The 71,229-nt window shown below is 43.6% G+C and overlaps 1 protein-coding gene across 8 annotated transcripts; it reads right to left on the bottom strand.

Annotated features, from left to right (window-relative positions):
* Nucleotides 1–26,310: 26,310 nt before the first annotated feature.
* NDP (norrin cystine knot growth factor NDP) lies at nt 26,311–70,589 on the bottom strand. 8 transcript variants are annotated; one of them, XR_014587763.1, is made up of 11 exons: nt 65,356–70,589; nt 62,290–65,281; nt 61,858–61,924; nt 60,713–60,814; nt 57,056–58,202; nt 55,149–55,227; nt 53,011–53,157; nt 48,770–49,055; nt 45,052–45,193; nt 43,965–44,483; nt 34,346–34,519 (listed from the first exon to the last, which is right to left on the bottom strand). XR_014587763.1 is itself a non-coding variant. In XM_083847562.1 (10 exons), the coding sequence occupies exons 9-10, from the start codon at nt 34,339–34,341 to the stop codon at nt 27,081–27,083; spliced, it is 402 nt and encodes a 133-aa protein (XP_083703688.1). In that variant the 5' UTR covers nt 34,342–34,519; nt 43,965–44,483; nt 45,052–45,193; nt 48,770–49,055; nt 53,011–53,157; nt 55,149–55,227; nt 60,713–60,814; nt 61,858–61,924; nt 62,290–62,558; the 3' UTR covers nt 26,311–27,080. The 8 variants fall into 8 exon arrangements, 7 of the variants coding, with proteins under 7 accessions (XP_083703688.1, XP_083703687.1, XP_083703689.1 ...); XM_083847562.1 differs by lacking the exons at nt 57,056–58,202; nt 65,356–70,589 and adding an exon at nt 26,311–27,308 and having other exon boundaries at nt 34,168–34,519; nt 62,290–62,558; XM_083847561.1 differs by lacking the exons at nt 57,056–58,202; nt 60,713–60,814; nt 61,858–61,924; nt 62,290–65,281; nt 65,356–70,589 and adding an exon at nt 26,311–27,308 and having other exon boundaries at nt 34,168–34,519; nt 55,149–55,424.
* Between the last annotated feature and the right edge of the window lie 640 nt (nt 70,590–71,229).

The raw sequence follows: 71,229 nt of genomic DNA, 5'->3' as shown, positions 1-71,229 counted from the left end.
CTGGGTCCTGGTATATGTCAGAGGCAGTAGGAAGACAGGCTTGTGAATGATTCAGAGAGATGCTGTGAGATGTTGGCATCTGATTGCCAGCCCAGCAGAGCTGCATCACCTTCACATAGCCTACGTGGGGTCCGGGAAGTTTTCTGTTCCATTCTTGTTGATCAGTTGTCTCTGAGAGTTTTACATCATTGTGAATGTAGATAGCAGTAAATGTGCCCATCTCCTGCAGTAAAAATAACTAAATAACTAAATAAATAGATAGATAAAAAAAGAGAAGAAAAAAAAAAAAAGAAAGAAAAAAGAAAAAAAAATCTCACAGCTCCTCAACCACTTTTTCTCTATTTTTTTATTTCCTTACCCCAGGTTCTCTAGATTTTGCCTAGCTGCTTGCTTACCTTCCTTGTGTCCTTTTAGAAGTGAGCTCTTCCTTGTTAAGGCCATATACTTATCAACTTCTTACAAAAAGAAATAGTCTGATGAGACCACCTATATTTTTATTTTTATTATTGCATTTCTGCCTAGAAGCTATGTGAAGATAAGAATATTTGCCTCATTAAAAGTATCATAAATATCTCCTTCTGAAAACAGTTTTTCTGAGTGATACGTGCTATGTCTGAAACAGTGCTGCCTGACTTATTATTTACAGGGAGAAGTTCCTTATTTTTGAGAGATGTGATTAACAATGAAGAGAGAAATTCAAGCAACCTGAACAAAAAGTTCATGGGAAGCTGCTGAGGCTGAATTAACACAAGATGCCATTTTTGAGTTTCTTCTCAGAAATACATATTCTGGTTAAAAAAGAATCTCTCTGATTCAAGGATAAATCAAATTTCATGATTGTTCATGCTGAGAGACATACAATTATCAAGTGGCTGTCAGAAATAATAGTTGTAGAGATTACTTCAAGCCCCATGTGGAATACTGATATGTGGGGCAGGCTATTCCAAAAGCAGAAGTGGGTCATTTTATTTGGGCACTAAGCGAGGATAGCTATGGTTACATCTAGGTGCCTAATGCCAAATGCCCCAGATTCCCAATGTCCACAATACATAGCACTTAGGCCTGGTGTTCTTCTGGTCTTTATCTTCCTTGTGGCGCACCAAGGAATAATTAATGCTTTTTAAATGTGAGTATGTGTAACAAGAGAGGGCTGTATTGCCTGCAGTTGGGTTATATGGTCCATGCCTTAGAGTCATATGCAGTTCCATGGGGGTGTTTGATGACATAAAGCCCTCAATGGGCTGTTGCTGAGGTACAATGAAGTGAACATCTGGGTCATTAAGTCTGGTTTCCTAACATCAGGGACACATAATCCTTCTAGTGAATAAATCTATCTCTGTCTAGAGCAAGCCAGTCTCTCCTACAGCTAGGTCAGTTGTTTTTCCTCCGCTCTCCTGCAATAAATCCATTTCAAAGCTTCACTCTCCAACTCTTTTGCTTCAAAAATGTTTACACAATGATGCATTTAAACAGAGATCATATTCCCCCTTCTGCTTTCCTATTAACAAGGTTGTTGTTAGTCAAGTCCATTAGTATCCTCACATGAGGTAGACACATTTGCTGATCCTAACAACTCTTTTCTACACCTTAGTCCAAGTGTATATATCTTCAACATGTATGACCAGAACAATAGATGTAATTCTAATGAAGCCTCCTTGATGGCAAAAAGATTTGCTTATGCACAGAAACAGCCCTTCTAATCACATTAGTATTCTGTTTCTGTTTTTTAATGGCCCTATTAATTCTCATATCCCATGTGGTTCTAACTAATTAAACAAACAAAGGAGTCCTCTACCTGGATTTTGGTGCATTATCCTTTGAATGCATGATATTATAAGCAAAGCAAAATTTTTGAGAAAACAGAGCAGCTGAAAGCCTCCACATTTTCTCAGCTTGGAAGGGAACTCTTCTGAGACGTGTACAAAGTGTATTGTTTCCATAAATTTTGTTAGGCGCTTAGACACTGTGGTAATGAGATAGCATAAATAGCTATACTGTCTAGCAGAAAATGTACTGACAGCCTTGGACTACATTTTGAAAAATTAGTGGAAAGATGATGGAGTAGGGGTCAAAGCCAAAGATCTCCAAATTTGCAAAGACTAAGAGGTAGAATTTAGGCTCATGATTCATGACCGTCTGGTCAGTGGCTGGTAAAAACACAGTGTGGCATTCTAAATTACACATTCTCTCAGCTTCTGCTCCTTATATAGCAGTGCTTTTAATAAGCCAGCCTTCTGTTATTTATGTTACTGTTGCCCTTCATCATCTTCAGCTGGAAAGTATCCACTTTAGGAAGAGACAGTTTTCACTGCTGAAATGTCCTGCTGGCAGGTAATACGAACTGACATTGCCTTTAATCAAAGTAGCAGAATGGATTCCTCCATTATCAGCAAGCTGTATTAGCACCTGCATCACCAGGATGCTTCAGCACCAGCAATATGATCAGAGCCAAAAACTCTTCTAAAACTCTGGGTCTGGATGCCAATCCTCGCTCTACCAGGTCCATACCACTGAGCCTTGGGCACTTGTCCTGTCTCCCACCCTTCCCCACCATCCTCTACAGCACAGGGAGGCAGCTCGAGCATGCAGGCTAGATAGACACTATGGCACAGCTCCCAGACCTTCACGACTGCAGACAGGACACAAGGACCCAACAGGTTTTAAGCTGTTTGAAGGTCAGAGGATCAGGCTTAGGAGCACATGTAAGTCTAGACACAGTCTTAAGGAGTCACAGTCACATACAAGAAAAATGTATAGAGAAAGATAACAAAGAGATTGGTTGTGAAGAGTGAGACTGTGTCTTCCATCAGCCACGAGCATATACTGAGACTTGGCACTTTCAGGCACCTGGTAAACTTGGTTCTTATGGTTCATTACTGTATTGTGGTGGAGAACCCTTTGAATGGGGAACATTGCCTGATAACTCTCGCTACTCTGCAACGAGGTCATGCAGCTCTTGCAGTTAGCACCTTTGTTTCTGTCAATATTGATGTTACAGAAGATAGGCATGTTTAAATACACTTTAAGCGTACATGTTACATAATTTAAAATTTCTCTAAAGTAATCAGTGTAGAAATTGTGAGAGCACATGTCAGTGCTTTTGAAATACTGTGCAATTAAATGAGCATAAGCTCCATGCCAGGCTTTCCAATAAATGAAAACTGCTGCAAGGAGTCTCAGGAGGTTGTCTAGTCTGCCACTTCGCCCTAAAGCAGCATCAGCCAAGACCAAAATGTATCTTGATTAACACAGAATGTTAACCTGAGAGCCTAAATGTTAATAGCCAAGATTTTTAATCCAACATACAACAGTCTGACATTCATCTAGAGCTAATAAGCAAAACCTGAATATTTTATCAGCCAGATTCCATTCAAAGTAGGACTGATCATTAAATATAAAACCTACAGGATTAAGCCCATTTGTAAATGTAATGAACAAATATAAACTTGTTTCTCTTGAGTACACAGAGCCACAGCACAAGAGCAGGACGAAGGTCCGAGTAGCAAGGCACTGTAAGGCCAGCCACTCCCCGGGGCCAGGACCACTGGTGGTCCCCATGGGGTTGGTCAGGGCAAGGTCTGGCAGCCAGGGCCCATTTCACCACCCCACCAGGAGCCTGGCAGCTGGGGTCATTGGGGCAGCCCCAACACCAGCACCATGCACCTCCCTGAGGACTGGCCAAGGACAGGCCTGGACACGGGCCTGTGGGTATGCCCTGCTGGGCAGGGCCCATGGCGGGGCAGGGCCCATGGTGGGGCAGGGCTGTGGGGAGCTGGAGCCTGGCCCTGCTGCGGCCTCACTGGGGCAGGGGCTGGCAGCTCCAGGGCTGATGTGGGGGCCTGGGCCTGGGCAGGTGGGGTATAAATTAACAATTATACATGATATATGTATATGCATATTTACTCATATATCTAATAAATATAAAGCAAGGAAAAAACCTTAAACTCTAACATAAATTATTTTCATAACCTCAAGCTCATCCCTGCACTATGCTAATCTCTTTCTGACTGTTAGCTATAGTTCAGGGTGGTCCAATTTCCTATTTTTTTCGTCTTTTGCAAAATTTTACTCCAAAATAAATCCACTGGCAGGTTCGCGATGATGTTTGCTATTGGCATCAGCATGCATGTCCGGCAGAGGTGCCTTGACATCTGTGACATGGACTTCTAACAATTTCAAAACACTCTGCACTCATTCACAGGTAATGCCAGTTCCTGCCATGCAGAAGACCTAATAGACATGACCACAGGTGACCCACATGGAAAACAACAGTGATAAAAGGGAAAGTAATGCATTAAGTATACATTGAAAGAGATAGAAAAATTAAAGTATCTTAGAAGGTAGGAAAAATGGATTGAAAAATATCTCAACAGCAGCAGCTAAACTGAACACCATGTATGCACCATGGCAAGGTGAATTGCTGGTTCCCCCACTGGCCAGGTTGGAGAACTAGTCTGAGTGAGGTGCCCCCAAGCCATCCAGTTTACCTCTAGCCTGAATGACACCAAAGAGACCATCAGGCAGGGCATGACCTAGAATGGCAGAGAGCAGTCCAAATAAATAATCTTACTGCTTCAGACAGAGACAGATTTAATTTTGTAATCGAAGGATACTGCTCCAAAATAATCAGTTTTGAAAGCAGAAGACATTTTTTCTGACCTAAAAATCAACAATCTTAGCTATGTAGCATCTTTTTTTTTTTTTCTGACCCTTTTTAAAGTCTGAGCTCTTTTTTTTTGTTGTTGTTGTTTTCTTGACCTAGATGGGCAAAGGCTAAAGATGCAAAGCAGATTACAGCAGTGAAATTTCTTCACATAAATCTATACAGTGTCCTATGTAATATGCATTAATTAATGATGACATAACTCAGAACACATAACGAAATATGTACTTTTAACCATTGTTCTATATCCTCATTGTCTAATTATGCCTTCTCCCCAGTAAATCTTCTAACACCTAATACCCTAAATGTTATAACAGTGGTAAAATAGTCCAGCATCAGTAATAAAACTCACCTTCTTCTTCTGCAGAAAAAAAATATACATATCAATATGGGGGTTATTATCACTGAGGAGGCTACTATGTATGTATATATGAAATATTAACATATATCTATATGGTAATGCTGCTATGACTACTAGGGGGATGTTGTTTACACCCCCATACATATTTCCATAGTCCAAGAACGCTCTGTGTAAATTGGAGTGGCTTCAGTGGAGAGCTCTGAAAATAATTAATGGTTAGGGAAATATGCTTTCTAGTGAAAAATCTAGATTTGAAGAGGAAAAGGGTAAGAGGTTATAGTTTTTGCAGGTAGGATGCATTTTGTCTTATGCTGACCATCCGTACTGGCTGACAAACACCGTCTCTGGGAAATGGAAGAGATACATAGGTCTAGAGACTTATTTGTGCAACACTAAGATAATTAATGAAGAGAGATGGGACAAGTATCCTCCCAAGACTCCTGTCTCTCTCCATTGACCACCAAGGACACTGAGTTAGACTAGTTAACCTTTCAGATGATTAAAACTAGTAAAGTAAGTCCCACGCCAAGTATATAATTTGGCCGTAAAGAGCTACTCAGAGAGTTCTCCAGTGAAGGTGATAGAAGTGCTAACTAACACTTCTAACCTAGAAAAAAAGGAGAAAGTCCAAATCTTCCCTGGAAACTTACTCTTTGGGTAATTTTGTACAGACCATAGGATCTCGTTCCTGAAAAGCAGCAGGTGGCTGTGATTTCAGGATTGGATTGACTCCTTGCGCTTCCACAGAGTTTAGGACTATCCCTGCAAAGGCTCTGTGTTGTCCTGGTCACCCTCCATGCCTTTCATTAGTATCTCTTGATGTTCTGAGGCAAAGTTGATACAGCTTCTTAAACAGGCGTGGAGATCCCCTTTACATAGGAAGGCAGGGGCCTTGCTAATTACTAACATCATAGCAAAAATTTTAAGCACCCGTGATGCAGACAGTCAGCATTAGCTGTACGCTGGACCAGATTCGAATTTTTATCCTGTAATTACCCTTTGCACTCTGCATTTTCTAAATACTCAGAATCCCCGCCTGCGAAGTGCTGAGTTTAATCCAAATATTTCTGTGCTAAATCCTGTGGGGTCAGGACTTGATCCCGTTCCCTGAGGCTTTGGATAGATTTTCCATACTCATGTTATTTTTCTTTCTATAGTTTTCATAGTTTTTTATTCTTTTCAGGCCTATGCTTTCTCCAAAATCTTTAATTGCCTTATAAATCCCAAGCTCTTCATCAATTTTTCCTTATGTGCTTCCTTCAAAACATTTTCATAAATGACAAACCTCCTCCAGAGAATTAAAAAAATACATATATATGCATTTGCTAGCTGTACAATAGTTTAAAATCTAGAATCTAGATCTAAGATTGAGTAGGGCTTTTTGTGCTGTCTTTATTTTTTGTGTAAGTAGTTAGGTCTGTCTTTACATTATTGTCTTCAAATTTATAGCCTGCTTCTTCTGAAACACTTGGTTATTTTAATAAGTCTAGCTTTCAAATTTAGATGAAGTTTTTGTTGAAACTTCTCTGCATTGCAGCCAGGATCAGTCATAAGTTTTTTTTTGCAAAATGAGCCTGATGCTTTCACTTTATGTTTATAGATCTCCAAAGCCAATCTTCTCTTCTAGTTTCAATAAATTCAAAATATTTTGAATTTAGGTGTATCACAGTTCTCACTGTGAGAAGCCAGCTGGACAACACTAGGGGTCTCATTCCCATTTCTCAGTGCAAGGAAGTCTAATTTCTTGTTGCTGGTGACTACATTGAATGGATTTGTCAGGGATGGAGAGCACATTTAACTATTTTACCTAAAGACCTCTCCTGATCCCAGCTCTATCTTCATAAGCTAGATTCTTGACTTATAATATCTAGAGAGGTTGTGGTGTGAAAACAGTGTGTTTTGATATTAGTGGGGTGAAGCACGTCATGTTCACATACCTGACCCTAGTGTCTGCATGCCTGGGAGAAGAACTGCAGTGATGCTTCACATTCTGGCAATTATCAATTAACAGCAGATGGAAATAAAAAATCAAGGCATGCCTTCTGTGATTTCTCTGTTGTAGTTAAATCTTGTGTGGTGGGCCACCACACAGATTTCACTGCTTGCCCCCTTTCGGTATGCTATGGCCATTGCTTTCTCTCATGCTGTTTTGGGGGTGGTTGATATCTGGTGGTGACGTGTCAGGCTTCTCCTTTGTAACTCATCATATGCAGGTACTTGCAGCCTCCTCCTATGATATAGTAGGGTACTCAGCAAGGCTATTTCCATCTGATTTGCTGTTCAGACAGACATCTATTCATTTTAAGCATTTGGTCTGTCTTGTGTTATTTTCTTCAGGTTCTCCATCACTGGCATTCTCTACTGTCGCTGAATGAGCCTGAACTTTCTCAGTCTTATTCCTGTTACTTGTGCGTATCTGCAGTGTAAGCATAGCAGTCAGGGAAACTCCTATATGAGTTCCGAATAGAGTAGCACTGCTTACTGCTTTTCTTTATGTTGTGCATATAGCTAGTTCATGTGTGGGTTGTTGCTATGCCTCTCTGCCAGTTTGGAGACACATCATAAAAGAAGTTTGACTGGATTTTTTTAGTACTGCAGGCTGCAGTATGAAGGGCTAGTTTCTAATCACCTGCAACTTCCACATCTTTTGCTTGTCATATTTTCTAATGACCAACTTATTTTGAAATCTTGTTCCACTGACTGCTGGAGTCAGTGAGAGATTCATACTGGAGTCAGGGACTATTTTCTGATAGCCCATGTTGGGGTCTTTCTTGCTATTGTAAATCTTCTGGCTTTAAAAAAAAAAAAAAAAAAAAAAAAAAGTGGCTTGCTCTACCTGTACTGTTTTAGATGAAAAGAACAAGAATATGAACGTGTGCAATTAGTTCACTGAAGTTAGACAGACTTTTGTCTAAGCCAGGTTTCTGGAACCGATACCTGCCCAGAGATACCTGGACAGACATACAAGAAATATCACATCTGGTAATTACTATGGCAAGCAAATGTGACTTTTCTGTTGTGTCAATCAGGCGAAGCAGTTGAAGCAGTTATGTCAGTCAGGTCTTATGAATTCACAGTCATAAAAGCCTTAGCACTGACATACAATTTTAATAAACCAAGTATATTTGCATACTTTCCTACTTGGAGAAATGTATTGTCAATGGCATGAGGAAATGGCCTTTTGAATATTGGCTAGTGATTTCAAATACCCTGAGGTCATTAGAATAGTCTTTATCTTGTCTGTGATTGACTGACCAATAAAAGTCGTAGAGAATAAGCAAAGTAAACACACCATGATTAATTAACTGACATTTTCATAGGAGACTTTGGAATTGTAACCATGAGGCTTGCTTAATGGTGGAATTTATTCTGAAATGAGATTCTTTGATGCACTTGTATCCTTTTAACCGGCATCCCTATGAACACTGGCTTTTACAGCATTACAAGTAAGCACTTCCTCGAGAAACAGCTGCTGGTTTTCCTCTAAAGAAGGTGTTGCACAATGTGGATTAGCGTTCCTTTCCACAGCTGCTAGGCTTTGTGCTCTGTAGACTTGGTCCCGTGGTGCATAGTGAAAGATCTTGCAGAATCTAGCATGTAACCACTTCCTTACACACCTGGGAATCAAACTCTTAAAACCCTCTGCTTCTACCCTTGAGCTGTCTCCCAGAGAAAGCCGGCACCATTTTCATGCCCCTGGGGCATCACTATGCATAAAACTGTTTTCTAGGTTGCGGTGCTAGTGGAAACTGTGTTGCAGATCTGGACTGGCCAGTAGTGTCTGTATTTACTCGGGCTGATCAAAAGGTCTGAAATAAACTTGCAGGTTTTGCATTACCGATGTGTTGATGGAGGACCAGAGCCATCCTCAGGAAGGCAGGATGATGTCTACATTCATACTATTGCAGGTGGTGCTGATACTGCTGATACTGCTGATACATTGCTATTCACGTGAGGAAATAGTAAGACAGAAGGTATAGAGGAACTCAGCAAAATATGCATTATTGTTATTCCCCTTAGCAGTCTTTCCTGCTACTCTGAATGGGAAGGCAGATGGCAGTGATGTCTTAAATGACAAAGAGTCCTTCCAGGGCACTGCTCTGTATCTTAAAAGTTCATCTCTCTCAAGATCACATCTAGAATTTTCCAAGTCATGTTTTCCTTTGCAATAAGCCTTTGTAAAGTAAACAGTAGGCATGCCTTATAAACTGTGTTGAGAAATTTTGTTTCTAGTTCTCATCTTGTTACGATATGGCAGTGTTGTAATATCTAATTTCACAGTGGTTTGCTGTGCTTGAAAAACAGATCACAGATGTACAAGACTTAGGCTATGAACAGCACACAGTGAAGTGCACATAAAACTTAGGTGAAGGACTTCATGGTGACAGGAGGTTAAGATAGACAACTATTGGCACAGGTATGAAGAGGTGTGAATGTAGTGACTTTTAATTGATGCAGACGTGGGATACAGTCATGACAGCTGTTTGATGTTGATGGATTTCTTCATTAGGAAAAGCTGTAGTTTGTTTTCACTACCCTCTGGAAAATGTTCGTGATAGCAGCCTGTGCAAAGTATCCAGAGCTCCAAAGGAGTGTTGACCACAGAAACAGGTATGTCACCTGTGGATAGGACATGCTCTAATAAAGATAAGTGTGGGGACTCTGCAGGCCCCAAACATAATTCCTCTATGGATATATGCCTTGCAGGCATATAGTGGGTCTTCCGTGGCCAGGACACACTTGCTGATGGATTTGGAGAGCTTTTCAACCTTGGGAACATTGGAGTCTGGGTCTGGGTTTTATGTTTTAAGATGGCACTGAGCATTCAGGCACTTCTTCTGAATAATCTTTCCCCAAATGACAAAGGTTAGATAATACGAAGCCATGGGCATCAACTGCAATTTTTAAAAAATGGTTTCCAAAATTCATGGCCTGATGGCCTTTATCTTTCCACTGACTATGAAATGCATTATGAACAGGGGCCTATTCCAGAGGTAATAGGGTTGCTTATAAGTCACCAAATAATGTCATTCTGAATTTTAAAAGGTTTCAAATGACTCTCTGCAACTTGTAAATGAATTCTGAGGAACTGTTTGTCTTCAAAGCATGGTGTTCTGTGAGATTGTGGCAAGTGATCGCTGAGCTAACACATTTGCAGAATTTGCAGTTAGAACTCTGTGCTAACGTTCGTTAAGTAAACAATACTCATGCCTTGTAAACTGCATTGAGAATTTTTTTTTGATTGCCTACAGAAAATCTGATTGCCTACAGAAGTTGTGCAAGGTGGCATGGGTCTGAAGGATAAAAGGTCTGGAAATCAGTGAGCAAAAATCCCAGAGTCCTTAACCTCTGGGTGCTAAGGAGAAGTGAAGATAAAATATAAATGAATATTAATGTCTGTGGACAGCTTAATGATACAGCATAAAATTGAAATGATGTCATTAATTCCTAAGTATGGGACAACATTCTTTCTTAGAGGAATTGTTTTGATTATGATTAGACATGTTTAAAAAAAGAAGGCTTTTCTGTCCATATATGTCTGACTTTCTTTGGCTGGTGAGAAGTGCATGTCTCGGTTCTGTCCACTAGAAACAGTGTAAGACTTCAATGTCTTACTGTGAAGGAGTACTTCGAGTGCTTACAGACGCAAACTACAGCATGAATTCCATACATGACACATGCAACATCAGACAGTTTATTTCAAAGGAGAGCTTTCACTACATATATTCTGCAGCTAGCATTAGTGCTATCTTATTCTGTGCTAATATTGGTCATTAGGTCTAGTAATTTTAGATATATTTCAACATTATCAATGCTCTACAATAGAAATTCCTTGTGAACATTTGTAACAGCAATAAATACTGAAGGGGAATATCACAGGAACAACAATTTGCATTGCAGGCTTCATGATTTGTTAGTTATTTCATCTTGTTAGCATTTTAATCTGTGTTCAATGTACGACAAATTGTATTGTCACCATTTGTTTGAAAAAGCAAGGAAACGGTTGATGTGTCTCAGCTACATTATGAAGAACCTGTTTTTTTTCTTTCATGTGAACAGTGTGATCTTTTATTACATTTTCTTGACATCAGTTCTGTTGTAGCAAGATTCCTGTTCTTTTTCCAATATCTAATCATGCTCCCATCAAAGTATCACTCCCTGAGGGAGAGGGAAGGAGGCTAGAAGCACATACATTGCCTGCCAGGAGATAGAGAGGCTGTATTTTTTTTTATAATGAAAGTGATAGAACTACATAGTTTAAATGTATTAGGAAGCAAAATGGAAAATCTCAGCAATTACATTATTTTTTCCTACATGTGTCTAGCTTTGGTAGTTTTGCCTGGTACTCAGTGATGATTCATAATCCAGTGAAATCAGAAATAAACCTTGGAATACAATTAAAATGATATTATGGTTATTACTGTAGTCCTAGGAAGCCTCAGAGTCTGAACACATATCCAGTACTTATATCTCAGTACAGAAAAATTTTCAATGCTGGCATTTAAAAAGGCCATGGCAATTAAATGGGATACAAAGTATTCCAGTGGCTGGTGTATACTTCTCCATAAGGTTCATAACCCTAATGATTTCAAGGCAGATTACTGATGAAGTAATCTTCAAGGGAAGTATAATAATGTCACCCTATCTCCTTGTTTATATTGGTCATATTCCAGATCACGGTTCTTGTCCAAAATAGCCCATAGGTCCTGCATTTTCATGAGTTGTAAGGGGCATTTGTGCTCCCCTGCAGACTATGTAACTGCCATCTCTTTGTGACTGAAGGATTTATACTTGGTACAAAAAAGAGAAAAGCTCCCCATGATTATCCTATTTACGTGCTGCCTCCCCCCTCCAATTAGCCTGTAAAATACAGCTGGATGGAGCTAAGCACCAGGCAACACAGAGAGGCTCATTGCTTCAGAGGCTCAAAGGTAGCAGGGGAGCAATGAGAAAGCATGGTGTGGCACAGCATTTTATAGTATGGTGAAGTGTTTTGCTGAGCTCAGGAGATGAGGAACTGTGCCTCTCCCCTTCCTGAGGCAACTGAAGGTCTGACTTTTTTCTCCTCCAAGCTTCTCTTTGAATTCAGGAGAGAGTATTTTAGTGTTACATAGGTTGAAAGAGAGCGGTTCAGGGAGCACAGATAGATAGGTAAGTAGGAAATCAGGGAATACACAAACAAAATTCCCCCTTCGGCTGAAGTTAGGGTGTGTGGTGAGTAGGAGGAAATCATAGAACAGCTCCTTTTCAAAGTAGAAATACATGTTTTGGTTAGATCTAGTGGAAAACTGTTAGTAAGTAGTGATGCTGTGTTACTAGAAGTCAGTGAAGCTGCCCAGGAACCCCCCTTGAACTGGGGTCTCCGAGCTACAATGCTGTACCACAGCTATACACACAGCAAAACTCATGCGGGGAAAGGTGGAGATTCCTCACACATCTCAGTCTGGGCTCCTTGCCATTACTGGAGACTCCAGGCAGACTATTGCCCTGATTCCCAGTGTAGTTCAGTAAGTGTTCTCAGCGGAACCTGCATATACATCTTTTCTTGAATTACAGTTACAGGTCATATTGAGGTAGTGGTTCCTCACCACTACCTTCTCCCATCAAAATATCTTCTATGGGGCTGTTTTCTGGGGTTTCAGGGCACCTTTTCCCTTACCTTTTTGTCATCCCCTTCCCTATATACCTTCATGGCCATAAAGCCTGAGCCTCTATGTACCTGTCTTCAAAACCAAGATATCTTATTTCTTTTGGCCTTGACAGTGCATTTGAGACCAATAGCATATCTTTTTATTGCTGGAGCATCATAGTAAGGAAGGATTAGCATTGATACTGGCTGTGTCAAGGACACATTGGAATTCCCTGACTTCAGTCCTCTAGAGGTTTTGAAGCCTCCTGACTATGTGACAAGAGTTTTAAGGACTTTGGAAAGTGCAGAGTACAAAGAACAGGAGTAGAAAATGCAAACCAGAAGAAACAGAATCAAGTCACTCTTGGAGAGAAAAAGTGGAGCAAAAAAGGTAAAAACAGATGCAGAAAGGTATGTTCAAGGGTTTGACTTTAATCTATCTCAGCTCTTCAGGCATCTGCAGTAGGTGCTGAGAGCTCATGCTCACAGATGCAAGCTAACACTTGATTCCCTCTTGCCAAGGAGCACTCAGAACAAATATTCTACTTAGCCTACACTTTAGCAAGTCAAATGTTGCCAGGCCTCTGTAGGCTGCCCCATTATGTGAAACAAATTTGTGGTATATTTACTTTTTCAAAATTTTGCAGCTCTGCTGTCTTTTTTTCTCAGTTTTGACTGCAGCTTATGAACGACTCTCCTTTTCTGCCTGCTGATCAGAGAACCACTTCGACTTCCATGTGATTATTTTGTGGGAGCCTCCACAATGAGGAAGCATGCCTTGAGCTCCCCTGCTTGGTTTAGTGGTACAGTTTGTTTAGCCTTCTTCTCGGGAGTCATGTATCATGAACTCATCCAGGAGAAGAGGTACTGTGATGAAATTGTCACGTTGCCCTGTTACACGCATGAACCTGGATTCAGGAGCCTGAAAGAGGCCTGAGGAGATAATCTAATTCACTGCACTATCCAAAGGTAGAATCAGCAGTACTTAAACCATTTCTAGAAGGACATTTATCTAAACTGTTCTTAAAGGCATGCAAGGATATCTTTTCACAACCACCTACTGCAAATTTTTTCCAGCCCATTGTCTTCTGTGTAAGATTTTTTTTGTTTTTGTTTTTTTCATTGTAGATGTTAGGAATCTACTCCCTGCAGCTGCTTTTTGCATATTTTAATATTTTCAGCAGATTTTCCCTCAGCCTTCTTTTCTCTAGTTCATACAGCCCACTTTGTATTCTTTCTTATAGGCTGTTCTCATTCCCTCTGCCTATTGGAATTTCTCCCCTCTATAACAGATGAAGCTCTGCTAATGCTGAGTAAACTGAAAGGATTGCTTCAGATGCCTCACAATGCCTCCAAGTATCACATGTAGCTTTCTCATAACAACATGGTGTTACTGAATAATGCTTTGCGGTAACCCACCATAAGCCCTTTATCTCCTCCTGGAGAATTGCTGTGAAGGCTTGTATTTGTGCAGCTGATTATTCTTTCATGACTGCTGCAGCTTGCAGATCTCTGTTCTGGAGATTAGGAAAAATTCAGATTGGACATTAGGAAAAAATTCTTTGCCGTGAGGATGGTCAAACACTGGAACAAGCTGCCTAGAGAGGTTGTTGATGCCCATTGCCTGTCAGTGTTCAAGAGGCATTTGAACAATGCCCTCAGTGACGTGCTCTTACTTTTTGGGTAGCCCTGAAGTGGTCAGGCAGTTGATCTCTGAAGGTCACTTCCAACTGAACAATTCTGTTCTAATTTAGGCAGCACCTTCAGTTAGTCAGGATCTCTTTGAATACTAACCCTCTCTTCCAATGTATTTACAGTCCCTCCTGCTTCATGTCATGTGCATGTCAGGTGAGTTGACTCCAGACTCGGTCGTCTCAGCTGGATCTCCACCAACTGCAGTGGGAAGCCAGACACCTGGCTAAGACACAGGTCTGAATCGAGGTGTTTTGGTCTGTGAGCCAAATCCCGTCTGCTAAGTTCCGTGCAACACAGGACGATACACACTATTTGGTGTATTCTAGCCATGTTTTGGTACATGTTTTTAGGGTGCAGGAGAAAAGCAGTGAGAAGGATAATAGTTACAGTACAATGGCAACACTGGAATTTGTGTTGAGCTGATCTCAGTAGCCCCTAACAGTAATTAGCAGTGGTTATGTGAAAGGGATAGTAAGTCTTTCTAACCGTGACCTATGAGATCATCTTATATTACTAATGGTGTTTACATTTGTAATAATTGGGCTTTATCCTGTGAAAGAAACAGGGGACTGGGGAAGGAAATAAAGTAATAAGAATAGAATGAAAAGCATGTATCACCAAAATGTTAAAGTTAAAATTTGTTTTCCTTACAACTTGATTTCCTTTTAAAACTTCTTACCACATGCATGAGAAGTAGGTTTGGATGCTGGTAGGAGAGATCACAAAATGCAGAAGGATTTATGGTGCAGATGTAGTTTCAGCTGACAGTTTTGTCTGGAAAACATCTCACTGAAAGATTTGATATTTTACAGCGATTCACAACCATCAGGTTTTGTTTGTTTGTTGCTGTTTTTTCTTTTTCTTGCACAAGTGGCATAAGGCCAGAATTCATGAGAATCCAGCTGAAATAAACAAACACCAAAATAGGAAAGAAGAGCATCTCTGTAGGATGCAGAATTATTTACTTTGGATTTATGCTTTGTCTTGTTTGTTTTTGTATTTTGTTTTGTTTTGCTTTCAAAATACCTTTCGCCCTTCCGGACTCTCCTTTGTCTACAATGTGGTTGCAGCCAATTCTTCCATGGAGGCATCACTTTAAGTGTCCTCTTCTACCTGTTAGTGATTCTCACCTGTAAAGGCTCAAATATCATTTAAGTATGAAACTGAAGCTGGATCACAAAATTTACTCTTCAAAAGCCTTGGCTGCTAACCGACTATCTGAGCTTTGCTTCCCTTTTGTTGTCCCAGCTACATAAAGCTAGGATGCTGGAAGGCAGACTACCCCAGTTGAAATTGTCATAGACTTGTGATATCAACCTTGTTTGACCCTCAACAAAACCTCACATCAACTTATGATAGGTGCAAGAAGGAGCAGGAGCTCAAAGTCACAGTATTTCTTATGAAATGACAATGACGTTAGAGAAACTGCTGTTAGCTCAAGCCACCACCCTAGTAGAAACAATGGGAGAGTCTGCCTGCATATTGACCCCACAGCCCAGGCTCACTGTAGCCACCAAACATTTTAGTTTTGTCTTGGGCAACAAGCTAGGGTCAGTTGTTATAAACCTCACCTTTCCATTTGCTGCCAGTATTTCAATGGGACATATGGCACCTGCTGATACCTCTTGGATGCCCATGTAAGGTTCTCACCACCCTACAGATGCCAGAAGGATGCCCTCAGTATAAAGTTGCTTTTTAAAAAAATAAAAAATGCTGTCCCAAACATCTGTTCCTTCCAGGAGGCTGAGGAGTATAAAAACATGGTGGGCAAGATTCAAGGTTATGTCAGGATCTTCTGAGAGTATGGCTGGATATTTCTGGAAACTCCAGATGAAATAAGAAAATTCGAATGCAGTGTTTTTGCCTTTTCATGTTTTGCAGGTTCAAGGACTCTTCCTGTCCCCTTCTGCTGTCCCAAGCTATCCGCTGGTGCTGTCCAGGACGTCTGCATTCTTCATTCTCCTGAGCTGCCACAGGCCTTCCTTCTGATGCTTGGTATCACCTTTACAATGTGAAATAAGCACAGTTCTTACAAGCTTGAATTTGTTAGACATAATTGCATAATTGTGACAATTTCAGTCCACTGATTCGGGGTTTTCTGCTAGCATAGGGTTTTCTCCACCTTGATTCTGCCCATTTTTCCACCAGATGTCAAAAAAGGGATGAGGAGAAGTGGGAACAACGAAGTTTGCAGTAGGTACAAACCTGCCAAATTTTCCATGCTGAGCACAAAACTTGCACAGGAGACTGCCCAAGCCCCAGAAGGCAAAGGCAGGAACCAGGAGAACGATGAGCTGCCCACTCTAGGAGAAGATCAGGTTTGAGACTATAGCTGAGGAACCTAAAGGTGCACAATGGTCTACAATGGAGTTACAGCATTGGTGGATAGAGAAAGAGCAGCTAACACCATGCTTGTGTAAAGCATTTGGCACTATCTCCCATGACATCCTTGTCTTTAATTGGAGAGACATGGGTTTGATGGATGGACCACTAGGTGGACGAGGAATTGGCACTCTTGATCGCACTCAAGAGAGTTGCAGTTAACAGCTCAATGTCCAGGTGGAGATCAGTAACAAGCAGTCTTCCTCAGGGGTCAGTATGGGGACAGACACTATTAAACATCTTTGTCAGTGACATGGACAGTGGGGTTGAGTGCACCCTCGGTTTTGCCAGTGACACCAAGCTGTGTGGTGTGGTCAACATGCTAGAGGGAAGGGATGCCATCCAGAGGGACCTGGGCAGGCTCGAGAGGTGGGCCTCTGTGAACCTCATGAGGTTCAACAAGGCCAAGTGCAAGGTCCTGCACCTGGGCCAGGGCAATCCCAAGCACAAATACAGGCTGGGCAGAGAATGGATTTAGAGCAGACCTAAGGATAAGGACTTGAGGGTGTTGGCTGACAAGAAGCTCAACAAGAGCCAGCAATGTGCATTTGCAGCAGAGAAAGCCAACCGTATCATGGGATGCATCAAAAGCAGTGTGGCCAGCAGGGTGAGGGAGGTGATTCTGCCCCTCTGCTCTGCTCTCACAAGACCCCACGTGGGGCACTGCATTCAGCTCTGGGGCCCCCAGCACAGGAAGGACATGGAAGTATTACAGCAAGTCCAGAGGAGGGCCACAAAAATGCTCAGAGGGCTGGAGCACCTCTCCTGCGAAGGCAGGCTGAGGGGGTGGAAGTTGTTCAGCCTGGAGAAGAGAAGGCTCTGGGGAGACCTTACAGCAGCCTTACAGTGCCTAAAGGGAGCCTGCAGGAAAGCTGGGGAGGGACTCTTTGTCAGGGAGTGTAGTGATAGAACAAGGCATAATGGTTTTAAATGAAAAAAAGGGTAGATTTCAATTAGATATAAGGAAGAAATTCTTTACTGTGAGGGTGGTGAGGCACTGGCACAGGTTGCCCAGAGAAGCTGTGGATGCCCCATCCCTGGAGGTGTTCAAGGCCAGGCTGGATGGGGCCTTGTGCAACCTGGTCTGGTGGGAGGTGTCCCTGACCATGGCGGGGAGTTGGAAAAAGGCGATCTTTCCAACCCAAACCGTTCTGTGATTCTTCATGCTTTCCAGTGCACTCTACACATACAATGTCCTTCTTCCCAATCACAAGCCTCTCTGCTGCCATCCTCATCCCATAACACAAAACAGCCTTCAGCAATCATGCAGAAAAACGTGCCAGGTGCATTCCCTGTCCTGTGCTCCTGGGCTACATTATTTCCCATTTTGGAGCTAAAGATTTTTGGGACCCTTTTTATCTGTGATGTGAGGCAGGCCTGAAGGGATTTTCCCTGGTCAAGTGGATCTTCACAAAGATTCTGATATGCAGCATATTCATCCTGCAACAATAGCCAGGTGCATATAACACCTCCAACCCTGGTAATTTAGCCTAGCCAAAGTGGATCACAACCTGAGAATCACAGAATGGCTGAGGCTGGAAGACAACTGGTCCAATCCCCTGCTCAAGCATGTTTACCCAGAGCAGACTGCCCAGGACCATGTCCAGGTGACTTTTGAAAGTCTCTGAGGGAGACTCTACAACCTCTCTGGGCAACCTGTGGTAGTGGTCCATCACCCTCACTGCAAAGATTTTTTTCCTGATGCTCAGAGGGAGCCTCCTGTGTTCCACTTTGTGCTCATTGCCTCTTGTTCTAGCACCGGGCACCACTGAAAAGAGTCTGGCTCCCTCCAGTATGCACCCTCCCTTCAGGTACTTACAGACATTGATGAGATCCCCCTGAGCCTCCTCTTCCCCAGGCTGAACAGCCCCAGCTCTCTCAGCCCCTCCTCACAGGAGAGGTGCTCCAGTCCCTCCATCATCTTTGTGGTGGCCCTGCATTGCACCGTCTCCAGTATGACCATGTCCGTCTTGTACTGGGGGGCCCAGGACTGGACCCAGCACTCCAGGTGTGGTCTCACCAGGGCTGAGCAGAGGGGAAGGATCACCTCCCTCCACCTGCTAGCGGTACTAACACAGCCCAGGATACCATTAGCCTTCACAAGCACACATTGCTAGTTCATGTTCAGCTTGGTGTCCACCCGGACCCCCAGGGCCTTTCCTGCAGAGCTGCTTTCCAGCTGGGTGGCCCCTCCCTAGGTGCAGGACCTTGCACTTTGCCTTGTTGAACCTTACCAGCCTAACTAAAGACTTCGCCAGCATCCTTATGCACCCAGTCAGGACAAAACTCCTCCTCAAACAGCTTCCAGAAACCATTTTTCAGCTGGCGGGGTGCAAAGCAGTTAACACAAGCTCTGAAAATCAGGAGACCAGCACTGCTGCCTGCCTCTTTCCTCGCAGGGCTGCGCCCAGCAGGAGCTGCAGTACGTGAGCTCCACCTAAAGGCTCAGCCCCAACCCCAGCTGCCGCCCAGGAGAGGAGGGGGAAGCCGCAGGGACCTGGCGGTGTGTGAGGGGAAAACGTGCATGACTCTGCAAAACGCAGGAGCAGAGTCAGTAATGCCCTTTGCCTCCCTCGCACTGGGCATGCTGCTGAGCCAGCGTCGTTTTGTATTTATCGCTTTTTATTTTATTGCGTTCTCGCTATCTAAGCAGTTCAAGGTCATTCACGCAGCAATTTTGTCTGGCAGCAACGGTACTATTAAGGTTTAAATGCCTACAAATGCATTTATGAATATATAAAGGTAGATTTGCGTGTCTCTGTATTTTTCTCTTTTACACCTCGTTGAAAGACTATAAAATAAATAATTTCCTACAAAGCTATGATTACTCAAATCATGGCTAAATACTGAAATGTGCAGCTTTTAAGTCTGCACAGTCTTGCTGCAGCAGGTCACAGGTTTCTTCTGCCGTTCTCCCATGCCCAGTTACTGAATGTTTGGAGAAGCCCTCTATGTGACACCGAGGAGATGTCTCTGATATTAGCACCTAGATCCCAGCGCCATGATTGTTCCCTTGGGTTAGAGGTTCAGGGTGGGTGAGGAGAAGCAGGGCAGGGGAAAAGAATGAAGAAACTTTAAATGAGCAAAACTCTGAATTTCCCTTAGTTAAGGGCAGCTGGTTTATGAATATCTGATGCTGAAGGCTGCCAATATCCTGAGTATGTGCGTTACAGAACTAGGTCCTTTTCCCTCACTTCCCTCCTGGCCCTACTGTAACTTTAGCAAAGTATAGAATATGGTATCTTTGTTCCCCCAGGCTTCTTCTGCTGTATTTCCTTCTCTTCTGCAGTTACAGCCTGTAGAAAATAACTACATTTTTAAACAATTCCAGACATGAGAAATGACACAATTTCTAAACACCTTTCAAAAAATTAATTGTGCTAATATTTCTCTTTGTCCATATACTAAAGGGATCAAAGCAAGATTTGGGAAAATCTGCAGTTTCTAAAGTAAGCGACTCATAAAAAGTACAGACAAAAGAGCAAATGTATACATGCAGTTTCATATGGGGTGACCCTGATCCCCTTTATAAAGGCAGCAACAGAACTTTATGCCCAGAATATTTATTTGGCTACAGCAAGTGCCCCCAGATGTGACCACAGAGAGCTGTATTTGAGAGTCAGCTGATGGATCTTGGTGGCCTTGGGTGCCTACTGTGAGGTCTCACTTGAGGAGAGTCATGAGAGAGATTCGGGCCACCTGCTCGCTGAATTTTGTCCACCTCTGCAATCGGATGTGAAAAATAGCTGCTTTACAAGAACAGTGGAGAGGAGCTAGGAGATGTGCTTGCTCCACTCCAACTAGCAGCCTCTCAAGGAGGGGTAGCAGGCTGTGAGGTTGAAGAGACATGGCTGTGAAATAGAGCTGTTTTACCCATATATATACATCTGCATTTACACATTAATATAACAAAAAGATCAAGAGTTCTTAATTTTAATAGCACCAGGTTCCTCCTTGATAAATCTATGGGGCCGATCACCCTTATTAATGTTTAACTTCTGCAAGAGCATATTTATTTCATTTTCAAAGAGCAAAGTGGTCAGTCAGCAATTTCAATGCTTGAAATACTTCCAATGCATTTTCAATATGATTCGTTTGAATTTTGCAAACAGAATTTCTAATATATTCAGACACCTACCTGAGATGTCCTCAGCCCTCAGCGTTTTGGACAGAAGCCTCTCTGACCAGCAGAGGTTACCTCTGCCTTTTCTCCAGGGACTACCCAGGAACTTGCATCTGCACGAGGTCGCTTGGCACACAGAACACTGAAGCCCAAAGAGGAGCCTGAATTTTCTGCCAATGTCCAGGACACTCTTAGCTTACTCAGACTGCACTGCATTTAGTGACAACTGTGTCGATGACTGTGCTGCCTCTCTTTTGCAAAGCCTACAAGGCATACTCACCCAAGTTGGTGGAGACTTTGATTTCAGACCTTCCTACGCACAAACAGAAGGTTTGATCCCACACCCACACTGTTACAGAGCTGGGAATAGATGCTTTCAAAGGAGAGGACCTTCCACCTCTCCTCCTGAATTTCAGCTGTTCTGGAGATAGAACAAGGGTCAGCAAGACAAAATCTCTAGCATTTAGGGTAGAGAGCTGGGGGAGATGAATCTGGCACACCACTTACTGCTGCTCCCCAGATTAATCCTGCTTTGTTTGTTGTTGTTGTTTGTTGTTTGTTTGTTTATACAGTGGTTGTCTACACTGCACAGCATTAGTACAAACCTCCACTAGCTTTTGCACCTGGAAAGCCTCAAAAGAATGGAAAGTTATGAAGTCTTCAGATCCATTTAGAGCTTGGAATAGTAATTGTGGATATGAATGAAAGCAACTCTATCTCGGGATTAGCTCTTTAACTCTGCCTAAAAAAAAATAAAAAAAGAAAAAGAAAAAGAAAAAAAAAGAAAAAGTTCTAGATCAATATATGTAGATTATTTTGGAATGTGATTAGCTGGTTTTAATATTTTGTTTTCAAAGGACGTACTGTCAGCACCTAAAGGCTAAAGGAAGGGTTAAATCTGACTCAGACAAATGACAGGTGTCCTTATGTCTTTTCATACATATTCTTGATTCCTAGACTACTTCTGAATGGTCTATTTAAAAAAAAAAAAAAGGCAAAACGTTATTCTCATTAGTGACCTTTGATCTTCCTTCATATCATCAAACCACAAAGAAGGACCATTTTCAGTACATTAGCCTCTGTGCTAACATAGTTTACAGTCTACTGATTACCTGTCCTCCCTCTTTTGTACCATAAATAAAGATTTTGACCCTGGCTTGCAAGACAAAAGGGATAGACTCACCGTTTGGATTTCCAGCTAGCCTCTTTGTAAATGCACAAGATAAGATAGCAAGTATGCTGGGCTGCTACTTTCCAACACAGCCTGCAGAGCTTTTGTGAAAGTATGTATCAATACCTAATGCAATCTATCTGAGAAAGCTGTCAGTCACTCAGTCATTTTTACCCTAGAAATCATCTTTTCTTTTCTTTTCTTTTCTTTTCTTTTCTTTTCTTTTCTTTTCTTTTCTTTTCTTTTCTTTTCTTTTCTTTTCTTTTCTTTTCTTTTCTTTTCTTTTCTTTTCTTTTCTTTTCTTTTCTTTTCTTTTCTTTTCTTTTCTTTTCTTTTCTTTTCTTTTCTTTTCTTTTTTCTTTTCTTTTCTTTTCTTTTCTTTTCTTTTCTTTTCTTTTCTTTTCTTTTCTTTTCTTTTCTTTTCTTTTCTTTTCTTTTCTTTTCTTTTCTTTTCTTTTCTTTTCTTTTCTTTTCTTTTCTTTTCTTTTCTTTTCTTTTCTTTTCTTTTCTTTTCTTTTCTTTTTTCTTCTCTTCTCTTCTCTTCTCTTCTCTTCTCTTCTCTTCTCTTCTCTTCTCTTCTCTTCTCTTCTCTTCTCTTCTCTTCTCTTCTCTTCTCTTCTCTTCTCTTCTCTTCTCTTCTCTTCTCTTCTCTTCTCTTCTCTTCTCTGTTTTCTTTCCTTCTGTTTTCTTTTCATCCCTTTTTCTGCAGCCTAATGGCACTTGGATTTTTCAAAGATACTTATGGTCCAAGTCAGAGGAAAAATTTCTTCCTAAGCAAAACTCTGTTTCTTGAAGGGTTTAATCCTGTTTCAGATAAACTTAATTGGAAACCTTTCACTATTTTTAAGCATATAGGACTAGGCACTGAAAAACAAGTCACTCACAGAAGGGATTCCAGGGGCTTCTCTTTTTTCACATCATATCCTAAGAACTGGAGCAAGACGCACAGAGTAGCAGAGCATTGAACTATTTGTATGAGGCAGTAAACTTTCATCTTTTATTTCTCTTCTCTTTCACAAAAAAATCTTGGCTACCATCTAAACTTTCCTGCCTGAGTTTCAAATCTTCATGGTAGATCTGCAAGGACTTGGCAAATAGGTCTCAACTAAGGCTCAAGTGGAGGGTCAGCAGGGGCTGTGGTGCACCATGGACGTCAGCAAACTTCAACTCTCCACTAGTGCCACGAGTTCTGTGAGAGCTGCTTACAGAAAGGACTGATAAAGGCCACCAGGAGATGGGGAGGCTCAGGATATCTTCTCTAGTAGTTCTCTAAGCTCAGAAGGCAAGGTGATGTGTAAGTCACTGGGGACATCCCAGGAAAGCAATCAGTTATTAAATGTTATGATTTATTTATGATTTTGCTAGTTTGAAGCAGAAAAAACATTTGTATCTCTGCAGCTTTAAGCACTTAAATAGTCCCACCGAAGCCGGGGGCAGAATGCTTAAAATATGCAAGATTGTGGGTTCTTTGTCAAATCACAAATTATTTCTGATAGATACAAAATGCAGTGGCATTATAAGGTTTTTCCTGCAAGCAAAGGATGCCAGCAAAGGTCTAGCGTTTCCTGTGGTCTCCATCAGGGCAATCAATGCAGCCGAAATGTGACATTCCCACTGCTGGGATGGGTGGCTTTCAAAAGCAAACCAAGTTGGACTCAGAAACTTAATAGAGAAAATAGAGGGCACAGGAGTCAAAAATCTGTGTATCACACCTTGAGCAAACTGCAGGACCACCACAGTTGAACCAGCCTTTCTGTGAGGGAAGACGGTGCCTGAAGGGTGAGGCACAGCCAGGGGAGGGAAAGGAGAAATCTGTGTCATTGGAGTCTCAGGGAGAAGATGCTTTAGCAAAGAAAAGGCCTCACAATATTATCTGGACCAGTAAACCTTTCCCTCCATTTGTTGTTCAACTCAATTTAAGAAGCACATACACAGTAGTCAGACTTGAAAAACAGAGCTTAAGTATCCAGAGTGGGGTTAGGCTAAGAAATTAGGAAACTGCTTCATCTCCACGCACCATTTAGACTCCTTCTCTTGAGCCAAATCCTGTAGTTTTTACCTGAAGCCTCATTTTCCTTTGTTTCAAAATGATTTTTGAATCAAAAATTGATTTTTACCATGAGTAACCTTGTGTGCTTCATTCAGCACTTACTTGCCTAATATATTTATGAAAAAGTATCAAAATATGGTTTTATGAGAGCCTTTTGTCAGATTAGCTCCGCCTTTCCTTAGGTGTTAATATGCAGATTGTCAGACAAAGCTAAAAGAAGAATTTGGAAGTTTGATTCCTTATTTAATATCCATTTCTAGCTATTTACAAGCATGTTTTGCCTTGTGACTCCTAATTTCTGTTTTATTACTTCTGTGCATTTATTTGACTCAGCAGTTAAATTAGATGATGTGGAATTCACTTCACCTTTATGCCCGGCAACAGACTTTACAATCACAAGGTGATGATTTCATTAGAGGAATCAAGCAAAAGGGGAAGAAATGTGGGGTGTGAGAGGGGAAAAAAAAAAGCTTTTCTTGAAACACCAATACACAAATACCTTCTGTGCGACCTGTTTGAGCAATTATAGCTCTTACACTGTGACAGCGAAGGGATGTGGAAATAAATACCAGCCAAGCTCTTCTCTTGCTATAAATATTCTCTCTTTTTTTTTTTTCGAAATTGACCCAGGAGGGGTCTCTGCTCAAAGCCCTCCTCTGACCCCATTGCAGGACCGTCACAGGGTACTACGCTGCTCTGCCGCATCCCACCCAGAGAGCAGAGCCACTGGGGGACAAATTGTCACCCACAACTTGTGTCACGGCCCTGTGGCCTCCCATTTGCACTGGCAGAGAAGTCCAGTGGAGGCTGGATATAGCAGTTACCCTTAAAACATTTCCCATTCCTCAGAGAGCTGCTTAGCACTGCTTGTGTGCTTCGAGGTTACATGTACTTTGCAGTGCAGTTATTTGGTTATTGTTGATGTTTCGGATAATGACAGGAAATTTCTCTATCTAATGAACAGTAGGGGTTGGTGTTTTTTTGGATGATGGGGTTTTTAGATGCTGGAGGTTGAAAAAGAGCCAAAAAGGGACGCCCATATGATCTTTCATATAAAGTAGTCTGGTGATAATGCCCAGCTCACGCTTCCAGCCGTCGCCCTTTGATGTTCAAACCGTTCATCAGATGTGAGAAGAATGACTGACAGCGTGGAAACAATGCATGGTGTCTAATGAGCTCACCGGGGCTTGTTACACATGGTTTTGACATTTTAATCTGAGCCCCCTGGCTTCTGACAGTTTGATTCACCCGTTTGTTTGCCTGCAGCGCTGTGATGTTAAGAACTGGCCACCTCCAAGCCATCTCCTGAAGACAGACAGCCCATCCCAGGCACCACAAGCACCTCCCTAACCAATGTCTGCAGGCGTATTTGTCCCCTCTAGTTTTCCACTGAGGACTCACTGCCATACCACTCAAAGATTTGGCTTGTGAGTTCAGCGTCTGTCACCCACCTGCCTTCATATCCCATGCCTATTCACCACGAGGAGATAGTGGCAAAGGAGTTTGACTTTGCCCTAGCAGCCTCAGTTACTCCTGTGCAGACCACAGGACGGCTGCCATCCCTGGCAGACCTCAGGGACCCCCTGCTACGTCAGTGTGTGTCTCTGAGCTGCTGCATGTGGCATTTGCTGCAGACAGACGGGATGGAGCTGAACAGATGGACCAAACGCTGGGCTTGAATAGGACTTCCCGTCCTCACCACGGTGCCCACGCCAGACACTGCTGAGCAGGAGAGGATGGTGTAGGTCCGAGAGAGTAACTGTGGGACAGTGCATGCTGGTGCTACCAAGGAACAGAAACTGCACTGAATCTGAATCCTTACCCAGCAAGGATGCCCCTGACATCTTCATGATTTCTACCCAAAGAATGGCTTATCCAGGTCGACGTGGGCCTACAGCCCAGCCAAGAGCTGTGGCATTCCCCCAGCAGCTACTAAGCTGGATGGTGAGGCCATGGTCCAGGGCCCCAGGTAACAGATCATTAGGTAAATCAAAACACAGCCCTTGTGGTCCAGTGGATAACACTGGGGTTCAAACGTGGGCTTAAACTTCCTATGGGCACATCAGTGAGATTCCCCTGCCTGTCTTTAAAAGGCAAAAGTGATCTATAAATGAAAAGAAACCCTAGGTTTGGTCATTATTTTAGTGGCTCTGCACATCAAGAGTTCTACCCAAGTTCAGAAAATACTCCATTTAGTATGTATCATTTTAATTTTTGTTTAATTTCTAGTGTTTGAGTAATGGCTTTTGTGACAGTTGCCATGTGTCACATTTCCAGGTTTTTAGAGGAGAAAAATGACTCTCATGACCTTTCACTTTTAAAGAGTTCCTCAGCCAGTGAACTGTGATGCTGTGTACCACAAATAATCATTTTAGCTGGCACTGGGTTAATCCCAGCACTACATTTCATACCGGGTTCACTTTTCAATGATTTATTTGCAATTTCTGCTAAACCACAGTTAAAGTTATCCAGCACTTGGCTGCTAGATCAGTAACAGGTAACCCTTGCAAATGACACAGTTTGTTTGAAAACCAATATAATGAGGAGACTGAGAATACACTAACAGGTTAAGAGGTGGTGTGTGGGACCGATGCCCACCCTCTGTCCGAACGTCAACTTCCAGAGAGCAGTGCTGTCATCCAGCTGACCTTCCTCCCTGTTCCTTTGCTGCCCTGGACCTAAAGAAAAAGCACTTCCCTATCATCAGGGCTGGGTCTGAAAAAGAAGAAACTGGCAAAAATACCCTTTCAGGGAAAAAAAAAAAAAAAGGTTTCTCAAAAATAAGTCCACATGCTTTTGCCTCTGTCACAGACTGTGTGTTGGTACTGGCAGCATCCAGGGCCCCAGGAGGTTTTCTGCGTTAGCTCTCGGCTCCAGCTCAGCCTGGTTAGTCGTGTCCTTCCTGCAACCCCGTGCTGGGAGCACCAGCCTCATCCAGGGTTACTTCTTGGGAGCCTTCCCTGGCAGCAGCATCCTGGTCCCCCCCTGCTGTGGCGGGCAGGCCCCTAGGAGTTGCACTCCTCGCAGTGGCAGGAGAGGATGTAGCGGTACGTCGCGGTGAGCCGCATGCCGCCCGAGCAGCGCAGCCGCATGGCTTTCAGCTTGGAGGTCTGGGGCCGGCAGCAGTGGCAGGTGGAGCGGAAAGGCTGCTTTAGGACAGTGCTGAAAGAAACCATCGGCTCCGAGCGCGACGTCTGGCTGCAGCGTCCTTCGCAGCGAGCCAGCAGCACCATCTGCGAAGGGAGAGACAACGGGTTAGGAAACGCGCATCGGTGGCTGTGAGAGCACATGCTAGCACCTGCAGATGGGGCAGGTCCTTCCAGTCTGGCTGGCCTTTCTTCACCTCTTGCATCTCCCTGCTGTGGTGGAGGCACCCAGCCTCATGCATACACTGCCCTGGAGCCATGCCCCAGTGAGCTGAGGAGGTAATGCGGACAGGAGGAAAAGGGAGTCTCCTCCTGGGCACCCAGACACCGTCACTGATAAGAAATACAGGGCCTGGCTTTCTGAAGGCTGACTTGAGGGCTCCAAACAGTTGCAGCCAGCCCCGTTTTCCAGGCACAGTGACTGCAGGTGTGGCTTGCTAACCCCGGGATTGTGGCAGCCAAGCCCTTAAATCATCAGCCAAACCAATGCTTCAGCTGGATGTTTTCCAATGTTTTGAGTTCATATAGTAGTGATCAGCAGAACTGGTCCTCTGGGCCAGTAAATCTCTCAAATGCTTAGATATATAAACATATAAATTAGAAATATAAAGAAGCAGCTTAGTTTATGGCTTCTAAAGCAGTAAGTTTCTAGCTCTGTTGTCTGCAAAGATCACTTGGAAGATGTATTTGCAATTGTGTGTATGTATATATGTATAATTATATCAGTTATGTCTGTATAAAATGCACTGCATAGCATAAGGCAGTGAAAATGTAAACAAATATGAACTCCTTGCTAAGTGTGAGGGTTCACCAGTGAGATTTTCAAAAAGCAGTACAAGCTCCATGGTTCTTCTCCTGCATGAACCAACCGAGCTGTGACCAGGATAGGATAACCTGTACAATGGGAGGTGGTAAGGAATGAAATCCCATGGGAAGTCACCTGCTTCCCTTCCCAAAAATCCCTTACCGAGCAGGGGAGATGGCTATAGTCTCCCAAACTCTATATAAAACATGGAGATAATCTTTTCAAGATCAGGTGGTCATGTGGTTAGAAACAGCTAATATCACATAGCAGAGCTAAGTTTTTGGAGAGCTATAAACAACCTCTCATACCTTCTTGGGGAATTAAATATTATATAAGTCCAAAACAGCTAATTCTGGTTAATGAACACAGAGTTTAAAATCAACTTTTTGTATCATCCAAGCAAGGTCAAAATCTGGCAGAGGCGATAAAATATGCAGTAAAAGAGCCGTGACTCTATCCTATAACCAAGGAAGAAAACTGCATTTTAACTGTGTTGCACGCATCTCATGACTTCTCCAGACAATCCAAAAGGACAACTACAGATATGATAGCAAATATTTTACAATGTTAAACACCTCCGAGATTCTTTCACTGCTCATACTTGACTGGCTACAAAACACCAAGTACAATATACCAGCACTGCCGGTGTCCTCGGGAAAGGCACTTATCATCCATAATGAACATTCTTTGTACAGTACTTAAAAAACGTCTCTTCAAAGCATACTTGCATGCTAAAATGATTACTTGGAAATGCACTAATATATTAACAACTACATCTTAATCAACATGGGCTGATCACAAGGAAGTTGCCTTCATGAGCTGATGTGCTGGGCTTGGTACCTACCACCTTCTTCCTCAGTTTAATTAAGAGAGGGGTTCTTGTTGTTCTCCAATAAACTTACAACCTCTTGTGATTCTTAGTATGAATTTATTGTCCCCTTTCTTTAATGCTGCCTATTCATAAGCAAATTCACTTTAACTGCTAGCAATACAGGTATGGGAATGAAATTTCTGTATTCTGTTGAGCCACACACCAGCTTTGGATGTACCAGCAATGTCAGGCTCCATCATACCAGTGTATTTACTGTATATGAGAAGAGGGCAAGGGACAGTTACTACAGTCCTAGCACCCCGTTACTGACAGATGAACATCCACTTTTATCCCCTGGCAAACAAAACTCCCTTCCCATAGTGAGTCAGGCAGCTGGTGAAGAGTGATATGGGTGTCTAACCTTGTGTGTATTGCAAAGGAAAGATGGCAGATTAGGACATTTAAAACAATTAGTTTCCTTCACTGCATCTCGACAGCCCTCCTTAGGCGCCCCGCTCTGAGCAGGTCATCAGACTGTGAACAATGTCACAGGCTCTTCCCCAGCCTCTGGCTGATGAGGAGACTGAGGAGCAATCCAGCTGCAGCCTGCAACCACTCGAAGGAGGGTTATAAAGACAACGCAGACAAACTGTCCTCAGGAGTGGCAACAGGGGTTGTAAAATGGCCACCAGCTGCTTTTTGGGAGGTTCAGGGGACCCCCAGAGTCCCCTCCAACCAACATTTCTCTGATTCTGTGATTTCAGACCGAATGTGACAGCACAGATTTCTGTACGATGGTGATGACTTCTAATGTTTGATGCCTAAGGAGCTGGAACAATTAGACACTTCTGGCACTTTTATCCTAAGGAGTTTATGCCATGCATCTGCTCCTGTATTGGCAGGTACTATCGGAAACACTGGGGGCGGGGGGGGGGGGAAACAAACAAACAAACAAACAAAAAAACAACCCAAAAAACAACCCCCTAAGGAACATGATTAAGGACTACAGAAGAGTTGCAGTGCAAATAGAACAATAGGGCAGAATTATCTGATGTGTCAATATCTATCACAGCCTTTCTAGTGCAAAACCAATCAATATTTCTTCAATACACAACTGCATTTATAATTGCTTAGCGAGCTTTGTCTTTTAAAACATGTTTCATTCTTTGGAGACTCTAATTTCAACCTCAAATTTTGCTGGCTACCTAGTTTTACCATACCTCAGAAGAGGATGGTTAGTATTAATCACATAAAATTGCACAATGTTGGTTTTATGCTTTATTTTTGGGTTACAGTGTAAATTTTTACAAATGGCACTACTCCATGGCTCTCTAGTCAAGCTTGCAGGAAAAAAACTATTCAGATTTCCCATTTTGACGCCTTTCTAAACTTCTGGACTAACCTGAAGCCCTCAGCATAATTTAATCTCCTCCTCATAGATCCCAAAGAGCACCAGCAGATTTTAGCACGTGTGCAAATGAGCTGGAAATAGCATGTACTTTAAAAGCTTTGCTTTGCCATTTAATCAATTGCACCAGCTGTTTATTGCATCGTATACCATAGTGCAATAGAGATTATCGCCTAAATAATTATTAATGATATGATGGCATAGCACAGCAATACAGTAAGTGTATATATAGTAAAAATGTGTGGGTACTTTATAACCTGATATCTGTGCCTCTTGGCTCCCCTGCTCCCCCGCACATAGTAGCCTGTGCATGTCACCTTGCGGTGCTATTCACGGGAGCGCAGTGTGATGCACGACGAGAGCAGCAGGGGTTCTGCATGCTTGTTAGAGCATCTAGAAAAATATATTTTCTTACTTAAAGTCAGCAAGCTCATAAACATCTGACGGCTGTAGAGCAACCACGTGCTGGAAATTTAGAACCGGTTTGTTACAGCGGGTGTCTGTAGTCCTCTGTTCCACACCCTTCAGCAGCACCCTGAGGCCTAGAGAACAGATGTGCTGAAATGCATGAGCAAAGACTTGACTTGCACACAGCCTGGCTACAAGCAGGAATGGCTGTAAAGCTCATGAGCCACCTCTTGAGCAAATGTCTTCATCCATTTCCTAAATCTTTCTTCATCTGGCATGTCTCTCTGGCCCGGATTCTTTGCTCCTAGATGTCAATGGTAGCACTCCTCCAGCACATCTGGAGGAAGCACTTGTGACAGCCAATACTGTAATTTTTGAGGATCTGATTGCACTGGTGATATGATCCAGCACGTTTAAGACAAGTGACAGAGGTCAGGCAGAAACCAGTATGGTCCAGAAAGGCAGTACCTCATGAGCTGACACATATTTCCTTGAAGTCAAAGGAAAACACAGTTTTTCAGTAACAAATTGCTTTCTTTCATCCCTCCTTTGCATCTTCTATACATTCTGTTACTATAATGGACTACATTTCCGAAGGCTCTGGAAACCTGTTTTCAACATCTGCTTGAAGTCACAAGCAAGGGGGATTTTAATGGCTAAATTATATTAGCTGAACATTTCCAAATGTAACCAAACTACTTCCCATGTGGGTACAACTGGCAGCCTCCACAGAGAGTTATGGTGGACACAATCCTTTTTTAACCAAGACGGGCAGCAAATGTAATATGTCTTGCGATTTCTGAAGCCATTTTTAACTTCTGTAATTCTTTGCTGCACTAAAAGGGAAAACATACGGAGTGAGAAGGGACGGCTTGGTGGAACCAATGTGTCATGCCAAAAATGGTCAAAGTCTCTGCTTGACAGAAATTGTCCATCCAAGCTCCACAATAGAAACTCAGTGGAAACAAGAGGTACCACAATTCCCACAGCTACGCCAGCAGAACCTGCCTTTTTTTGGCTTGTTTATATTTTATCACAATATATATAGGAGCAGGCATTGTGTCTAATTTTCATTAGCAAGTCTAATATTGATCTGTGTTTATATGCTAAATCCAGAACAGAAAAAAAAAAGAGCTTGACTTAACAAGCAGAAAGAAGGCTTCTAGGAAAAGTCAAAATTGTTCTGCTTTGCATGGAAACTGTTTTCAACTGTTTTCATTTTCCACTTCATGAGAAAGTCCATACAACTTACAGTATTGTTAAAAAACAGTTCTTGAAACTGTTGCGGAATTTGGGAAGACAAAAGATGTGATAATATTTTCAAACATGATTTCCATTAAAGGCTTGATTTCAAAAAAATGTCATGGACCTTCTCTCAGTTAGAGTTACAACATGTTTATGTCAACAGCTTTTTTTTCTCAAAGCCCTGTTTTAAAATAACATGTTTTTCATTAGCTTGCCTTCCTTGTTCTCATTTCCATCAGTCCCACTCCTACAAGATTGATTGCTTTTCTCTGTCATAGGGATGATAAGAAACTGAATTGGTGGTGGGATTTCTTCCTTCCTTCCTTCCTTCCTTCCTTCCTTCCTTCCTTCCTTCCTTCCTTCCTTCCTTCCTTCCTTCCTTCCCTTCCTTCCTTCCTTGCTTCCTTGCTTCCTTCCTTCCTTCCTTTCCGTCCTTTCCGTCCTTTCCTTCCTTTCTTCCCTCTCTCACTGTTTCTTCACAAAACCAGTGCCCTACCCGATGCCTGCAGCAGCTGGGATATTAAGATAAACCAGGAGAGGAAGCAGAGCGAGAAAGGCAGCCACACAGTAAAAGGGCTTTGTTCAGGTGAGCAGGAGCATGCACATCCCAGCCATGGTGCAAAATAAATGATAGCATCCTGGAGAGGTGCAATCACAACTCCTGGTCACAGGGACACAGGCTCCACCTAACACAGTTATCCTAAAAGCCACCAGCACACTCAGCCAAGGAATCAAAGCCCATGAGTTGTGTAGGAAGCAATACCCTGAACACATAAGAAAACCACAGCTGGGGTGCTGCAGGGGCTGTTTTGGGGGATGCAGGCGTGTATTTAGCACAGAGGCACCAGTCCTGGGGACAGGAGAGGCTGGACACTGCAGTGGCTGCTGGAGAGACAAGAAGCAGAGGCAAAGCCGTGCTGTGGGAGCTCACTGCAGCTAGGGATCGGGTGGGAGACGGCCCACAGGAGAGGACAGACTGGGACATGGGAGCCCATTCTCCACACAGCCCAGCAGGTTGTGAGATGGGTGCGAGGGAGCCCCAAGCTTGGCCTTCCCACGTTCCCAGCTTGGAAGCTTCCAGGCCCCCTAACCCCACCGATGGTGCCCAGCCACTACCGCAGGCTCTCCCCAGAAGCCCTCCTGGTGCTTGGGCACCGAGCTGGGATGATTTTCTGTTGATGCTTCGCTCTGTGCTTTATTCTACACGTTATGGCCTGCTGCTGCCAGTGGTATTGCCTCATCCACACACTAGGCCCAAGAAGCAAATATTCTGCACACAAAGCGACTCAGGTGGAGGAGGAGGGGTCTCTGCAGCTGGTGTGGCTCCCCTCTTCTCAAATCTCCCAGGCTTGATGCTGCTGAGCTTTGCTCCTAGGCAACACCATAGCCAGCCTTCCTGCCCTAAAACCCACCACACACCCATCTCCAATTGCTCTCCTACGTGTCCCAGAGCCAGCAAAAGTGCTGCCGTGGACTGCTGCTCCCTTCCGTTATCCCAGGAAGCTGGGTGTGTGAGGCAAGTCCCTTTCAGAACAGAAGGATGGCCAACGTGGAGACAGCATACACTCTCATTTAGCTCATTTGGAACAAATAAGGACAAGACAAAGGGGACCAGCATGGATTTTCCCATTGTTTCTCCCCATTCTTTTTCTCTGCACAATGAAATAAATGACTGTAGGCTACACATACTGACCGTTTTGACACAAGATTTTTCAGGCTTGAAATCTCAAAGGAAAGGCAAGCTTGTATTCCTTTCCGTGAAGCCCTAAAGTAAACATCCAGTTGGGATGCTGCACAAAAACAAAGGCTTTGAAACTAAATGGGAAAAAAAAGTCAGCAGTGTTTTTCACATTCTTTTTTCATTACCACTTTATAGCTTGATTCTTTATCTCAGTGGTCGGTCTCACAAGTTGTAAGTTTACATGCTCTGAATTAAAGACTCGCTTGCAGGAGGGGGCTGACTAGGATGATCTACATTTCCAAACTTGCCCAGCTCCTTGGTGCTGGCAGCTGAGCCCCAAATTTGCTCCTTTGGCTCGCCTCATTTAGCACGTGTGTTAGTCTGACCATCACTGTGTGCTTCTCCTTTTGAAAAGGTGAAGAAGAAAAGACCCAGGAGACTTCCTCTCCAGCTGACACATACACTCAGGTGTCTCTGCCTCTGTCTATCTCTGTGTTTTGGTCGCAAGGAATTGGTGAAGAGGGACCCACACAAAATGGCTCATTTTAACAACTCCCCTGCAGCGAGGGAGGTGAGAGGAGCCCTTACCTTCGAGCTGCACTTGTACAGGGGGTGGCTGATGGAGTCCACGTAGTGATGCCTCATGCAGCGACTGGGATCAGCGTCGATCATGAAGGAACTGTCTGTTTTACTGTCCGCATCTCCCATCATTGCCAGGAGCGAGAGCATGGAAATAGAAGCCGCAAGTACATGATTTCCCATTGTTGAGGAACTTCGCGGTGATAACAGCAGAGGGAGGTAGAGTATTAAAAAAACTCCAAATCGTGGGACCCAGTTCCTCTCCAGGATAGCGAAAAGTCTGGTTTAAGTCTCTTAGCTGTCATTCTTCTGGAGTTAGAGTTTACTGAGATTGTAATCCATCAGAGAATCTCCCGAGTAGCTGGAATAAAAACACCATAAATCAAAAAACTAACCTAAAAAAGCTCTGGAGAAAAACTGACATAAATAATAACAAGGCTCATAGGATTTTTGCTTGCCAAAATACACTCTCTGAGCAAGCATCATTCCCACAGTAGGTACGGCATGCAGCATTAGGAATGAGATGTCAAGGCCTTGTTCCTTTAAGCACTGCTCCATCATTCTACTAGGGAGAACCTTTTAACTTGTAATGTCACGAGAGCTGCAACACCCATCTTTTTGACTTGGTGATGTCCCTAACGGGATCCCCTCCAAGCTGGTGATTGGTAACACATCAGAGATTGCTGCAAATGGGAAGGAGTGCATATTCTCTCAAAGTGTCAAAAATATGCTCAAGGAGTTGGGGGGGCACAGTCAGGCTGCTTCCTGGAGTACAAGGGGGAATTTCCCAGGCAGCAAACAGAGAGGATGCTCCACAGGCTGTGTGCTGCTCTCCTGCAGGGACAAAGGGTGCACTGAGTCCCAGACCAGGCACGAGCAGTGCAGTGCCTGTTAATTAAAGCAGGATCTGAAAAACACATTATATTCCTTAAGATCAAAGTACATCAAAGAAAGCTATCGATCGGGGAAAAAAATGATATGCAGGTGGGGTCACACAGATTCCCACTTGGTCATCTGGTTTCTGATGCATGTTGGAGACCCATCCCCCCAAAATAGGCACACGACAACCCTGAGAAGCTCCCCAGGTGGGCATCTCCCTGGGTTGCTCCACCACAGGCCCTTGGGCATTATTCCAAAGCTGGTAGTCTTAAATGGGCAATTTACTTTTGCTTTTACTACAGGCAGCTATGGCTTGAAAGAGCTGCGAATTTCCCACCCAAACATAACCTGACGGAGCAAAGAGCAGCTCTCAGTACAGCTAAAAGTGTGAGGACTTTCTGAAGAAAATTGCGGTAAAAAAAGTTCACCGCTCACGCAGAAGCGTTCTTCCCGAGTGCCTTGCCTATTTAAAGAGATGCTGTGTGCCTTTATTGCCTTACACAAGCTCTTTCAAAACCGCTCTCTGCTTTGCTGGCGATGCTCTAAAACGACTGATACTCATCTTCCAAACAGCCTGAAACTGCGAGGCCTCCCCACCAGAGTGCTTAATGATTTGTGTACTGCTTGATGGCTCGCTCCAACACTTTTGCAAGAGGAGTGCATAGCAGTGGTAAACATTTCCAGAGCTCGTCCAAGCTGGGAGTCGGGACTTGTCGGGCTGAAGTGACATACAAAGTCTCACGCTGGGAAGAAATGTAATTAGGGATGCTCTGTGTGTTAGACGGTTTTAAAAGCCTTTTTTGGGTTTCAAACTATTGTCCAAGTGCCTAAATAGAAAAGGAAAAATTATGTTGACAGTATCTAACAAACAATATATTTTTTCCCAGACTGTTACCTATGACCTGCTGTATTTCCTTAAGCAAATGTTTTTCAGTGGATATGGCATTGAAAAAAATACCATATCTTTGCAGTATATGGATCTTAAGCAACATTAAACACTTAGGATTTGGGATACATCTTTGCACAATCTCCTTCATCTCAACAAATATTCCTCCAAACATTTTAGCAGGGCAAGACAGAAACCTCCCGGTCACGGGAGCTGGGACAGAGTCCTCCACAGAAGCAAGATGTACGACTGTGGTTCATGGAGACGCTGTCCAAGCATTAGCTAACAGGACGAGTGATGCACTTTTTTTGTGTTTAACCTTTTACCTACTTTCCTATTCTTTATAAAGAGGCTGACCAAAACACTCTGCTTGGCAAGGTCTCTCTCCAGCATAGCTAACCAGTATTACACACCCAGTAACTCCCTCTCTGTCCAAGTAAATTTACTTGATATTGGATGGTCTCATCTCATTTACCACTATGTCCAGGGATCCCCCTTTCCCACTCTCTCAGTCCCACTGTCATTTTTGTTTGTTTGTTTGTTTCTCCATCTTCCTATGGTTTTGATCAGCATGATCTAATACAGTGAGAGAAATCTCGAGTCCTGGATCAGTTTTCAAAGGCTTATCTCTCTAGTTTTCTTCAGGAAATAATTGGATGACACAAAGTCTGCCTCATGAAAATACTGTGAGAAAGCTGGAAAGGAGCAGGGAAAAATGTGAGAAAAGGAAAATGTGTGTACCTTCTTTAGGATAAGCACAGCACAAAATCTGTACAAAAAGTATTAGCGCTCTCACAATCTTTCGAAATCTCTGTGATACTTTCCTCGCAAAGACGTAGTGAGATCGGATAATAAAACTCCAAAAGAAGAAAAGAATAGTGCTATCACATTACTTGTTAGTAAAAAGAGAGGCCATCTTTTGTGACTCATCTTTTGTGAAAAAGCTGGGTTCTGCTGTTGATGGGCATATTGGCAATATGAGTGTGTCTATATTGGAAGCATGTCTGTGGGCAATGTTGGGATATTTGCACATCCAGTATCTACTGACATACTTATATGAGGCATACATATACATTTCTCAAGTACATATACAACATATAATTGAGCTATACGGAAAACAAACGAACAAACAAACAAACAAAAAAACATCTCACAGGTATATTTAAACATACAGAAGTTAGTGTGCATTTGGAGCAGCAGAAAAAAAAATGGTTGGGTAAAAAAGGTCTAAATATTTTCCCTCAGGTACATCACCATAGTGAGTATTTTGACATGACATTTCCATTTCCAGCTGAAATTATGCACTGGCATTTCACTTTAAATTAGCATTCAAAATTTATTTCTTTAAAAGAAAAAAATTTGTAATCCTTTTGAAATGTTGTCTGAAATTATAAAATCCTACACAGTACATGGTATCAGGAGTAGCATCTGTAGTTTCCTGTCTATCCTTCTATCCAAAAGCAGAAGTACATACGTAATCATTAATCATTATATATGTTCTTAAGATGACATTTTGTGTTCTGTTTCATCTTGTCAAAATCAAGTATTTCACATAAAAAATTTTTATTTTGTCTGAGCCGCCTTTTTCCTGGTTTCTTTTCATGTGAAAAGTTGTGGTAAACAATCAACCTGCCAAGCTACCAAAGAGGAAGCAAAAACGCTTCTGCTTTACAGCATCCAATAAAGAAAAAGATGCAACGGTGACTTCATCTTCCTAGGCCGAAAATTGGCTACAAAAATATTTGGCCCAACAGTGGATGAAAACCACTCCTTCCTGTTCTTTCAGAAATCACTGATACGGGTATTACATGTTGTTAATAATAGGCTTACAACGCACTTTCCCTATAAGTACTTTTGGAGAATTCATATGGACATAGCATGCTAAATTACAGCTGTTATCCAAAACTGCTACAGCTGTTACCTAAAAACTGCAGGGAAAAATAGAAGCCATCCCAAAGTAAGACCATACAAACATGTAATCCAAGACTGTATTACACATGAACATCAGGGCAGAGTTAAGGTTACTTTCCCAATTTTTCATTATCATTAACTGTTTTTTGAATGCTGAAATAAAGATTTTATACCATAGTCTTAATATAATTTAAAGAGTAGTGAAGGTTAAGAAGGTTTTTGTTTTCCTTTAAGGACAGAGGATAAATTCCATCATCTGGAATTATTTAGCCAGTTGCTTTGAGAGAACGTAAACAGAAATTCCCTTTCACTATGTATCTTGGAAAAAAACAAGAACTGAGGAATTCTCTGAAGGTCTATTGGATCTGCACAGCTTTTACTCTGGAAGATAGGAAGGGAGCAATGGAAAAGCTCATTTCTGGTGTACTTCTATTTAGCTGTTCCCTCCTTGTGAGCCCTGTGAATTAGGCATGCACGTATGTTCAGCTTGGCCTTCATTTGCCATGTATTTTCCATGCTTGAGACTCCTGCTTGACAACGATGGTGCAGTTCAATTCACTCAATGTCTTTTATGTTTCAGAGGCTGCCAAAATCCAGTTGGAGCAGCAGTGTGTATATATAACTAAGCCAGGCCTTGCATGTTGTGCATATTTAGTAAACACAATTACTTGGATCCTGCCATGTGGTTCCCTCATTCTGAATTTGTTATGTAAACACAAAAGTTACAAGACTACTCAGTTTCTCCAACTCCAGCCCTAAAAAAAGTGTCACTACCCACATATGCAACTCTGTGTGTGTGTGTGTGTAGATCACCACTGCTGTTCGGACAGAAATGCCACAGAGATCTTTATGAGGGCAAAATGGATTTCTCCAGATCTTTTCATACCTGGAGAAGTTTAGATCAGAAAGGTTGGGATTCGGGGCACGTGCACTCTGCTAAGATCTGGACTGGAACAGAAAAGACTGTGTTGGTCAAACCATGTTGCAGCATTGCAGGATTTGTTCTGCAGGATTAAGCTCTCCATTGCCATGAGAAGGGACACAAAAGGGGCTAGGGAGGTGGGGATGGGCAACCTGTGCTCTGCAAATAAATGTGGCTTTCTTCTCATTAGGTCTGTTTTTGCTACAGCAATGAAGTAGCTGCCATGTATATATACATTTGAAAGCCTTGCTCTGCTCCACAGCCACCTTTCAAAACGCCTGACCAAAGGACAGAGCAGCCATGTGGCAACAGGTGAACTCAAGTTTTTTGGGGGAAAATGTCTCCATGCAGCACTCAGATAGGTTTCTTCCCCTCCCTTCTGCCTCAGCAGTGGCTGAGGGGCTGTGGGGTGGCCGTCGAGGCATGGGGCTGTGGAGTAGGCCCACAGGGGCAGTGGGTGCTGAGCCTCGGACACGTCGCAGGGCTTTGCATGCCCACAGCATAAAAGCAGTGCAGCTCTACACAGGGGGAGAGAAAAAAGCCTGGAGGCTCACTCCTGGTGGGAGCCAGTAGCAGCTAGTAGGCAACAGCAAGGGGAAAGGAAGGAAACAATGGAAAAGAAAACAGGCTCAAAAGAAGGGGTTGGAACCTCTCCATCTGGATGCCCACAGAAGGGAAGCATAACTTCTGGTCCTACTGAGGCTACACTGTCCTACAGCCCACTGGCCAGCAGTTGCAGAGCATTGCCCCTTGAAAACCAAGAAGAGAAAATGGGCACTGCCTCTGGACAACCAGAAATATCAGGCACATTGGTGGCAGTCCGGTGAGATGCCTACACTTCATCTTCTGCTCTGAGGCTTCGCTAGTGCATTAATATTTCTGGAGATAAACACCTGTGCTGCTAAGTAGACTGAGAAAAAAAAAAACACACAAAAAAAAAAAAAAACCATGGTAATTAAAGCAAAGGAAACAATGAAACAGTAGTCGCAGCATGTGTAAAGGAAGAATGCAGTGCTGCAGGCATGGGGCTCGCTCCTGGGGCTCCACGTGGCTGCTGTGCCCCCACGAGTGGGGGCGAGATGTGGGACCTGGCATGTAGGGTGGAACACATCGGGCACTCGAGCAGCCTGAGCTTGGCTCCCCTCTTGAAGTTTCCAAGCGTATTTGCAGTCCTCCAGGTAGCTACAAGAGGGGGGAGAGCTACCGGTAGGTTTCTGCTGGGTTGAAATAACAAAGTCTAGTGGGTGCCGCAGGCTGGCGCCCAGCCAGCAGACAGGCAGGGACAAAAAATCCAGAAAGGTTTTTAATACACTCGCAAAGAATAGCTTCTGGTGGACAAAAGAGCGCTTGTATTTTTGTTCTTTCCTTTTCCTGCCTCCAGGAAACTTTAAATAGATTGATTAGAGGCATGCATAGGATCCGTCTCTAATGAGCTCTGGAGCGCGCCGCTTAATGGCGAGGTGATGCCAGCCTTGGATTCTTTCTTTATTCTTGCGTCTTGCTAAACAGCAGAACAGTCCTGATCCTGAGTCTGGGACAGGAATCGAGAGGAAGGCAGTTTTGCACTTGCTCATCCAGCGGGTGCTGGATGGCATCACCCCTCGGAGAAGCACCGGGCGCAGAGCTGAGCTCTCCGGAGGCGACCGGCGGGGTGGTGGCTGCTGGGTAAATGCAAATACTCCCAGCCGAGCATTAGCTATAGGATTTGCTTCAGTAATTACCTCTGCTTTAGTCTTATGACCCAACATAAGGCAGAATGACTCTTGGCCAAATTACAAGTTGCTGAGAGGTCTAGGGCATTCGGGCATGTGTCCTCTACCTGTTGGAGTGTGCTGCAAACCAGTGGGCATTTCTGGTTCTCTGGCTTTTATTATTCTGCATGCCTGATGATTCGAGGCTGCTTCGAGGCACTGACTAGAGAGCCTAAAGAACCGTAGTTATCAATAGATGTGGGAGCTGGTATGAGTTTCTTACTCTTTAATATGAAGTAAAGACATCCCTGCCACCGGGACCAGTAAAGAGCTATGCATGCTGGAGGCAACCCACAGCCAAAGGGGATGTTTCCTCTTTTCTGGCCCTAGGGACAGAATCCTCTCTTCTTTTACACACAGCAAAAATTCCAGCCACCATCCATACACCTCGGATAATTAGGGAACCTAAACATTTGGCTCATGGTAGCAATTTTATGTCTTCTAACAAGGGGAGCAGCGTTCCCCTGGGTCCCACTCTCTTTGAGCCGTGCTGCTATGACAGTAATGCGATTGTCACTGCCATGGTATGCTTAACCTTTGCCAAACCAGAGCTGAGGCATTAACTCAGATCCTCAACTCACATGTCTTAAAGGGCAACGTAACCTGTGCTGCCTCTGCAGCCCCATAACAATAAGCATGAAAATGTGACAAGCGTAAGCCGTAACAATGATTGATGCAGATAGAAAAATAACAAAGAGCAGCTAAAAAACACTGATGCAGTGGAATTCCTGGGAGCGGTGTCTCCATGGCATCAGCAGCCAAATGCTGGGACACCAGAAGAAAGGCTGGATTCGCCCGTGGTAGAAAGGATCGCCACGCTGCTCAGTGAAATTCCAGTAAATGGGACAAGAGCTGATGGTGTCTGGAAGTGGTAGTGCCACTGCTGCCCGGATAATGGTCTGAATTAGATTATGTGAAAAAAGAAGGAATATATAGACCACCAGCTGCTCAAAGGCTTACAACAACCTTGCTTTTATTGTTCGGCTAAGTTAGAGGTGGGGCATCAGAGGGATTCCACGCATACCACTGCAGAGAAATTTTAATATGTTCCACGCTGACACATATAAAAAGGAAATAACAGCTGATCATAGCCAGCGGAGCCTGCAGCATCTCTTCATATGCCTGCACAGAAGCATGGGCAAAGAGGGGTGCTTTTGGTCAGAGAGATAGACAACAGAGCCAACCTGGCAGCAGCCCCACTTTTCTCCTGCCACCGGGCTGGCCTTTGGCGAAAGAGCTGTTGAATTGGAAGCAACGAAAGAGGGATGGAAAAAAGGTGAAGCAGGCACGGCTACTGACCCCATCCCAAGATACCAGGGTGTGTAGAAGGGCAGGGGAGCGGAGAGGCTGAACGCTTAACATGATGAAAAGAAACACGTGTTTACACAACCCACAACGATCCAATGGAACAAGATATTGCAGAGGGCAAAAGTTTAGCGGGGCGCAGCAAAAGGACTTGATATGTATGAGAGGGTTGCAGCCGTAAGGGTTTTATTTTTAAAGAGTTTGGGGAAGGGTTGTAAACTCTCGGGACTCTGAAAGCTCAGTCGATGGGGTTAGGGGAAAATCCTTCACAGCAGCAAGTTCCCCCGTAGCTGCCTGCCCCGGGGTCTCTGCGTCTTGCTTTGATGTGGCCGCTTCCAGCCACGCTCAAGAGGTGGATTACTCAAATAACAGGGGGCTGTGGTGCGGGCTCATGTAGCAAAACTTTCCTAAGCCACAGAGCAACAAGTCTGTCCCGGTACTCAGGGGGACGTTAGAGGCAGAGGAACTTGTCCTGTTTGTAATATAACTGTCTGATAGTTGTAATTGCAATTACAATATTAGTATTTGGAAAAAAAATAAATAAATAAATTCTACTGTCAATTAAATAAATAATCTGCCAGACTTGTTGCAAAAATAAATGTCTCAGAGGCTTCACGCAAACTTTGTACCATAGGTCTTCAGCTCCCTTCAAGGTCCAAGGACAGCCTTGGTCACTTCCGAGCACATCTGGGAGCAGGGGGTTGGGGAGGAGATAGGATCAGCTGCAGGAAATGGGGAATGAAGTCACTCCATGAGGATTCCCTGTCAAATGAGTCACTGTGGGCATCGGTGCCAGACCTCCAAGGAGGTGGTTCGCTTCCCTCCCACCCTGGCAAAAAACACTGCAATGCTGGCTACTCAAGCAAGCAAGAATATACACGTGGCACATTAGGGATTGTTCCTATGGCACATTCGGAGTTGTCCCCTATGGCACATGAGAGGTTGTTCTGGTGGGGTGGATGGCTATTGCCAACATCAGCCATGCTTTCATGGCTACCTGGGGTATTGCTACTGATAACTGTACACAAGACTGTCCATAACAAGAGTCCTGCTCTGCAAGGAGGAATCATCAGCATACATGCATCTGTTCAAGAAAAGGTGCTGCACAAAACCAGGGAACTTACACAGGGCACCTTCATGTAGTGATCTGGGCTTGTAATTGGAATAATCAGCGGTAGCCCCCTAATTATATCCCTTAACTAAATCAAATCACTTTCTATTTTGTAAGCCTGAAACATCTTCTATTCCTTCCCCTTTTGCTTTTAAATGGAAAATCTTAAAACATCTTCTTATAATATCAGTATTACAAATAACATTGCATTGTTCCAGCATGAATAATGTCAAGGTACAAGTCACATTGGTAACCCCTGATTCAAGCTGGTAAGTAATTACTCACCAAATAGTTGCATTTAAGTCAAGGGAATTATTCATGTGCATAACTGCTCACAGATATGAGTAAAGTCCCACAGCCTGGGCAAAAGCGAACATCATTAGCAATTCAAAAGAAAAGAATAGAGGCCCTAAAATGTAGGTGGAGGAAGGACAAACAACACTGCGATTATTATATCCAATTCATTGACCCCCCACCAGGCATATGGGCCGCTTCCAATAGGAAATAATTTTACAGTGAGGAACTGGTTTGAAGTGAGTTTGTACCCACTGGTGGTTTTAAATAATCGTTCGACTGTTCTCTTCCAGTATGCAGTGTCCTCACCTCTCAGCAACTAGGACAGAGTCACAAAGCTCTAGAAACTGTGACAGTTAGCATTTAGGATTTTTTTTTCATCTTTAAAGAACAGCAAGAACTTCAGCAAGTTACTTGTCAAGCCACTAGTCCCAGATGAAAACAAGTAAGATGTATTACAGGGACACTAAGAGAGATATTTAAATCAGCTTAAAAGGTAGGATAAGAAATCTGCTTGACAGTCCCACAGGAGTCAGTCCACACATGCTGCCTTGCAGACTCATATTTGCCTCAAGAAAATTATCCCCTGAGTTGCTCTGTGAGTTGCTCTGCTGACACTAGAACATTTAGCTAGGGTAGCACAAACAACTGAGATTGCCCTTCACGTGGTTTGTCTTTGTTACTCTTTTTTTTTTTTTTTGCTACCGGACCCATTAATTTGAACTTTTATAGGATGAGTTCACTCACCTGAATCTCAGCAGGGAGATGGAGCTTTCTTCCACAGCAGGGCTCTCTCGGAGCAGTATCCGTGCTGGGGGATTGCACTCACGCTCCTCTGGTACTTTATCACTTGGCTCATAACAGCGAAACTCCTCTTTTCCCCCCAGAGAGGCAGAGAACAGCTATGCTCGCGCCCCTGACACCGAGGCAGAGCGAAGCAATGCCCCGGCAGGCTGGGATTTCAGGGTGCTGAGAGACTCCCCCTGTCCTGCAGCGGGCTGCCGGGGGGTCCTGCGCAGCATCCTCCCGCGCCACTGACCGCCTGCACGGCCCCGCCGCACGATCTGTCGTGCCGAGGGGGTAGGCTACCTACTAAATATACCCCTCGGGGCTACAGCACAGGCAAACACCACGGCTTTCCTCATAGGCTTCAGCCAATCAAGGATGTGTATTAAATCTAGCCTAATCCATAGCCAGTGCTGTCCAGTCCGTAGTAAAGCTTCCCAGAAGTTTGGATAAATAATAACGTGCAAATTAAAAGTGCTCCTGCAAAGCATGACACACAAAGCTAGAAATAAATATTGCCTGTTGTTTCAAATTATTCTGAGCACTCCAGCAGATGACTGGCAAGAGAACAGCATGCATAAGTAGTAATAAAAGTAAACAGTTCAGCTTTAAACTAGCAGGCTTGCCTGTGTTCATAGAGCCCTATTGTAATGGGACAAAGACAGTGCTGGCGGTACCGGCGCTCTCGCTATGAGCTCAGGGCAGCACCCAGCTCGTCCATTCACTCCAAAGCCATACAGTGATAGCCAGCACAGAATTGCACACATGAGCCCGGCACGCTCACAAAAACAGAAGTTTAAGCAAGTTGCTCAGAAGCACACTGTGCTACCTCTCCGCTTGCTTACAGGCATCCTTCAGGCAGAAGATACAGTTAAAGGAGGATAAGAAGGAGGCACAGGTACTAGAGCTGTGTCCAGTCTACATTATCACGGTTTAGTTAAAAACTGGCACACAGAGAACATGTGTTTGTCAGATGAAGAGGCTAAGTGCTCAGTTTAAGTCCACGAAACACTCAAAATCTGGAGGAATCTCTTATTTGTGTGCTTACCTTCAGCAAATGCTCTGCTCCTTCCTTCCCTCCAACTCTTCGGAGAGCTAAAAAGAGGTCCTGTTACTTCCAAATGCTTTTGTTCTTCTGTCCCTCTGTCACATGGCTTGCCTTTTATATTTGCAACACACAAAAGTTAGGGCTGTTATTTAAGAGAGAGAGGGAGAGAGAGGGAGAGAGAATGTCAAATGGAAAAGTGCCATTGCAGTCATATATCAATCAGGGCAGCGGCAGCAGCAGCTCACTGGCAAATGGGAATTCCACAGAAATGCGAAGCTCTTGTTATCTGAGAAATCACAAAACACCACCAGCCAAGCTCCCCTCTGCAGGGACTTATTAGTGGCAAGCTGGGAAATAGAAGGAAATGTAGGTTTTTTGTTGATGTTGTTATTGTTTCAGATCTGGAGATATGTATGCGAGGGCACATATGAGACAGTGGAATATAAGTCCTGAATAAAATTCCTTTCTAAATAAATGCACTGTGTGCAAGATAAAGCAAACCACTGTGAAGTGGGGTAATTGGAGCAAAGTGAATAATCTCAAAATAACAATTTAAAAATTTGCTATGTGTTTGCACTTGGAAAATATCCATAGGGAAACTGCCCTTTCCCTGGATTACTCATTAATATCCTTTTTATTTTTTGATGAGTTTTTCAAAGAATATTTTTACCTGTGATTGATCTCAGATATCCTAAATTCAAGCTGTTCTGCTTTACTGCAATTGGTCGGCTAAATCATCTGACATTCCCAGGCTTTCCAGTTGGGTAAGCAGGCAACCTTTTTCTGTACTAATATTTGTGGGCAAATCAGCAATTCAGATGCTTCAAACAGTCTGACCCAAAATTCAGAAATTTCACTCAAATAAACCCTTGTTTGCTCACAGAAGCTGAGTTATTTAAGATTTCAAACTGACATTGTCTTTCTGCTTTACCCACCTTCCTCCGAAGAATGCCAAGTTTGAAAACGCTCCTCCTTCAAACCTTTTACATAACTGTTGTGCCTTTTATGTAAAAATGAATGCCCTGGAGGGCTGAAGGCAGACTCCATCCAGTGGAGAAACGCACTTACAACGAGCACATCCCAAATATGTTTGGATATGCGTAGCTCTGGATGCACTGAACCTCCTTCTCTGTTCCCCAAGAGGAGCACGTTTCCCTTCCTTTTGGAGTGCCCCCTAGTCATCCTGAGGCAGTACGGGAGCCCGAGGAGGAGCAGACCTTAGCCAGTTAATTGAAAAATAGGCGACATAGCTGGCCATTCACAAGCTGGATCTGTTCAGAGGCACTGGCCAGCAGATGGACGGGGTCCTGTGTCGATTGTGTTTGAACTCTAAAGGAAAGTTGGTATTTGATGGATGATGTTATTAGCTAAATGTCTTATGTGGTATAAGATCAAAGAGCAGATGGAAATTATGCCTTAAAAATAGAATAATCTAAAAGGGGAATGGCTTGTAGATGAGTAAGCATCATGGAAACAATAAAGGAGACATTCTTTGGCTTGCCTTGCTGCAGAGCCAGGTTTGGCTGGTGGGATAAGCAAATGATCCACTTAGGACCCAGATCCTTGGGACGTGAGTTTTGCTGCACATTTTTCCCCTCATATTCAGTGTTTACTTTGTTTGGACTCAAAGAGAGGAATGGCCAACAGGTTGAAGGAGGTGACTGTCCCCCTCTGCTCTGCCCTTGTGAGGCCCCACTTGGAGTGCTGCATCCAGGTCTGGGGACCCCAGCACAAGAAGGATGTGGGACTGTTAAAGTGAGTCCAGAGGAGGGCCACAAAGATGCTCAGACGGCCAGAGCACCTCTCTCCTATGACGAAAGGCTGAGGGAGATGTTCAGCCTGGAGAAGAGGACTCTGGGGAGTCCTCATTGCAGCTTTTCAATACTTAAAGGGGGCTTACAAAAAAGACAGACAGCAATTTTTTGCTCGGGCAGATAATGATAGGACAAGGGGGAATGGTTTTAAACTAAAAGAGGGGAGATTTAGATTAGAGGTTAGGAAGAAATTCTTCACTCAGAGGGTGCTGAAGCACCGGAACAGGTTGCCCAGAGAAGCTGTGGATGCCCCATCCCTGGAGGTGTTCAAGGCCAGGCTGGATGGGGCTTTGGGCAACCTGTTCTGGTGGGAGATGTCCCTGCCCATGGCAGGGCTGGAACTTTAAGGTCCCTTCCAACCCAAGCCATTCTATTATTCTGCGATTCTATGATTAAGTCAGATGTGGGTTTCTCTCACAGACTGCATGTGTCACAGGGTAGACAATGGCACAGCTCAACAGTATCTTTGCCTTGCTGGAGCTGCAGGCTGAAATGCCACCAACGTTCTGTCATTGCACTTACATTAAACAGATAGACTACCCGGAAAAATAGTTTTTAATTTAGCCAACTCCTGCTTTTTGAACTAAAGGAATTGGCCCTTTGGTCATTCAGCTGCCATATCCACTTGTCTCTTGTTATTTGATTTTCCATGGAAAAAACGTGCATTATTTTTCCATGGGAAGGGTGTGGTTCACATGCCTGGTTGCTCACACTTAGGACCTGCCATGTCCAAGACAAAAGCCAGGCTAAGTAGCTCCTGGATGAAATTTGCCAGGAGATAGTAGATAATTCATTTGCCATCCTTACTGCAAATTATGTTCCTTAAGTTCTTACTAGTGCAACATATGTTTGTTTTCTTTGTGTCATTTATAGGAGACAATATCCATATTAGTTACTTGTTGGGTGCTAGACTTACTTTAAATGATCATTAATTATCAGTTACATGTCAAACAGGTATTTTTGAGAAGTAGTACTCAGTTGTTTTCTACCACAACTACAGCTTCCTAATACAGGAAAATCTGCAGACATTGGACTAATTTTTATTTTTTTTAATTAAAAATGGCTTTCAATTTTTCATCTTCAGCTTCAAGTCCATCTTTCCCAGTAAGTAGGAGTTAATCAGCAGTTAATTGACCTCACAGACTGGCAACTTATAAACTGACACCCTCATTTGTGGTCTGAATGAATTTACACAAGATTGTAAGCACAAAAGTATAAAATACAGCCTTTCCCCTCCTCCCAAACTCCCCAAAAGTTATGGCCTATAACTTTTTCATAGTTGTTCATAAATCTTCATCTTCTCTTAACCACTGTCACTTAATCCTTCCATGAAAACAGTATTTTAAATAAACAAATAAAAGCGGAAAGAACGGATCAGAGCTAGGTTTTCAAAGATTATTAGACATCTGAGAAGACCACAGATGTTTGATAAGATTTCCAGAAGATCTAAAGATCCTGCTCCCATCCCAGTTTTAATCTGAGTTCTCTTCGGGGGAATTTGCCTCACCTTGCAACAGTCACCTGAAAACTACGTTTAGGCTCTCCCAACAGCAAATGGATAGTTTCCATTCCAAATTGCATTCATTTCAGGCCAGTTTAAGGTGGTCATCAGTAACAGTCCTTCTCCTCGTGAACAAAAAAAAGATAATTTGCTAAATTAGTTGGACAAAATACCAATTTTTTAGATAGGTAAAACTAAGCAGGATAAATACCACCCAGAAGGACTGAAGCAGTAGTTTTGAAGAGATGGAGAACCACTTCTGGAGTTCTACCAACATTCATGGCTCTATCCTCATGAAACGCATTGTAGCTCTGTAGCCCTGATTTACTTGCTTCCCTATTCCACCTCGATATGCCCTATAAGACTCAATGGTTGTTCTCAGAAAACATTGTACTACCATTACCTGCAATTTAGTAGAACTGAATTCTTTGCCTCATTGGCATCATCAACTTTGCATTGCCTCCTCAAAAGAGCAGGATTTCATCTCCACATAGTGCGCTTGTTGTGGAATGCATTCTGAGTTCTGCAGCAAAATAAGCCTTAAGTTTCACTTTGAAGAATTTTCCAGTGCTGCCAGTTCATAGTCTTTGTTGTGCGATTTTTGCTTTCTGAGACAATGGATAACAGACCTCCATATCATCAAACGTACTGTCAGAAGAGGCACTACTTGGTGTATGTGCTGGTTGCATCTGTGAAGGCCATGAATAGAATATATTTTCAAGGACAATCTTAAAATTTAGGTATGTACTTACGCATAGACACAGACATGCATGCTATTTCTGCAAGCAATTAGAGTGGGCAGGATGTATAGGAATACAGCTCATGGAAGGATGATGCGTTGTTCGATTATTGAATTGATAAAGGGTGGACTATATTAGGGACTTGACTATTTGTATTCTTTTTACAGCTGGGAATGTAGGGGGAACTGAAAGAATTGTAATGATGGGGAAGGGTCTATAGTAACAAGTAACACAATATTTATATAATGAGCATATATTTTGTACAGACAAAAGATACCCAGAATCCTTAGAGGAGCTATTTTCTATTTCTTTTAATAATCCAAATAAATATTAGGTAAATCATAAATCTAACACATAAAATTACACACCCATGCACATTAACCCAGGATCAGGTCGCACAAATGTCTATCCAGCCAACAGATGCTTTTCACACCTTATGTCATCCTGCCATGCATTCCCTGAGATTCATTTTGCAAAGTTATTTAAACACCTACCTGCGTATATTATTCCATAATCTAAATGGGCCTCTTCTTTTAGTATTTCTTTGAATACATGAATGAGTGTTGTTAAGAGACAGTATCTGGAAGTGTTTATTCAGTGGCTTACACATATGTCATTACTATAGCAAAGCACCCTTCGTTTAGGGACTAAGGCTGCTATAAAGAATACTGTGAAAATTGGGTCTGGACTATTTGCTTATTTGTTTTACCACAGAATTCAGACAGGCATATTGCCTGCAGATGAAACGCACATTTTTTTTTAAATGCTGTGAAACTGCATCTGTACCGTGTTAGTGTGCCCCAGAGTTGTTGTCCCCTTGGTTTCTTCAGCAAAGCAGTGGGAGCCAGTCATGTAGGTCTCCCCTGGAGTATGCTGCCTACAGGAGGCAAATGATGCTGGAGTACCAGTGCTTAAAGAAGACAAGCTCAGGAGCCTGGCTGGGAAAACAATATACTAGGGAGAGATCTTGGATGAACATGGCTTGGATGTGGCTGTGGAAGGGGGGTGGGTGGTGATTCATCTGGGGAAGGTTAAAGTGATCTGAGTACATGAAGTCACTGCTCTGCCCTCCTGCCATTAATCCCACTCAAACTCCCCTGCACTCACCACAGAGTCCTGACAAATGGGTTGTATTGGAGAAGTGAAGAAGCCTGGATTCCTACACATTTTTAAGCCTATGTCCCTCATAGTTACCCACTCAGGTTTCGGCACTACGTTACCTTCAGCTCCCTGGCCCCTGCATTTCCTAAGGATGTGGTGTCCCACCATGCCTCCATAGTACCTTTTGCTCCCTCCCACAGAAATTTCTACTTCTTTTTAAAGCTCCTACCAGAGTACTGAGCAAGGGGCAGTGTGCCCTCACTGGTGAGCATGCACACGCTCATCATCTGTAGTGTTGCAGCTCCTCACCTCGGACTGCTGAAGCGTGTGTGCTTCAGTTCCCTTCTGCCAGATATCAACAGCATGCAGCACTCTTGCCTAGAAGCCATGCCTCCTTACATGTCCAAGAATTTATCAAGAAACTTAGTTTTCTCTGAGACCTCTGCCTTGCTGTAAAATTGGTTGAAATTATTTGGCTGGCTGTAAAGCCATCAAGAGAGACTAGGGTGAGGGGTGGTAGACAGAAAGGCAGCTCAATCCTGTAAGAAAATCATGAATGAGAGAGTAAAGATGCCTTTTTTCTACCTTCAGATTTTTAGAAGATAGTGTCTCTTTCCCCTCGAAGAGACTATGGCCACCATAATCCCTATCCCCATCTCCTTTGGAGTGACTGGATGCACCACTCTGGATGTCCAGGCAAAGGGTAAATCATGTATAAACAGCACAGGCCTGACTACTCCATGGGGCTGCAAGCACATCATCCTACCTTCCCAGATGATTTTAACCATTAGTCTGAAGATGTGGTGCTAATGTTTGTTCCTAAGTTCTTGTTTAAGAGTCAAATCTTAGGGCACTGCAATGGGAAAATGCTGGTCAGCATTTCTACCACACTCTGACTGCCATTGCCACTTCTTTGTATCTAATGAAGAAAGAGGAAAGTTGCTGTGTTTCTGTGAATCTCAGTGATATGGATCAACAGTTCTACAGATACTTGTGGGATTTCTCTGCCCTTCCTGAAGTTAGAAATCTCAGACCCAGCTAATCGCTCTTGGTTCCTCTTATTGTCAGTGGAAACTACAAATAGGTGCTGCTCAAAGGGCTGTTTATTTGCTGATGCTAGGATGAGGTGGAACTGCCTCTTGGCAGTATCTGTTTCTTTCTATTAATAACAAAGGAAGACAAGAGTGTTGGCCAAGATGCCAAGAGTTCTGGTTTACTAATCCAGCTGTTGGAGGCCTTGGTTATGGCACATGAATTCCACCTTAAAAGTTGCTTGAAATTATCGTATAAGCATATGCCGTGTATACATAATATGCCAGATATCCATAGCTGTGCATAGGTCCATGCTAAGTATTTTGCTTTTTTTCCTGAGGCTGCAGGAAAGTTTTGTGTCAAACAGTGTGGGATAATAACACTTGATGTGCAGTGCAGAGTCTGCAGTGTATTTCTTCCATCTGTTGGAGGGAGGAAGAAATACACTGCAAAGATTTGTAGCCTGTCAAATGCTTATCTGAGTATCAAAGAGCAGTTATGATGTGTCCTGTGGGATCTCCAAACCACATCTAAAAGTAGACTCTATTAACCCTAGTCTCTTGTGGGAAGGAGTCTTAATCATGCCCCTCATGGGTTTCTTGTGTGGAGTTTGAGACCTTGGAATACAGCCTACCTGTGGTGTCTCTCCTCCCAAGGAATTTCTCCCATGCTTCTCCAGCATTTACATCTCTATCTCCCCATGTGGGTGATACATGATGCACCTTGGGTATCAGAGTTGGTTTATACCCTACCATCCCAAAAGTTTCTGAGGGTGAAACTGTAGCTTCATCTCCAGTAGGGTTTGCACAAGAGAGAGAGAAAAAACTAACTCAGGTGGCAGGAGTTACTCCACTTACTTGAAAAGAGTTTTGTTGCCTTCCTCGGTATATCAGGTGTAGGAGTGTGATTTGAACAACATTTATGGAATGACAAGAACTCTTCCATAATTTCACTTATAGCAGCAAAAATGACCTGGCAAGATACAACCGGATTCTAATAATGGCAACCTTATTTTGTTATAGCCCTGTGAAAGTGAAAATCAGCCCCAGCTGTACAATTTGGGTTAAAATTGGAGGGCAGCTTGTCGTATGTGAAGTTGCTGAGAAGAAATGCTATTTAGAGCAGGAAATTGGTGATTCATAATTGACATTAACTCTAGTTACCCTCCAATGTGCATGCTGTACTTCATGTGAAATTATTATAACCAAAGAAAGGCCCTTCCCTTGAGCAAGTTCAAGTTAATGTTTAGGAAACCATTTAAGTTATTATTAGGACAAAAGTCATTATGGTGGAATGGTCGGATGCTCAGATTGTGCCCTCAGTTGCAAAACCTGTGCATTTAAATACTTCTTTTCAGGTAGCTCTTCAGACATGCTCATTTTGGCTTACCCACTGAAATTTCAGCCTCGCAAATGTCCCCAGTACAAACTCTCAGCGTTTTTTAAAAACAGCTAGAGATCAGTCAAGCTCTTCCCGTGGACAACTTCTTAACTGCGCCCAGATTTGTGCTAGCCTTTGGTTTCACACATCATTCTGCACTCAGATGAACTCCTCGGGCCACAGCGGCTGGAAACAGGGCCCCAAGGACATGTCTGTACCCAGTTGCGTGCAGGTCCCAGCTTTGATGCACCATGTGTGGGCAGACACCAAAATTGCAGAAGGCAGCTTGTGGAAATTCAGAGACTGCCCAGGGGCCAGATCCTCACCTAACAGGAGATGACAAGGCTCTGAGGCCTTTGGGGTGGCCTGTGACCCTGCAGTAGGTGCTAACCTGGTACCAGGCTGATGTCCACCTCGGCAGCCGGGTGCTCTGCCTCCTGGTCTCCACAGCAGAGGAGCCCACCGAGCTTCCTTAGAGTGCTGCAGTTTATTCAGTCCAAATGAACATGTGAACTTAATTACTCCACCGTCCTGTAAACTTAGAATAAGGGATTAAATAGATCTTGTTATGGATTTTGATATGAGTGAAATTTTGGCAAGTTATGCAATTTTTATGAGCTTTTTTTTTTTAAATGAAAGCAAGAACATCTTTCCTTCTGATATAGAAGATGCCTCAAGCTGCAAGCATAAATCAGAGGCAGACTTCAGGCACAGAAAGAGAGAAGAGACTCACACGGTTATAAATTCAAGCATCTTTGAACGTGAGAAAAGCACTGTAAACCACTGCCACACTATTACCACTAAAACGGAGAGATTTGGATTCCTCTCTCCAAGGCAAAGTCCTCTGCAGGCCCAGGGGACTGAAGATGCTGGGCCATGGCTGCTTAATATCTCCCAGTCCTGGCTGCCAGGCCTGAGCTGGCTTTTTTCAAATAGAGGACAGACAAAGGAAAGTTTGCCCTCATGTGGCAGAGCTAAAGCTTCAGAGCCTCCCTTGCAATTGCTGCCTGGGACAAAGCCTGGGAGGTTACCGCAGGAAGCAGAATTAACTCCAGGGAAAGGAATTGGGATTTGCCAAGCGAAGGAAGTCAACTAGGACAGACAAGCTGATGAAAGGTCAAGCAGAGACTGTGAGACACCTCAGGAAAAAGCCCTGAGGAGGAAAGGCAAGCCAAGCCTGCACTGGGAGGTGCTGGAAGAGCACATACGATAGCCTCGTCTTCTCAAGCTGCAGCTAATGCCCAGCATTTGGGAAAAAGATGCAAGAATTGCTGCAAATCACATGGTCTGTGAAAGAATAAACATGAAATTATGGTGCACAGCATGGGTGAGGAGGATGGCAGCAGCACCGTTAGAGGGAAGGGGCTTATTCACAGGAGTAATGAAAAATGTTGTGGCACAAGATAAATGGACAATCAGCCCCTAGGCAAATGGAAATAATCAATTTTCAGCTGGACAGAGCTGCACAAGCTGATAAGGTGTCTGACAGGGTTACGAGCACTGAAAGAAAAGCTACAGGCAGCATAACATAAGAAAAGAAAGGGCTCAGAATGGGTTGTTTCCCACTGAAGGAGATAAAGGCATGTGTAAATGAAAGAGAGTTCATAACAGTGTCAAGGATTTTTAAAATGTCACATCCTTGATCTCATCCAAAGGGTGAATGCACTGGAACAAAACAATAGCGGAAGAGGCGGAGGAGCTCCAGGGAATAGAGATGCTCCCCGCAAGCTGTAGAGCAGACCACAGCAGCACCTCTCCCTCTCCATCCCCACCCTGGCCAGGGGCACGGGCAGCAAGCCCAGGGCTGGGAACCAGTGGTCCAGGGAGAAAGCCAACCCGTGGGGGGCCCACACCCACCCACAGGAGGGAACATTGCTTACTGAGTGGATGAAGAAAATGATCTGAAGAGAGCATGTTTTCCTCTTCTCCCAGAGGGCAGTGGCTTTTAGGACATGGCTGATGTTACACGCTACACTTGACACGCCGCTCTTGGGCAGGAGCCCTTCCTAAAACTGAGCATGCCTTCAGCACCCTGATTTAGGAGATGTTCTTGCCTCACTCTGCAGTGACTGAAGCTGGAGGTATTTTTCAAGAAACCTGCCATGAAAATCCACCTTTGGACTGCATAAAGCTTCCTGGTCTCTCTAAGCAGTCTTACTGTCAAAGGGGAAGAAGATGTACAGATCTGAGAGCTTGGTCAGTGACTGCCACAGGTGCTGCCCAGGCTGCTGCCCCATAGCCAGTGGCTCAAGTTGTTGGCCAGGGTGAAGGCACCTGGTTTTCCCACTCCCTACCAAGCAATGAAGGGAAAATTTTAAATCCTAAAAGAAGTCTTTCAAGGTTAAAGGACACAGGAAGGGAAGGAAAGGTCTGGGCATGTTGCTGTGTAGAAGAGGCTGAGGCACCAAGCTCAGGTGTGGTTCCCTGCTGGTCCATGCTGTGTTACTCTTGCCCACCCCTTGGCTCTCTTCTGGACCACCCCACCCAGCTGCCTCCAAGAGAAATCTCAGAGAGGGAATCCAGACTTACCGATGCTGTGTGAGCCTGTGGCCTTGGGTCTGGGACTCAGATGCATACACACGGATGGGGACTGAGGAACTGAAAAACCCTGGAGAATAGGCAGAAAGATCTGGTGTTTACCAGGCATTGCACCTGACGTAAGAACATCTGACAAGGGCACAGCCTTGTGGGCATCTGTCAGACCCTGGAGTTTGGAATCATAGAATCATAGAATCATTAGGGTTGGAAAAGGCCTCCAAGATCATCTGGTCCAACCATCCCCCTCCCACCAATGTCACCCACTAAATCATGTCCCTAAGCACCACGTCCAGCCTTTCCTTAAACGCCCCCAGGGACGGTGACTCCACCGTCCCTGGAAATGCAGCCAATGGTGCTTGTAAGCCCCTGCCCAGTCTGTCCCTCTGCAGCAAGCTGGTGCTCCAGAGCGCAGGACAGCCGGTGGGTTTGCTGCTTCCTAACAGCACCAGTGCAAATACCTCAGGTAAGACCAGCATCTTCACTCAACTGTGAAATAATTAGTACATTGCCTATGTGCTATTAACTTCCATGTTGTAGTTTGTTCCTTGTTATGGTTATTGCGTTTAACCTGGTAGGAAAGAAACAGGAAGCGAATTTTGGAGGTTCTTGTAAGACCTAGCTGCAGTTATGGTTGTGAGTTGTAGAGTTTCTTGCTGTGCTGTGATGACCACTTACAACTCAGCCATGAACAAATGCATGAATGAATGAATGAATGAATGAATGAATGACACAGGCCTTTGTCAGGTTTCCTGGCCATGAGATCTGAACTCTGAGCTCCATACACGCATCCAAAGATAATAAAAGCTCCAGTTATCCACGCCCTCTTCTACCGTGTTCCCTTTGCTGAATTGAGACACTGCGAAGCTTCAGCCTATGTAAGATCAAATTCATATTGCAATCTACTTCCAGCCTGTAAATTCCGATGACTGTAGGAGATGCTTTGTAACCAGAGTGCCTCATCCTGCTAGCTCACCCCTGCAATTTCAAAGGACCACTCTGGAAAGTAAGGTGGTAAGACTGTAACTCCAGCTTGCAAAAAGTGGGGGCCAGTTTCACAGTTAAACCTGCTTGCACTTATGCAATCAGTGAGGATTTCCTAATTTTGCAGCTGCTGTAACTTTACCCTTCTGGTTATACTGCGACAGCATCTTATTTGTTATTTTCAGTACATATTGATCTAATAAATCCAATGAATGGGATGGAGCAGTTTTATTGTTTCAATACTTATAACACGTAGGACTCTAATTTCTCATGGTAAATTTGGGAGGGGATCATAGCTGTGCTCTAGGCTTTCTAAAAACCTCTGGAGTTCGTGGATGCAGTATTTATAGTTTATTGTCATGTTGTTGAATGTGGAAAAGGGATGGCCAGTCTGCAGGAATTACCGTTTTGTTATTTTGTTTTTTTTTTATTGTTTTGGCTCAAAACAGAGGGCCCTCAAAATTAAGTATTGAAAAGAGAGATAGTCATAGCCAGCGAGACCAATTGTTTTAGTGACACCGACCTGTACACAACACAAATGATATCGATGTAGTAGCAGTAGAACATACTGACGTGTGCCATGAAGGCACTGTGGCACTGCAGCCTCTGTTATCTCTGCACTTACCATACATGCCTGAACTGCCTGTCCCTGGATTCATAATCTGTAAATAGTCATGCAAGCTCACCATTCTGGTATATCTAAGACATGAACTAATGCTGCAGGGCCACCCTGGAAGTAGGTCAAGCCCACCCAACTGTCTGGAGGACCTGTACTGTAGACAAAACATTGGCTTTTTGGCACTATGTCTTCTAAAGATGCTTACAGCATAGTTAGGTAACATGGCAGGAGAAATACCCGTCCTTTCCACATCCAAATCCCTCCACTGTTAACACCAGAGGCGAATTAGTTTCCATACCTCCCACAGGAATGAAAAGTGATCCATTGCTGCTGCTGTTGGAGACAGGATGCTGGCTGATGTGGATCTCTGCCTGGTGCAGTGCTGCCATTCTTAGGGTTTTATGATCGATATAGCATGATATGATACAGCATGACACGGCATGGCACAACAGTTCACTGAATTACATGAATCAAATTAGGAAATCCAAATGGTTTTGCTTTTCCAAGAGAAAACTTTTCAAAATTATTAAAATCAAATCTCTAATTAATAAAAGCAATATCATGGGTTGTTGATGTTGTTTGTCTGGGTATTTGGGTTGTGGTTTGTTGTTTGTTTTTTTTTTTTCTGAGATGGTTACATTTTCACAGATCATTCCATTTACATTTATTCTGTAATTTCCTGGAGAAAATGACACTGATAGACAACAGAAATGATGTCTTCTGGAATTTTATAACAGTAAAATTACAATGCAGATCCTCTGTAGTGGTAAATCAAATCAATTTACTTCAATGGCCTGGTCTACCAAGCTTGAGAGGCTAGCTCTATCTGTCTAGTTTGTAAGGAAGTGAAGAACATCTTTGTTCAGCACAGCAGTCTCAGACTGCTTGTAACACTCAAGCACTGATATCTCTATATAAGCATTTTCTGTAAGTACCATTGCCAATTCTGATTTTCCAGGTGAAGGCAGACACCTCGCTAAAATGCTAAAATCATTTATTACACATCTTGAAGGAGAGAGTTTGTTGGCATCCTCCTGTGCAGGGAGACATGCTCTGATCCCAAAGTATTCCATCCATGGCATAGATGAAACACCACCTGCTTTGAAGTTTGGAAGACTATATAATTTTTAATTTATGTAGATTACCATCTTCTCTGGCACAGGAACAGCACAGGAAAAAAAACAAGAAGCAAAAAGCTTTGTAACTGTTCACAGCAGGCATAACTACATCTCATTTATGACAGACAGCTAATAATGTAGTTTTTCTTCCAAATAGACAACTCCTCCCAGGAGCTGTGCAATGACTTAATTTCTATGGCCTTAAATGGAAGGATTGTCTGCAGTCAACACACTAATGCTACCAAATCAGAAATAAAAAAAAAAAAAAGTCCAGAAGATCTGATAAAACCCATCTGGTAATTCTGATGCGTACACCAGACCGGAAACCTACAAATAAGAGAGAAACCCACCAGTCAACAGCTAATTCATTTGCAGACCTGCAGCTGGTAGAACTCCATCAGCAGCAGTGCCCCCCAGACACACCGGAACAGGCAGGAATGTCCTCAGGGAAGATGAGCTCTAGTGCTCACATCACCATGTCAGAGGCCTCCTGATGCCCCTGAGTTGCCATCTAAGTGGTGGTGGATCCCAAGCAAAAAGCAAAAATCCTACCATTCTCAGAAGTTTTTACAATGGGCAGGGGCCGTTGTAAAAAACGGACAGAGAAAAAAAAAAAGTGATTGATGCCAGAGGAAGCCATGAAATGAGCTCAGGTTTGGGGGTTGCAGCAGAGACAGGGCAGAACCAGCACTGGTCCCCAGTTGTTGGCCCAGGTGCAACTGCTCACAGCATCCAGAGCATCAGGATCCTACACTTCTATTCCTTTATAAACACAGTACATCTATAGGGCAGTGCTTTTTAGGGGAAAAAAAAATAATAATTGAAATGACTTGGGGTATTCCCTGTCACCTGTGCTATGTCCCTCAAATTATTTGGCTTTATATACAAGCTTAGGGGGCAAAGGTTCCAGGTAAGCAACAAATCCTTACTTGGCATCATGCATGCTGCAACATCCAAAGGTAAGACCCGAGCTTGTAAATCTAATTTGAAAGTTTATGTTCTGGTCTTTAACTCATACAAAGGTCTTGGGGGATAAACAATCCCTTCAGCCCTTTGCAGGAAACTCTGGCTGAAGCCAGCACCATGCTCCACCTATATGAAGAAGTGGGGGTCCAGCAGGTCATCTGGGAGCAAAGCCCCCCAAAAACCAAACCTCCCAGCTTCAGCCTTTGTGCCTCCCCAGAGATGTGCAGTAGGGTACCACCACCCACAACACAATGGGGCAATTTTGGCATCTGGGGACTGAAATCACATGTGAGAAGGAAAAAAATGCAAGGAGTTGGGCAGAGAAGCCTCAACTTGAGGCAGGCAGTGATGGACCCTCTCAGGAGGTCACCCATCCTGCAGCTGCAGAAAGGAGGTGAGGCAGGAGCCTCCTCCTAACACATCTGTGGGATGCCCACACCATCCAGACACCTGCCCGGCACCAAATGCTGGGAACCAGAAGGCAAATGTCTTCAGGCAGTCTATGGGGTCTTTCGGTTTTGAAACACTGAGTCACGTGTAGAGGTCTGCAAAGGTCAATGTAGGGTTGGAAGCTTTGGGGAATCACTGCATGACTTTTATTTTTAAGTCTTGGTTCATGTGTGCTTTGTATTAAACACAAGGATGGTGCAAGTAGTTTTTTTTTTTTCCTCCTCTGCCACATAACTGCAGAGGCTGTACACCCAGAACAAGGCAATGTACAGTTCTCATTTAGATTCAAGTACGGTGCCAGTAACTGTTAACAAGTGTTACTCAGCAAATTCTTCTTTTTTTTTCTTGTTTGCTTTCCAGATGAAGGCTGTGTTTCAGACCTTTTCTTGATGGGGAAAACCAACCTGTCTACTGTTCTTTTCTCATTTTTTTCTCCCCTCAATAGTGAAACACAACCTTCATGCAAGGCTCTCAAAGGAACGTAAAGTTTCCTTGGTTTTCAAAGAGAAGCAAAGTAATTTTTTTGTGTTAAGACTGTGTTCTGACATGAAACGTGATTAAATGTCATCTTCTGTTTGTCTGCTATGTCCTTATAAATTAAGTTATCAAAATGGTGTTCTGCAAATTTAGTCTTAAGTAATCCCAACCTGTTTTATTTCCTTTGCCCCATTTCTTACTTTATATTAAATTTTGAAAATTGTTTTTAGAACTTCCTGGAATAGGAACAAAAATGATTCAGCTCACTGCTGGGTGGAGGAGAGAAGTGTTTGGTAGGAAGAGAGGTGGGGGGAGATAGGAAGAGCAAACAAGGGAAAAAAATGTATTTACTGAATCTCTAACTTTCAAGTGTCCAACCTACAACTGGTGTTGCCAGCCTGGCCTGACAGTTCTACATTTTCTTTTGACATTCAAAGATTAAGGGAGTCATATTTATATGCAATAGTACCAGCAGGCAGTCAACTCTGGTCTCTCCCCACCTCTTTGGGACTTGTTGCCAAAGTGATACCATGGAAACTGCATCGCAGAAATGGCAGGGAACATGCACCCATACCAGAGACCAGTTATTAACTAATCTCCTGATTTAAGGCGATATTGAAATCATCTCCAGTCCTGCTTCTCTTCTATACCGAGTGGTTGCAGACAGACATTTGCTTTTTATCTCTAGATTTGTATTTTGTTTCTCCCTTAAAATTTTGGTAAGGACACAAGTAAGGATATCACTTAATGGCTGCTGTTTGTTTTATAAAGTAAACATGAAACAATTGACGGTAAGTTTCAAGTTCGTAGTGCTTTACTGGGGTTTGATTCGAAAACCACTAAAAATCTACTTAAAGGCACTTCACTTTCTAAAGGTTTCTGAAATGTATCCAAAACTGACTTGCAAAAGTAACATATCAACATTGCCTTTATTTATCATTTACCTTTTGATCCTGTGTCTTGTGGCTGTAAGTTCGTTTAAGTAACATGACTTGTTGGTAGGTAAGATCAACCTCAAAGCTTTCTCTTCACTGGAAATACCCACCCTAGATGGCAAATGGAAACAGACACATGATAGGCTTCAAAGGAAGGAGGAATGGGAGGGAAGGAGGGAGGAAGGGAGGGAGGGAGGAAGGGAGGGAGGGAGGGAGGGAGGGAGGAAGGAAGGAAGGAAGGAAGGAAGGAAGGAAGGAAGGAAGGAAGGAAGGAAGGAAGGAAGGAAGGAAGGAAGGAAGGAAGGAAGGAAGGAAGGAAGAAAGGAAGGAAGGAAGGAAGGAAGGAAGGAAGGAAGGAAGAGACAGAAGAGAAAGGAAGAAAAGAAGAGAAGGAAGAGAAAGGGAGAAAGGGAGAAAGAGAGAGAAAGAGAGAAGGAGAGAAGGAGAAAGAAAGAAAGAAAGAAAGAAAGAAAGAAAGAAAGAAAGAAAGAAAGAAAGAAAGAAAGAAAGAAAGAAAGAAAGAAAGAAAGAGGAAGAAAGGGAAGGAAAAGGAAGGAAAAGGAAGGAAAAGGAAGGAAAAGGAAGGAAAAGGAAGAAAGAGGAGGAATGGCATGAAGGAAAATGAAGGGTTTTTTATAACCTTGATTTAACATCCAGTCTGAGCCAAACCTGTTTTTCAGAATATGTTTCCTTGGGGGCTTATAATGAGACTACTACAGAGAAACCAGCGTGATCTGACACAGCATAAACTGTTCAGCAGCCTGCTGAAAACACAAATAGCTCACAATGACAGGAGAATCAAACTGTAACTGCCTGGAATGTGAGATTATAAAATGCAAGATTATAAAATATCAAGATCCAAATTAAAATTCAATATATTTGTTGAAGTTGTCAGCAAAGCGATAACGGACTATTGGAAAATACTCAGTGCATTCCATACAGTTGCTAACAGCAGCCTTTGGACAAGGAAAGAAGTTGCAAGTTTAAAATAAAAATAAACATTCAAAAAAAAAAAAGTCTTCTGATGTCAATCCAAAGTATTCCAAAAATGGAAAATGTAATGGGAAGCAAGTAGTGAAAAGCCAGCTCTGGAGGGGTGAACAAAGGCAACTGTAGCCTCTTACAATGATGCCTCAAAGGCAAAGACAACTTACCCTTAAACAGAGGGTTCTTCAAGAGGTACTTTCCTGTGACACCATGCCCTTGCAAAATCTGTGGTACCTAGAGATTGCAGTATTTAAAGGAATTTGCTATCAGAAACTGCTATCAGATTAGGTAATGTCATATGTACAAAGTTAAACGTCAAAGAGAGAACTAGCCAGCCTGCTAAGCTAGCCATTAGTGATAGTGAAGATAGCTAACAGCACTAAGGTATCCCTATTCAGGAAAGCAGTTAAACAAATATTTAGATTGAGCACACAGCTTCAGTATTCACTTAAACGATTTAATACACTGAGACCAGATTAATGAAATTCAACTGCTATTCATCCTGCAGCACAAAAGTGTGCTCCATACCATAGATATGAAAGCAAATAAGATAAAAGGAAAGTTGAAATAAAAAAAAAAAAAAAAGAGGTGCTACTTACCTGTGCTATGCATTTTGTCTTTTTTATGGAGCCATTTGTAATCATTCCTAAGCATGGTTTGCATTAAGGCTGGATCACAAATGACACCTACCATGCAGCTGTTTACATCTGGCTCACAGGTGTTGGAGTGGTGCTTGCCAGGAGCAGATGGACGCCTTAGAGGGACCTCTCAGAGCCGAGATGCAGAGCCAAAGAGGAGGAAAGGGAGAGGGTCCGTTCCTTACTGCTGTTACCTCCCCATTAAGCCTCCTCTTACGAAATGCCAGTCAAGTTGAACAGAAATACTGGATGGAAAGCTCTCCTGATTTTCCTCTTAGGTACTGAAAAGTGCAGTAGTCAATACACCCAGACAGGGCAAGTCAACAAGGAGAAAAAAAGGAAAAAAAAAAAAAAAAAAAAAGAGCATGGACATTATTGTATGGTAACTCAGGTAAAGCTGCCAGCAACAGGAGTTCAAAGCACAGCCTGTGGCTGCCCTGGGATTGCAGTCAGCTGTCCTGACTGCTTCTCCTGCTCCAAGGGCCAGAATTGGGCCAAAAAGCTGCCAAACAGTCCCTGGGGCCTGGCAATACAATTCATACACAAACCAAGAAGCCCTCCACATGGCAAGTCCAGGTGGCCCCCCGGTGCTTCCTTCTCTAGCTGCTCTCCTTTTGCTTCACACTCTGTACGGTCTTTTTCTCCAAGTTGCCCCTAAGGCCTCAGTGAGAAGCCTCCCAATGGATCCAGCACGTGCTAAAAACCCTCCTGTATCACACAGAGCTTAGTGCTTTGGCTCCCCACAGGCTGAGCAGCTAGCCCTGCTTTTGAAAGCCCATTTGCTGCACCTGAGAGGCCAGATGCTAGATCTGACACCAGACAAACTTACCCAAACCTGTCTGGAGGGCAAGTCTTTTGCCTGCCCTATAATGCATTGTGTGGATAGCTGAGGCCGGTGAAAAATATGAGCTGCAAGGAGCATGCACCGCAACATCTCGCCTGCATTCATCCCACCCATCGTGGCAGAGAAACAGAGAAGTGGTGGGGCAGGAGGACCCAGGGAAGCTGAGGGGCAGGAGGAGCGGGCAGGAATTCGCCCCCTCTCCTGCCAGCCTGGCACTTTCAGAGCCAAGCACGCTGGGGCTTTGGCAGAGGAGTTTTGTCAGAGAGGAACGATGCAGCAGACACGGGCCTAACAAAGAGACCTTTGTGAGCACGACTGGCCTGTATTACAGGATAAGGCCTTCTTTTCAGACTTGCTGCCTGGAATACTGAAGGAGGACAAACAGCTTCCTGAGTCAGGAGACTGTGCCTGAAAAATCTCCACACTTTCCGCTAGCTCTCTGTCTGTGCAGCTCCTCAGCCCTGCAGCAACTGCTTCTTCCTCCACAGGACAGCTGGAGCAAAAAGAGGGGGACATGCAGGAGGCCGGGCAGACACTGAGGACGCTGCTCTTTGCATACATAGCACTCACAGCCCAGAGCCTGGCTCCTGCAAGAGGCTGGTCAGCTGCCCCATTGTGGAGTCTGGGGAGCCCTGTGGCTCATAAAGCCTGCACTGACACAAAGATTCAGTGCCTTCGCTCTCCAGAACCAACCAAATAAAAACCAACCCCAAACTTTGGCAGATCTGCTGCTTCCAGCTTGCCTGGAGAACTGTCACAAGGCAGAGAAATTATTCTCAGCCCTTCCTCACACAGAAACCCAAGGGATTTTTCCACGGGCTGTGTAACATAAAATATCCCAAATTGGCACCATTTGTGCTACTACAGTCAGGCACCACATGCACAGCAACACCCCCAGCAAGAGCATTGCAGCCTATCTTAAAAACCTACAGTATAAAATGTGGATTCCCAACCCGAATATACCACCAAAGTCACCCATTTCATTCCTGATCACTATCATTTTTATTTATTTATTTATTTATTTAATAAATTCAGGCCATAGAACCTAGCTTACCCTAAACTACACCAACTGCTTCATAACCAACTTCACAGGAGATTTTTCTCTTCATATAACTACGTCGCCAAGCCTATGCTTCAACCAACATTGGGAAATCACGTGTTCGCCATCTGGAGTGGAAGCCTGTACTCTGTTACCAATTCCCATCACAAATCCAGTAATCAGCAATGCCATCAAGCTGTCTTTGAAATATTCTCACACTCCTAGCAGCTTCACGGGCAGTATCATCCCGGCAGTGACACGCTGAGTCTCCCATGTACAAACATGCCTGCAGATCAGCCCTTGTTATCTCTGCCGAGCTGGTAACCACCCAAAACCTTACTGGTTGCTGGGCCTTGCAGCGGGCTCTCAGATCCTTCTGGTCACTTGGAGGAGAGTGCTCATGACTCTTGGTTCATTAACATGAAACTGGGCTTTGCTTATCAGGGAAACTAATCTTCCCTTACATTGAGTGAGAAACCAGCAGCTTACCTTAATGCAAAAACAAAATAAAACAAAACAAAACAAAACAAAAAACAATCAACTGACTCTACCCTTCAGTTTTCACATACTAAGCTCTAATGACATCCACATGGAAAATAAGCAAGCAACCACAACCAGCATTCAAAGACCGTACGTTTTGAAAGAAACCTTTCCCAGCATCTGACTCCCTAACTTTTAAATAACTCCCAACCTCAAAGAACTCACAGTCAGAAGTGAAACAACCTGAGCCTACCCCTGACAGAAAGCAACAAACAGAAAAAACCTGTGAGCCCACCTCCAAAGCCACTGCCACAACCGCTCTCCAAGCAGCCCTGGTGCCATCCAGGGAGCCTTTGCGTGGTCACCATGAAATGTGACACACTGGGTCCCCTGCACTCTGAACTTATGGAAACTACGTGGTTGAACGACTCTTCTGTAAAAACAATAATAATAATTATAATAATAAAGTAATAAAGTTATGGACTTAAAAGAGACACTCTTTTTAAAGTATATTTTGATCTTCCTTCTGTTTCGCTGAATCATGGTATCTCACAAACCTTGCAAGTGCCTTGAGCCCTTCACACCGTGACCTGTCATGGTGTGGATCTGAGCCCTTCACATCATGACCTGTCATGGCGCGGATCTGAGCCCTTCACACCATGACCTGTCATGGTGTGGATCTGAGCCCTTCACACCATGACCTGTCATGGCGCGGATTGCTCTGGCGTCCTGCATGCTATGGGAGGAATGTGCCACATGTGCACTGCACTGGGCCATGAGGAAGAGAGTTAAGGTGCTCCTAGTGCCCTGGACTCACAGGGAATCTTCCATTTCTCGCTACATTCAGTGAGATTGGAAGCAGAACAGCAGCTTCTCACCGCACCATGCCTGACCCCATTTTGATGTTTCTATGCTCTATTGCTCTGTGCTGCAGTCTAAGTGCACCAGCACCAGCCCCAAGCTTGTGCCAGGAAGATGGTAATCCTGCATAGCTGAGGGCATGCTTGCTGCCCTTAGGGATGGTCTTGGCTGCAGTAGCAGCTTTCCTGAAATGCACGTGAGACGTAGTGCTCTAGTTACTTTCAGGAATGTGCCTCTACCAAAGATTAAGTAAAGTAAATGTTATCTGTTATTATATCTGTTTTCGTGTTTGCATATGCATACCTGCCTCTAGCCCTGTCCAATGCTCAGTCCTACCAACTGCTCCTAGTTATTAGAGAGCGTCTTAGCTTTACAGGGTCACCCTCCACTTTTCAAGAGCCTTTTCTGTAGAGGATGCTTACATCTGCCTGTTCACATTCCCTCCCTAAACTCACAAATACCATATATAGAGTTACAGTTCCCTACAAAAGTACTTCAGAAACCATCCTTGCATCATAAAGAAGTAATTCAAACATAAAAGGTCACATTTAAAAAAATAATATGTATCGTAATACCTGCATTATAAAGTCCTGCAAGACTTCCTTGGGTGCCCTAGTGAACTAAGTGTGCCCAGCATTTTTTTCTGTGGGATTTATGTGAACTATTCTCTTAGAGCTTTCATTCATACTTTCTTTGAGCTGACTGTTCTCAGTCATAATAGCACAAATTAGCATTGCTTTTGCATGTCATTTTTGCTAAATTTCCAAGCTACTGCCTCACAAATTGAGCCAAGATTTCCACTAATTCTCATGGCCGCTGCCGGTGGCATCTGCAGAATGGTGCTGCTCTGGACTTCAGCCCATGGTTTTTATTGAATCCAATGGTGTTGATTTTTAATGGGCCTCTTGCTCCACCCAAAACTTGCAGCTGTGCCATTTCCTGGGCTTCCACATCTGCAAGAACTCTAGTTGGACCTAAGGGAAGAGTCCAGTTCTCACACGGGGAAGTGGGGATGTGCAAAGCGGTTTTCTTGCCAGCCCATGCAAGGGGAGGATGGTGGGCTCATGGATCCACAGTGGGGATCTTCCTCTTCGGTCTTGTCAACAGAAAATACTGAACAAGTTTTATTGTATTATTGTATAATGTATACTGTAATGTATACTGTAATTCTGAACCTAACAGATTTCTCCTGACAGCAAAGACAAGCTATAAGCCTGAAGGAGACAGCTGCATCCAGTAGATTAAAGTAGAAGAAACTGTCCAACTTCTGGGCAAAAGCAAGCTCATAACAATCCTCAGTATTGTAAGTCCCTCAACACATACAACTAGTTTTGGTTAACTGGGTCCTTGACACTCTTTTGGTTTATGCCAACAGAGGGTTCAACCCAGAAAGTGCAGGTTATTGTAAAAAGCATGGGAAGTTCTTAAAACTAGCTGTGGATAGGTGGCTTTTCTTGGACATTTCTGAGAAGGACTAAGACCCAACTCTCCTGCAACCTCTGAAAGCTACAGGACAGCTGCACCCTGCAGGCAAGCAGACTGATTTGCACATCACAGCATGGAGCTCTGAGAAAACTCCCCCAATGCTTTCTGCACAGGAGGTGTTTGACAGTGCTCGGGGCAGGTCATTGTGGGCAATGCTGAATGAAATTGTCTGCCATTGTTTCCTGTGGAAAAGGCAGGCGAGGGGACATAAAGTGCCTCAGTTTCCAGGCTGGAGCAGCAGCTACAGTTCACTACTGCCCAGACAACTTACTCATGCAAAAATAACGAGACTGTCACCTTCTGAATATTTATAAACTCCGCATGTCATGATCCAGATGAGAGCTAAGTGTGGAGCCCTGCAAATATGCAGCTTAACAAGTGTGCAAAAGCATTTGTCGGCCCCATTACCGACCTAGCAATTTTGACAGCAGCCCAAGAAACGGTGCTTCAGGGTAAATTATTAAAAAACCTGGTCCTGAACTTTTCAGTAGCACCTGCAGCTGGGCATTTTCAAAAGGAGTTGCAGGTGCAAATAAGAAAGTTTGAAATTCTCATTATCTGCCTTGCGTGAAATTCAGTTATGGGGCAGCCCTGAGAGACAGCGGTGGCAGTCGTAGAGGATGAGCAGCCCTCAGCACAGGAGCCGAGACTTTGCTCCTGTTCCCTTCTGCCCCGTCAACCAGACCATCTTAATTTCCGGATGCTGCATGTCAAGATCAGCACAGAGGAGGGGATGAAACTCTTTCTCAGGAAAAAGTTTGCTTAATGAGCCGTAAGTAGAAGATTTGTACCTGCTAGGACTGCAAGGAAAAAAAAGAAAAAAAAAAAAAAGGAAAAAAAAGGAAAGAAACAGAAAAAAAAAGTGGATCTTGCAAGCTGTCACTGTACAAGCAGTGAGTCACAGAGCTGTGAGAAACCTTTTCTGAGCAGTCCCAGCCAGGCTGGGCATTGCCAGGCCAGGCACACTCGCTGCTCTGCAGCCGACCAGCTCGGAAAAGAAAGGATCCCAGTTTGTGACAGAGGAGCCGTGGGCAGGGCGCCAGCCCCCTGGTTCCTGGATGCTGAGATGGGTAAAGGTTGCTCCCTGGGGAAAGGCTGGGCCTGGAGAGTGAATCCAGGGTGGACAGGGATGAGGTTTAACCCCTCCAGGGTTGCTCCTGCAGGGAGCTGGGGGGACACAGAGTGCACCCAGGGAAAGAGCAAAGCTCACCCAGCTGACAAAGCCTGGCATGCAGGAGTTGATGAAGCTCACTTTTATGAGCCTATGCCAACCCAAGTCTTTATGCAGTAACTTCATAGCAGGCAGGCACCAATTTAATAATTTGCAGAGTGGTGCCAAATGAAAGACATGAGAGAAACTACACTATTCCCAGGCATTTAAACAAAGGCACCTACCAAAGCTCATATGGCAGCATTGCAGCCTCCATAACTCTTACACAACAGTATGGTCAATACTGTCCAACATTACTTATGCCAAAAGCAATGCATCGTGTCGAAAAAAATTCAAGAGCCAGCCTGTGTAGTGCTGCCAGTTTGTTTTTCCTCTGCAATCAAATGCAAGTGGTGCTGAAATTTAGATGTTAATTTTTAAGTCTGTTTTCCCCTGCTAGTTTGTTTTTTTCTGGGATGTGCATAGGCATGCTTTGATCTGCTTATTTCTTTAATCCATTCACAGACCACCCGTCTGCTGCCTTACAGACCACCACAATGTGTGTACCATGGCCTGAAAAACCCTCTCCTTTCCCTTCCAGAGCCTTACCTTTACAAAATGCCAGGCATTAAACTAATGCTTTATGTCAAGAAAGATTAACTGTCAAATACTAAGAAACTACCTAGCAGGATACCTCTAACTGGTGCAATGATGAAAACATAAAGGAAACGGTGGAAAACTGAGGGGCAGAAAATGTTGCTTACTTCAGAGAAAATGCAAAAGAAACATTTTGTCAAATTGTGCATGTTTTGTAGCGACTTTATACAAGCAGGAGGGGACTAGTGCAGTCTCAGAAGATTGTAGTTTATTAAGAGTATGGAAAGAAGTGCACAAGAAACAAAGGAACATTCTCAATGGTCAGATGGTTGGGTCCTGATAAGGAGCATGAGCCTCACGCAGTCACTGCAGCTATTAAGAAGTAACATGGATAAGAGTTGATGCCTGATCCCTTGTCACATCCTACAATTTATCTAGCCCCCTCAGGCTTGCCCAGGTTCCTGACCTTCATCTCTGCTGGTCCCTGATGTACTCACACCATCTTTCCACACTGCAAAAAGTCTGCTCAAGGGTAGTCCATCCATTATGGATGATATATTCCTTCCTGCGCTGTGCCTAAGAGCCTCAGCGTTCACTGCTCAGGAAAGCTCAGTACATGACCCTGTGCCCTTCTGTGACTACCCATTAAAGCACTTATCCTTCAAATGAAATTATAAAGTTATGTGGCTCCAAAAATAGGCAGCATGATCTAGCTTCGAGCTGTGAAGCTTAAAGCATCATCTGAGCGAGCAGCAAGCAGCTTGCTCTTCTCTATCAGTATGAAAAAGTAATGCCCAGGGTGGAAGCATATGCAGAGCAACTTGGCCCAGAGGTGCCTGTGCTGCACTTCTCTTTGAAAAGTAGATGATTCTGTTTTGAGTGTTGCTAACACAGCAAATTTGAAAAGAAGTAACAACATGTTGTTTCATCCCTTTTTTTATGTCACTGATAGAACAAATTTTCAAATTACTATAGCAACTGGCTTAAACAATGCTCTGGAACTTGTGGGTATTTATCCCATAATGTAATAGCACTGTGTTGACTATGCTACTCAGCAAGGTGAAGACATTAAGTCAGGACTTTATTCCTTTAACATATGGTCCCCAGAAAAGAGATTTTCTCTTGTGCTTTGTACTATGCTCTACAGTGAAGTGCACCACCAGTAAGATTCATAAGGAAAGGCATTAGTTACCTGTGAGTAAACCCCAAAGCCTAGGTATGGATTTAAAGTTTATGGAAATAAAATCATAGACATAAAAACGAGGTTGCATAGATCCAGATGAGTGTTAACGAGTGTGAAGGCCTGCAAGAGTAATGTGCTATTTTACTATTATTATAACATATGTTTATCTTTAAAGAAGGCGGCTGTAAAAGGTATCTCACAGGGTTTTAAGTCAGGTGGGTAGGTGCAAGTAGCACTGGATTAGGTGTCTGGGGGACCAGGCAAAGATCAAGGAAATTACGTCATTCCCAAATTCTGAAAACAGCAGTGAATCTCAAGGGGGCTTGGGAGAATTCCACCAGAAGACATTTTAGGAGAGGTGAAGAGGAGGAGGCTGCATGGTGTGGTTTTCATATTTTGGAGGAGCTAGCTCCCTGTGACAAGTCTCACAAATATGGCAAGAGACAGCAGTCCTTCTGGCCAGGACAGGCATCGTTCCCTTCTGAATCAGTGTCCGGAGATCCTCCTGCTGGTGGACAAATTCAGCTCCCGTAATTTAACAGCAGATTTTGGTTTATTTGCAGCAGCCTTTCTTCCCGTGACACTATGCTTACTGTGTGCTGGAGTTCAAATAAAATTGATTAAATAAAAAACTGACCTGAAATCAAGAGGATGAGGCTCAGTGAGAGGCACGTTGAGGACAACGTTTGGGAAGGAGAACACTGATGCACGTCAGACGGACAAGCCAGCAAGACAGACAGCACTGCTGTGCAAAGCGATCCGGGGCTTGGAGCAAACCAGGGAGCGAGTATGAATCAACAATGTGATACTGTTGTAAAAAAGGCAAATGTCATTCTGGGACATATCAGCCGGCCCTGTAAACAATCACTCCGCTCTGCTCAGCATCGACGGGGCCGAAGCAGCCGCGCTGCGCCCAGGGCTTGGCACCACGCCTCGCAGGGGAGCGCGCACCGAGGAGGGGCGAGAGGAGCCGCGAGGGACTGACGCACATGATTTATGAGGAAAAGCTGAAGGAATAATTTGTTTAGGCTAGAAAAAGAGTTCCGCCATAAATGCTCGGCAGAACAATATTAAATGCTGAAATTCACGAGCTTGCTGGCACAGGGCGGCTATGCTGAGGAGCTCTGAGAGGTTTCGAGCACTGAAATGAGGAGCTGGTCCAACACGCCTGGGAGCCAGCAGGCTGCCAGGGGTGATCCAGATACACTCGGGCTTACTTCAGAGCCTGGAATAACCCTGATGGCCTTCCGGGCTGCCCCCAG

The sequence above is a fragment of the Anser anser genome (assembly GCF_964211835.1).
Source record: "Anser anser genome assembly, chromosome: 1".
In the NCBI taxonomy this organism is placed as follows: domain Eukaryota; kingdom Metazoa; phylum Chordata; class Aves; order Anseriformes; family Anatidae; genus Anser; species Anser anser.
The sequence above is the reverse complement of the archived record's forward strand: the minus strand, read 5'-3'. Positions and strand labels throughout refer to the sequence as shown.

Coding starts and splice junctions, on each gene's coding strand:
- NDP (XM_083847562.1), bottom strand. CDS start 34,341: ATGGGAAATCATGTACTTGCGGCTTCTATTTCCATGCTCTCGCTCCTG. Junction 27,309..34,167: donor TGTACAAGTGCAGCTCGAAG/GTAAGGGCTCCT, acceptor CTCCCTTCGCAG/ATGGTGCTGCTGGCTCGCTG.